Source organism: Sciurus vulgaris (assembly GCF_902686455.1).
Source record: "Sciurus vulgaris genome assembly, chromosome: 1".
Taxonomy (NCBI): domain Eukaryota; kingdom Metazoa; phylum Chordata; class Mammalia; order Rodentia; family Sciuridae; genus Sciurus; species Sciurus vulgaris.
In genome coordinates, this window is record NC_136461.1 from 151546465 (window position 1) to 151618553 (window position 72089).

At 34.8% G+C, this 72089-nt stretch overlaps 1 protein-coding gene across 1 annotated transcript; it reads left to right on the forward strand.

Annotated features, from left to right (window-relative positions):
• Positions 1–9200: 9200 nt before the first annotated feature.
• CRISPLD1 (cysteine rich secretory protein LCCL domain containing 1) lies at positions 9201–53572 on the forward strand. Its single transcript, XM_079134898.1, has 15 exons — positions 9201–9572; positions 10532–10851; positions 33913–34031; positions 34365–34497; positions 35424–35539; positions 36215–36315; positions 37854–37994; positions 38172–38232; positions 38341–38407; positions 38615–38745; positions 40851–40894; positions 40983–41055; positions 45963–46038; positions 50052–50182; positions 52504–53572. The coding sequence occupies exons 2-15, from the start codon at positions 10594–10596 to the stop codon at positions 52553–52555; spliced, it is 1503 nt and encodes a 500-aa protein (XP_078991024.1). The 5' UTR covers positions 9201–9572; positions 10532–10593; the 3' UTR covers positions 52556–53572.
• Positions 53573–72089: the final 18517 nt, after the last annotated feature.

A 72089-nucleotide genomic window follows, 5' to 3' on the forward strand; every position in this document is an offset into this window, starting at 1 on the left:
ACTTAAAATCAACACATTACAGTGATATAGCCACATCAGTGTTTACTGCAGCTCAATTCACAATAGCTAAGCTATGGAACCAACTTAGGTGATCTTCAACGGATGAATGAATTAAAAAAATGTGGTATATATACACAATGGAAAATTAGTCATAAAAAGAATGATTTCATGACTTTTGCTGATAAATGGATGGAAATGAAGATGATCAGGATAAGTGAAATAAGCCAATTTTAAAAACCAAAAAGCCAAATGTTCTCTCTGATATGTGGATGCTAACCCACAACAAGGGAGGGTGGTGAGGGGAAGAATAGAAGTTCTTTGGATTAGACAAAGGGGAAGGAAGGGAAGGGAAGGGAGGGGAGATAGGAATAGGAAAGACAGTAGAATGAATTGGACATAGCTTTCCTATGTTCATATATGAATACATAGCCAGTGAAAATCCAAACCATGTACAGCAAGAATAGGATCCTAATTAGAATAAGTTATATTCCATATATATAATATGCCAAAATACACTCTACTGTTATGTATATCTGAAAATAATAAATAAAAATTAATTAATTAATAAAAATTTTAAAAAGTAAAAAAGCTGGGCATGGTGGCATAGACCTATAATCCCAGCAGCTCAGGAGGCTAAGACAGGAGGAACTCAAGCTCAGAGCCAGCCGCAACAAAAGTGAGGGACTAAGAAACTCAGCAAGACCCTGTCTCTAAATAAAGGAAATAGGGCTGGGGATGTGGATCAGTGGTCGAGTGCCCTGAGTTCAATTCCAGGTACCACCCCCCAAAATATTGAATAAATTTAAAAAAAAAATGAAAAAAGAAAAAAGTGAAAAACAAAAAACAAACCATGGTTTCAGAGTTAACTTTGACTTTCTTTGAATGTTTTGGAGTACATGTAGATTTTAGAGTATAGGTAGAATACTTCTATATATTGATAATTAGAAAGGTTTCTTGGAAGGAATAGAATTTTAGATGAAGGAAAAGGAAAAGGAAGAGAGATACATGTAGCAATTGAGAGATGTTTTAATTTGGGGAAGAATTTGGGCAAATGGCACAAAGTTAGAATATTTAGGAGGCAGAGAGATGTCAATAATGGGTATCCAAATTAAGGGCACAACACCAACTAAAATGGAAACGGAAGTAAAAGACACCTTTTGCAAACAATACCTCTGCATAGCATTTAGGTTACAATTGTTTGATATTCATTTGTGAAAGTTTAAGTACTTAAGCATAGTTTCTATTTATTCATGTGCTTATTCATTGTTTATAAAATCATCACCAAAGCTTTTACTTTATAGTTATTTCATTTTTTTAGAACCAAATCATATCTAAAATCTGTGTTAATACTTGACCTTTTCCTCAGGAGGATAGTTATAGGCAACATTGCAAATGAAAAGTCGCCCATTTTCTTCTACATTTTCAATTATTTTCCCTACAACCTATCTAGTGAAAATCAAATTTTATTAACTCTCTCCTACTATCTACTAAAATAATGAGTTTAAGCTTCAAGTACTACGTGTACATGCACACATACAATTTTTAATTGGAGAGGATATATATTTTCCAGACACTAGGAATTCCATTTCACTTTTGTTAAATATCATTCTTTAAAATCATCATTAAAAGTGAGCTGCAGGGTTTTTTTTTTTTCCCCAACTATTTCTTCATAGGCTAGTTAATGATAGTTGAGAAAGCTTTCATCCTCCTTATATTGGGATGAAAAGCCTGTCTCTGACATTAATTCTGCAGATGAAAGGGTGAGTACTTTTCCTTTTACAATGTCTGCCTTTCAACTGCCCTTCTTGGTAAACCTGACAGGCAACCTCTAACCCGAGCTCATTGTGAAGTCCTTTCGTGGGATAAAGCGGCAGCTAGATTTCTTTTGCCACCTTGAATGTATTTCAGAAATACTCCTTAAGTTTTAAAATGTTTTAGTGTTACCAATTGTTTATGGCATTTGGATTGGGAGAAATTAAAATACAGTTCTTTAACCTGGATGAACAATTTCATATCAATGAATAGCTTTTTTAGTTTTCTATCTATGGCTCTTGTTATAACTTAAAGTCTGCAGAAGTTAACACTGCGCATACTCCAGATCTTCATATTGGCCATAAAGAGATGTATGGAAATGTTAGCCATCAACTGAAAAACATACATAAAAAATGAATGAAGTAGAGCATCATTTTGAAATATAATTTGATTCTTCTGTCAATAGAAAACATTTTCTTATAAACGGTTAGGAAGGACATATCGAAAAGAAAAAAAAAAGATTTAGAAATAAATGCCATTACTTTCTCTCTGTCTTTTTTTTTTCTTTTAGAGAAGCGTGTATACATATATTTTAATCCCAATGAATGGCTCAGGGCAGTACTCCTTAAATTGCTTTACTACTGGAAAAGGGCTAATGTAGTGGATCTGGACATATGGTAGACACTAGTTATGCTGTGCCTGGTTTTTACTTTTAAAATAACCTGAATTGTCTGTCTGTACTAATGTACATTTATGACATTAATACTTACCGAAGCATAGGTTGTTTTCTTCAAAGGAAATAGCTCTAGGTGACCACCATCTCCAGCATGGTGTGCTTTGTTCATTTTGTAGATTCTAGTTCTCCTGAACACAGGTTTGCACATCCACAGACGTGCACACGCTTTTCTGAAAAATATGAAATATTTAACAAATACAAATTTGTGCATTTAACATGCATTATAAGCAATAAAAGGTCATATAAATATGATTTCTTCTCTCAAGGAGCTTTTAGCATTGTTGTAGAAATACAAACATGTGAAGAGCCGTTATTCACAATACCAAATGTTATCAGGTTTAGAGAAAAATGAAATAACAGAAAATGGCTGCATCAGTGAAAATCTTTGTGGAGGAGGATGGTTTGAGTGTAGATAAGTCAGAAAAAAATGAATCAAAAAGACTTTCAGCACTGGAAACAGTATCAAGAAAGGGTCACAAGAACATAGAAATTACTGACTTTGTCCCCCTTCCCCCCCAATGCTTAGAGGGAAGCATAACTGGTAGAAGAAGAACATTTAAAAATGAACAACTGCATTTCATGATTGAAAACTAGTCAAACTACAAAAAGACAATAAAATAGGTTTTCTGCAAATCTAAAAATAAGCTTAAATTATTATTTGTCTGCACATCAAGAAATAGGTTGAGAATACAAGCAACAATAGGTGTTGGTGAGGATGTGGAGAAAAAGATACACTCATACATTGCTGGTGGGGTTGCAAATTAGTGCAGCCACTCTGGAAAGCAATGTGGAGATTCCTTAGAAAACTTGGAACGGAACCACCATTTGACCCAGCTATCCCACTCCTTGGTCTATACCCAAAGGACTTAAAATCAGCATACTACAGAGATACAGCCACATCAATGTTCATAGCTGCTCAGTTCACAATAGCCAGATTGTGGAACCAACCTAGATGCCCTTCAGTTGATGAATGGATAAAGAAATTGTGATATATATATATATATATATATATATACACACACACACACACATATATTTTATACTCAAGTATATATATATAAGTATGTATATATACATATATATACACACACATATATTTTATACTCAAGTATATATACAAGTATGTATATGTATATATATACTTGAGTATACAATATAGTGTGTGTATGTATATATACACACACAATGGAATATTACTCAGCCATAAAGAAGAATAAAATTATGGCATTTGCAGGCAAATGTATGAAATTGGAGAATATCATGCTAAGTGAGATAAGCCAATCCCAAAAAACCAAAGGTTGAATGATCTCGCTGATAAGTGGATGATGACACATAGTGGGGGAGTGGGAGGGGGGCAAGAATGGAGGAAGGAGGGACTGTATAGAGGATAGAGGGAAAAGAGGGGTGGGAGGGGTGGGGGGGAGGAAAAAAATAACAGAATGAATCAAAAACTATTACCCTATGTAAATGTATGATTACACAAATGGTATGCCTCTACTTCATGTACAGAGAAACAAGATGTATCCCATTTGTTTACAATAAAAATAAATCTAAACAAACAAACAAAAAAAGAAATAGGTTGAATTTCCAGCTAATAGTATCAGTACAGGTCTTAGCACTTATATTTTTAAATAATCCAATTGAAGAAGCACATAATAATTCTAATTTCAAATACCAATGATATTTTTCTGTCTTTTAGTTCTCAAATTTGAACTTTAAGCAGAAAAAAAGTTCATGAAGAGTTTTATCATGATTATTGCAAGTAATATAGACTTTTTATATCATCATTGTAATCTTAAATTATTCCCTTTTTACATTATAACACAAAAATTCATTCCAGATGGATCAAAGACTTGAGTATACAATTTAAAATAATTAAATTAGAAGATAATAAAGTGGGCTTTTGTTAATGATTTGGGGATGGGCAAATACTTCTCTGACAGATCTCACACAGCATTAACTATAAAAGAAAAGCTTAATAAATTGAAGTTTCTTGAAATTAGAATAGTCTGTTAAGAGACAAGAGTGAAAGACAAATAATGGAGAAGAAAGAGAAATTTGTATGTATATATATAATATATATAATTTATTAAAAAAATTATATATATACAGAGAGAGAGAGAGAGAACATGTACCCAGCACTTACAAAAAGTTCCTTCAAGTCAATAAGAAAAAGGTATATAGCCCGGTTTATCCACTTGAGTTCTACTTAAGCACACTTTAGCATCCATCAGTTCTCCTACTAATTATATAGCCAATTTAAAAAAGTATAAATGTGTGCACCAAAAGACACATATAACAATGTACTTAGCAACACTATTTTTAATTATGTTTAACAAATCTAATATTCAACAACATAATGAATAAATAACTTGTGGCATGGTCATCAAAGAAGAAGAACAAATTACTGTTATGTAAAACAAAATGGATGACTCTTACAAACATTGAATGAAAAAATCCACACACACAAGTTATACAATGGACTCATCTGCTCTGTATTTATGAGCGTGTGGTCGTGGATACTAGCGGGTGGGGGGAGAGAGGGGCGGGGGAGAGAGATGCACCGGGGATTTGGGAATTAAATCTAGGATCTTGTGCGTCCTAGACAGGCACTCTACCACTGAACAACATCCTTGGTCACAGAATTATCTACTCTCTGATTCCACTTATATAAAGATTAAAAATAAGCACTGGTTTTCAATTAAAAACTAAGATTATAGTTATCTTTGAAGAGGAAGGAGGCATGAAGGAGGGTTCTGGAGGATGGTTATGCTCTCTACCTGTAACTTAGTGGTCTTCACACAGGTGTGTTAACTTTGGAAAACTTCATTGAACTGCATACTTAAGATTTTTTCACTTTACTGCATGTGCAAGATATTTCAACAATGACATTTTAATAATCAACTGTGCATTTGCAATTAATGTAGAACAAGTGTGTTAAAATTTTGTCATGTATAATTATAGTAAATATTGAGAATAAAACGTTCTAAAATATTGCATATTATATACATTCATATATCTTCAAGTGGTTCCTTTTAGTAAGGATGAAACTGTCCAATGGTATGCAGACTTGAATACTATTTTGGTTGTGAGAACAGATTCACTATACATGGTCAAAAATTTTAAGGATTTGTTTTTAATCATGTGTATAGCCAGTAGCTTCTATTCAAAAATTTAATGCTTAAAATCACACAATGCTTTGATTAAAGTCCATTGACTTTATAAAATAGCAAATATAATCTAGTTTTTATTGCAATAATACTTATCCATTATCTACTTATGTTATTGTTATAAGTGATTTCACATATGAACTCGTCCTAATACACAAAGTGACAACATGATATGACTAGTATTATTTCCCTTAAGGGAAAATCTAAGGCTTACAGAGGTCAAGTATCACACTCAAGACCTCAAGAAATCATCTCTGTAGAAATGTTTCTGCTAGAATGCTTTAGGCTGTAAGTAACTGAATTCTGAAGTCTATATAACTTCATTCATTACAACATCCATTACTTCTTGTAGCAAGAACATGGATGGAGGGTGTACAATGATTGGTTAATATCAGGGAAATTCAGGCAATGTCTGTTTTCATGTTTGACCAGCGTGATAGGTCTCTGCCTTCAGGTTCATCTCTCTTCTATGCATGATAACAGCTGCATCTTTAAATTTCACAAATTTATGTATAAATCACCTAAAGAGACACTTTCTCATTTTGCATTTCTTTTCATCAGAAAAGAAAACTTTTGCCAACACTTCTCCTCAATTTCAAGTAGATGTCTTCCCCATTTCTTGGCCTATACCCAAAGTACTTAAAATCAGCATACTACAGAGATACAGCCACATCAATGTTCATTGCTGCTCAATTCACTGTAGTCAGATTGTGGAACCAACCTAGATGCCCTTCAGTTGATGAATGGATAAAGAAACTGTGGCATATATATACAATGGAATATTACTCTGCCATGAAGAATGATAAAATTATGGCATTTGCAGGCAAATGGATGAAATTGGAGAATATCATGCTAAGTGAGATAAGCCAATCTCAAAAAACTAAAGGACGAATGATCTGGCTGATAAGCGGATGAGGACATATAATGGGGGGTTGGAGGGGTTAGCGTTAGGGTTAGGTTTAGGGTTAGGGATAAGGAGGGTGGTAAGAATGGAGGAAGGAAGGACTGTATAGAGGGAAAAGAGGGGTGGGAGGGGTAGGGGGAAGGGAAAAATAACAGAATGAATCAAACAACATTACCCTATATAAATTTATGATTACACAAATGGTATGCCTTGACTCCATGTGCAAACAGAGAAACAACATATATCCCATTTGTTTACAATAAAAAAAAATGTAGATGTCTTCCTTCCTTTCAGTAACCAGGGTTTTATGACATGTCCATGCTGAATTAGTCACTAGTAGCAGGGACAGATTGTGATGACTGGCTTTGGCCTATCAACATTCACCTTCTGAGGATGTCAGCTTGATAACGTGGAAAAGGTGGACACCCTGAGTATATCGGAGGCTGTGGGCTTGGAAGGAAGAAAGGGGTAGAAATCTGGTTATTGATTAGGCAACCAACCGTGTTTGCCACAAGAAAGAAGTAATGCTAAAAATAGTCAGTCTTTACAAGAAATAGTTTAGCCACAGACCAGAGTCACTTTGACATGAATTCTGTGTGGAGAAGTCACTTTATTCTGTTTACACAGATTTCTCAACAACGAGTAAACATGTACAGTGTTCTCTTTGAGTATTCAACAACATTATATTTGATTGTTCTCTTCAAAATGATGTATATACTGAATCAGGAATGACAAGATTTATCACTGAAATGTTAATGATTTTAATATGGTGAATTATTTAAAATCATTCTTTTAAAGTATGGCTTGTATTATCCCAATTGAAAGCCAATAAAAACAGTTTTATTTTTTTCTCTCTCTTACCTAGAGAAAGTTTGGAATTAAAACCTTAAACTAAATTTTATTTTCTTTAATATAAGCATTTATGTGTCAGATTTGTCCATTGTGTGGAAAGGTTTATAATTGAAACATTCAAGGGTTATCAATGCATTTAACTTAATTTCCTTATTATCTTAATTTCCTTTTTCCCAATTTGAGTTTTCTTTGAAAGTAATAATATTATTACTTTCAATGTTTTTTATTCAATATTTGGTTTACTTTGATCGCCATGTAAAAATTGCAGTATAGAAACCTGTTCTTCATCTGCTGTAACAAACTACTGTTTTGTTTTGTTTACCATGGACTTTGGGGACCTTCCATCAGTTTGTAGGAGGAAAAGTCAGTTTTCTGAATCCGGTGCATGAGAACTAGAAACTATCATTTGAAAAGTATGCATTTTGTGCTTAAGTTGCTATAAAATTGTGAAATTACACCTATGAAAGATTTATGTGCACCAGAACTTGACACCTTCCACACCTTTCAGGAAAATTATGCTTCCTCTTTCTTCCTGTGAGAAGCAAGGTCTCATGTTCACCCGAGTCTCAAAGCTGAGCTTTTCAAGTTTGATTTAAAAAGAAGGTTAAGACAGGTAGCCATTGCCATATGAGAGTTGCCAGAATGTTTTACTTTATTTAATCATATGCTAGATACTCCAGTACTTAGACATTGAGATTATAACTCACTGCAAAGGGAAGCAAAGGTAAATGAATTAGGGTTAGAGATGTAGTTCACTAATAGAGGGCTTGCCCAGCATGTGCAAAGCTCTAGATTTGATCCCCAGTACCATCTCTCCCACACAAAAGTAAATGGATTGAATAAATGCTTTTGAAACAAAAACGTGTCTATAGAAAGAACTGTATTCAGCAGGGTGAGCCTGTAACATTATGGATCATAACCTATTAATGTTCTTACTCTAGATTACAAGATGAGCAAAAGGGCCACTGTCTCCTTTCACTGCCTATTCTAGGACAGAGGTTTGAATTCTGTGAAATTAACTAACTGCTGGTAGCCTTTATATTAACTCCATAGATGTACACATTAATAGGAAGAAAAGAGGTGCTGGGATCACCTTGGGAAGACAGTGCTGCACATTTGATGGTGAAGTGTGGCTCTCAATTGTCAGGCAACCTTAATCACCGTAGCCCCATCATTTTATGAAACCCATTCCCCATCTGGACCTCATAAAGTCTTAATGGAGCCAAAGAGAACAACTCCTCCATTCTAGGTCCTGGAACAGATGCAGACCCCTGGAGAAAGTGAAAGAAAACGCCTTGCTTTTTCCATCCCGCCCCGAGTTCTCCTTTTGTGTCTGCAGGATTGAAGGTGTGAAACTAACCCCATAACTAGTCCCTGTTTTCAGGCAGGGCAGTCACTTCTCTGTAAAGGCTATTGAAGCATTTTAGAATTTCCTCAGAAAGGAACTAGGAGGAGGATCTTTGAAAGTAGGGGAGCCGAAAGGGGCGGGAGGAATTGGGGGAACCTCCTTACACACACCTTCCACAGGGTGCAGACCATCCCCGCCTGGGTCTCTGAGGTCCAAAGCACGCCCACAAAGGCCGGGCGCCCTGGCTTCTCCGCGCCAGGAGAAGCGGGGCGGGCAGCTGCTGCGCTGCAGCGGGCCTGGGGCCAGGGCCGGGTGAGGTGGAGGTGGGGGTGGGCGAGGAGGAGCGCCCACGTCACGTGCGCGCGCAGGGACCGCAATAAATGCCCGGGAGCGAGAGGGAGCGGCGGAAGCGCTTGGCGCCTGGGTCTGCGCGCGGAGACTGCACCCGGCAGGAGCGCGAGGTCGCTGCCGAGCCCTGCTGGTGTCCCCGCCCCTTGCTCCTGCAGATAATGCTCAGAGACGCTCCGGCGCCCACCGTGGCAAGCTAAAGAGGCAGCTCTTTCCGCCCCGACCTCTTGGTCTAAGTTTGGAGCCCTTTGCCTGCTACTTCTTCCAGGTTTGAAAGGAACCGAGGAGTCAGAGGCTCGCGATCCCCTGCAGTCAGCGCCCTCCTTGCTCGGGGACGCGCTGTGCCCGGGTCCTTCCCGGACAGGGCTGTGTGTTTGCGTTGGAGTGTGAAGACTGGAGGCGGTTGCGGAGGCCGGCCGTCCTGCTGGACTCAGCTCTCCTAGGGAACTTCACACTGGAGAGGTAAGGGCGTTTCTAAAACGCATCGTTCGCTGGTCACGCTGCCACCTTTTCCTACCTCCCCTTTTCTTTTTAACTCTAAGAATAGTAAAAAGCCAACTTGTAGAGAATGGTACAGCATGGAGGTTAGGTGGTCTACCGAGAGAGCAGTGGCTGTGGCGATGAGCGGGATCTTGTTCTTGTAAGTCACTTTGTTGGTTTCACCTCTCCTGGCGCGCGCTCTTCATTGGGTTAAGCGTGTGCCTGTGGTGTAAGGAGGAAAAACTCCAAAGTTGCTGGCTCTCTCCGAGGTACAGGTTAGGCACAAACCTTCCAAGAAAAAGTGATCGAGTTCTTGACCTAGTGCGTAGATAAGACTTTCCCCGGTGACTCGAACCATTCATTGGGTCCTCTCTGTGTATCCATGGGTACAAGTATGAATAGCATGTAATACTTCTTCAAAACATTCACCCTCAATTTCAGAATGTAATGGACATTATAAATGCCTTTTAACAAGAACACAGGAATCAAATAATGGCTTAAATTAAAAAAAAAAAAAAAAGAACTTTAAAAGTGAAACATTGAACCTCCAGATGGAAATAAACACCCTAGGTAGATACTACCTTTTTCAGGTTGTATGTCATGTGTAGCCGTTTAAAGTCTTGTAATTCAGAATTTTTTTTTTTTTTCAAGCTTGGACTCTCCTGAACTACTTTTCCCATTTGTTTTTGGCCTCATGGTTATCTTGGAAAATATAATTGTCTATTTTGTGGAAACGGTGCATTGTTTAATGTACTTACTCTGGAAGAAAAAAAATGAATTGGAGATAATTAATTTCACAATGTAGATAATCAATTTAAGAAGGTGCAGGTTTTATATAGACAAACTGGCACAATCCCTTTATAACTACTGTTTTGCTTTTGTTAATAGAATATTTATATCTGTTGGTACATTCATCTTAATCACGTGACATGTCGTTATAGCCAAAAGGAGTGGAAGAGCCAGTCTTGGAGATTTTCCCGGGGAAATCCTGAGGTCATTCATTATGAAGTGTACCGTGCAGGAGTGGCTGAGAGTAACCACAGTGCTATTCATGGCTAGAGCAATTCCAGCCATGGTGGTTCCTAATGCCACTTTGTTGGAGAAACTGTTGGAAAAATACATGGATGAGGATGGTGAGTGGTGGACAGCCAAGCAAAGAGGCAAAAGGGCCATCACAGACAATGACATGCAGAGTATCTTGGACCTTCATAATAAATTACGAAGTCAGGTGTACCCAACAGCTTCAAATATGGAGTATATGGTAAGGACATTTTTCAAGTGGTATTTACAAAAGAAATGTTTATTGATGCTTTCAGCCCCTGTGGTTAGATTCCTTCATGCTTTTCTTTAATATTTCACCATTTGTCCTGTATGAAATAAAAAAGCTTTTGTTCAAGGATATCTTCCTCTGCACATTCTTTTATTAGTGTTCCTCTTGTTTCTAAGAGCTCTTTGAATGTTGAGAATTAACTACCTTCACATTCAGTATTCCTACTAAGTGTTCCAAATTCTACTCTTACTGTAGGAAAGTTTCCATACTGCTGAACGGCAGGTGCAATGGCTTTTAAATGACTTAATAGAATAATGACATCCTAATACCTGATAGAATCTTTATGTATGGTAGTCTGGAAAGTTCAGAGATTATGAATTTGAAGAAACTTTCTGGATATATATTGCATATATATGCAATATATACACACATATACACACATATATATATACAATATATACTACATATTGTGTATACAAGTTTCTAATGGGGGTTTGCTTCTTACACATATACAAATGACATTGTAAAGGGACTATTTCTGTGGTTGCTTTATATGTTATTGTGCTTTGGCAATGACTTTCTCCTTCCCTGGATTCATTATTTATGAACTTTGAAGTACAAAAAACAAGATAGGGCAAAACATTAAATAAAAATATCCACCTTATCCTTGATAACCTTATATTTACTCAGCATAAATTAACAAGTTTGGGAAATTAAATTATTTCTGTAAGCCTATTAGTATACCCCCCATATTTAGAAATCTTCAAAAATTTATAATATTCCATGAATTACCTATACACTAGTAAAGCCTGATAAAACTAGTAGTTGGTGACACCAAAGATTAATTAGTGAACATCAGAAATAATATTTCTCCTTTGGTTACATTGTAGGGTGCAGTTATTTTTAATGCATTCTGGTTTTTCCTTTTTTCTACATTTACAGTAGTTGTCTTGGGTATTCTTCAGTTAGATAACTTTCAAGAAATATGGAAGTCTAAATTTCCATTATCCATTACAAATTATTACATTATATTGTTCTGATTTTTACTGGACACAATATTTTACCCCAAAGAAGGTAGGTAGTACTCAAGAGAGCTTGAGAACTGGGGGCAAGGAATCAGGCTGTCTGGGTTTAAATTTTGGCACTGACCCCCACTAGTTGTGTGACATTGGGCAGTTTTTCTCTACTTCACTTTCCTTTTATCTGCTGCATGTACTCATCTTAGAGGGTTGTGAAGATTAAGTGAGATAGATAACCTGTGCAATGTTTAGCTCATTAGCTGATGTATCGCAAGATCTCAGTAAGTATTCCTGTGACATTTATAACTAAATTAATTTCTTCCTCACGCTTAAAAATATCTACAGAAATCATTAACTCATCAAAATTCAGTAGTGTCTCCTATTTCTGCTTCTTGTGTATCTTAAAGTGTGTGTCCATAGTGAAAAATAGTTTGACTTCTTCATCTACCAACCTTCAAACACAGCCAATTATGGAGCATTTCCAAGTAGGCCACTGTATGCTTATTCCATGTGGCTAGGTATTCAGTTGCTTTTTCTTTAAAATAAGGAAGAACTTTGGCATTCGAACCCACAAAAGGAAATCTGAAAATATTTGTGTGTGATTTAAGGATATGTATGGAAATCATGAAAGAAAAGTTCTATAATTCCTTTTCATGTCTGACTTCCAAAAAAAATAACTGTCTATTGTATGATGTCTGTTCTGGAATGTTTATATGAGTTTCTTTTTAGTTTCATTGGTTTTATTCTGTCCTTGAAATGTAGATTCAGAAACCAGCCAGGTTTATGTTGTGTTGCCCTTAGATACTATTACCATTGGAACTGTGTCTTGGCCTTTAACCAGGCTTCAGAGGAGTTTAGAATCTCATTGTGATATTGGAATACAGGTTTTTTTTAAAAAATACACATTCAAGGGGAAGTTTAAAAATATTACTTGTTGGAAATACTGTTGATTTATGTATTTTATGATGGTATAAGTACAGATATTGATCAATCTCCTAAAATACAATTTATTCAAGTCATTTTGGGGAATGTGTTTATTCTGAGAAAACAAAATTAAAAACTGTCTGAAGGGCTGTTTTCATAAAATCTGCAATGTCCTGTGATAGATGCCACCACTTTGGCCATGTATACCTTGTATGTCATTTCTTATTACATGTTTGAATAACCAGTTACCTTATTTACAATTGGTGCTTATTTTAGTCCAATGGTAGCCAAGCCACATCCACACTTACTAACATCACATCCCCACCCTACTCTTATCCACATTTAACTTGGAGGGTTAAACATTGACCCTGGAAGGATGAATCTTCCCTTGCTGAACTTATAGGTTGATTGAGAAGAAAGCGTAGAAATATCTGAAACCTTTCTAGTAAGCGAGGACACAGCATTCTTTGTTTATGGGCAATGCCAGGGGAACAGGGAAAGGTCTAACTGTGAGAGTTAGGATGGCAAGTTGTTTGCTGTTTCTTGAAGGTGGTCAGCACCACGAATCGTAGAAGAGATTGGAGGACAAAGGTCAGTGAGAGGAAGAGGAGCAGACACATGCAAGGAGGCAGGGATTGTCAGGCCGATTATCAGGCCCTACAAGCAGATTGGGCTGATGGACCCACATGTGTGGCAGATAGGAAGGGGAGAGAGGAGTAATTGACAGGAACCAGTAATCCTGAAGAGAGAGTTTCTATATGTAATTTAGGGCAAATGGAGAAGTAGAAGCCTTTTCATCATTAAAGGAAGCTCTTGCTGAAGACACAATGGATTTTAAAGGAAAAAATCCTGTCTTTGGAATTGGATAGGGTCACATTTTGTCTCAGCCGCTTACTGGTATTGACTCTGGTGGTTGGCAACCATTTTGGATATTGTTTCTTTCTTTGGTCAAATTGGTGAAAAAAATGAAAAGCCCACAGGTTGTAGTAAGAGGAAATATTTGAGTCTGTTTGAACAGATCTGCTTTCTTTAAGCCTTCCCATCCATGAGCTGTGAGACCCCATTGTTTGGCTTAATTCCTATGTCCTTGTTTCCTGCTCATCCTTAAAATTTGTTTGCCAGGATTTTGTTTTTGTCTTCCTTCCTTCTACAGAGCCTCTCTCCTCCTTGATTTTAAATACACTCTGATATTCATGGCTTCATGTTCCATGTCTCCGTCTGACCGCTCTCTGTGCACAGCTTTCGCATACTTCCTCCAGTCCATTGCATCATTTCCATGTGATATTTTTCCGCAAAAATTTCAAGCAAAGAATGTCTGAAAAGGAAACTAACTACCTTTTTCTTTCCCTTTACCCTCATTTGCCCACCTGCATGCTTTCCTGGCATCTTTCTCAGTGTCACTGATGTCTGTTCAGGCCTAAGAGGGAGACTAATGAACAAGCAGGTAATTGGCCACATCCTCAAGTCCTGCTACCTCTTTCCACACACAAACACGAATACCAACTACTTGCCATATTCAGTAGAGTTTGTCTCAGGAATGTTTCTGAATTTGTCTCAGACTCTCTTCTATTTCATCCTCTTTTATTTCATTTGCTCATTGCCTCACATCTACATGGGCAGACTATACCAATCAGTTCCTACTTTATTTCTAATTTAGTCCACCCTCCTCACTTTTACAGAAGTTGACTTTTTTCTTAAATGAACCTGAACTGATCACTTGGCTGCACTAAAGTTCTGTTGACACCTAAGCAGCTCACAGATTCATGTGCAGTCCAGTCTGCCCCATAACCCTCACCTTCCTTTACCTGTGTCCACACTGAGCTTCTCACTCTTCTTAATGATGATCATGTTTCCTCATACTTCTGTCATTTGGTGTCATTCTGCTCATTCTGTGTCCTTGGTGCCTGAAGCACCTATACTCTGTGTCCTTCTAGCAAACTCCTATTTCCCCCTCAAGACTAAGCTCAAACATTGTCTTTCCTATGAAGTTTTCTCTGGTGTAGTTATTTCTACCCTGTTCCTAAAGTACTTCATGTAGCCTGTTTATAGTATTAAAGTTTTATTGCAATAAAATATTTGCATCTCTTTTTTTTCCTTTCCTAGAACAGTAAGGATCATATCTTATTTATCTTTAGTATCTAGTGCTTGGTGCATAGAAGAGGTACTCATTAAGTGTTAAGTGAATATTATTGAATATTCAGTAAATATGTGTTGAATAAAGGGAGGGTAAAGAACAGATAAGATTATATATGATATACCTATGGAGGTCAGGTATCAGAATTAAAATTATTATAAAAATAATAAAAATTCTAGAAGAAAGAATATCACCAGCACCAGAGGCATTGAATGGAGAAGTAGTAACAACTTGAGAGGAAGGCATAAATACTTCAGATAATTCAGAACAAAAAATTTTTTTTTCAAACACTCAAGGGGTGCTAAAATGATCAAGTGTCCCTGGAACTTACATAGTAAAATGTAGTAATGAGTATTTACATCTTGTTAACATTTTTAATATGTGGTCTCTTAAATCATTATATAGATCAACTAGAATCTAATATCATTTACTATTATACAAAGTGTAGCTATGTCTAGATTGTGATTCAGCAACCAAGCGCTTGACCTAAGAAGGACACATTGCCCAATTATATAAATCATTTCCCGCTATTACTACTGTTTCCATGTCTTCCTGAAACCTGTTGGCAGCCATCAAGGAGGGCCGATGGCTGGGCATATTTACTTTCCCCTCACATGTGGGTGAGGATATGGGCAGAAGCTTGGCAGGACTTTATTCCAAATGTGAACAAAATACCACTGAAGGCCTCTCTTTTTACTAAGCAACCAGAGGCTATGAACCCAGTGGTACTTGCAATCTGCAATGTGTGAAGAGGTAAACAGTGGCCTGGTTCCAGTGTGTGTCCCTTGCATTCTTTCTAAGGCCACGCTTAAAATTGAAAATTGAGTTTTACCTTATGTGTTTCAGTACATACATAATTCTAGAAACTGAACATGGGACAACCTCGTTTGTTGAACAAGGTGTTGCTAATCTGGGTTGTGCAAAGGATGTGCAAAAATATTTAGCTTGTGGGTTGCTGTTTGCTATCATAAATCATTTATTTGCCCTCAGTGACATATATCTAAAATAAATGCAGATGATTACATGATGACTTTAGACTCATTGATCCATAGCTTGGTGTTTACACATTTCTTACTCTAAAAGTGTCCAGAGTTTATCACAATTAAGGTTCATTGTAATAGTTTTCTGTGAATAGTGCTTGTCTGGTTATTTTCAAAAATTAAATATTTTTAACTTTGTGCAATATCTACATGCACTTAAAGATACATGAAATCTCTTATGGTTCATAGAATATCATAATTATTTCAAGTTACTAGAATTTCTTTATTCTAAATTTAAAATAGCTTATTTAATTGGCCCAAAGTGTTACTTCACTTTAGTAGTAGTGCTTAGAAATAACAAAGTTAGTTTTGGTCTTTATAAAATTTTAAAGTTTATGAAAACTGAATTTTTAAAACTTCATTGACATTTTAAAATTAATTTTCTTCTTTTGGAACTTGCACTGTAGAGAACAGTGCTTTTAGAAATAAAGTGATTTTATAGCCCAGTTCTACTGAACTTTATAACTGTAGAGTAACTCCCTGGAGTTCTGGGAGTTACTAAATATAAGCAAGGTAGGGCTTTAGACAGGTAAGACATGGTCTGGAGTTTCAATGGAGTACTCAGAGCTAGAAGAATGTCACAAGATTTTGCAATTGTAGTATATTCATTCCTTTGTTCAACATGTGTTGGAATTTCCCCTGCACTGTTTGGGGCTCAGTACTGAACACAGCAAACATTGTTCCTAGCAAGGACTTAGATGTGAAGGCCCTGAATAACCAGACTCAGCAAGTGGGACCAGGTGGCTGACAGAGAGAGCTGGGGAAGTGTAGCAAATGAGATTGGAGAACTAATTGGGGAGGGAAGATAATAGGTCATTATAGAGATTCTCACTTTCAGTGACTAAAAAAAATTTGAGCATTTGAATAGAGGAGGAGCTAATCTGCTTACTCAGGACTGTTCTAGATTTGTTGAAAAATCATCCTTAGGTGGTGAACAGAGGGGCAATGATGTGGGCAGAGACCGACTGCAGTAATCACAGTGATGGTGGCTGGGACTGTGGTGGCAGCTGTGAAGGTGTTGAAAAGTGGCAAGAGTGTGAACGTAAACGTCTTTGTAATCATAACATCGATTCCAAAAATTTCAAGGAAACCTTGTTGCAAGACTGTGCGATTGACTTTGCTGCTAGTAAGTTGGGATTTTCTGCATGTAGTACATGATCTAAATCTATCTATGCCTAGGCTGCAGGAGTTTGAAAACTGAGGGAATTATTCACCCCGGTTTAAATATTGATGGGGAAGTTTCTGGATCCTTCAACTTGAGGGACTTCCAGAGTGATTACAGAGATTCCAGACATCACCAGTTACTTGGTACCCATGTTATCAGCAGCATCCTAAAAGATTAAAGGTAGTAGAACTCAAACTCTGCCTTCTAACTTCCCTGAAAAGAGATGCCTGCTATTTTCCTAATTTATCTCCTCCTCAATCCCTTAACCCAGCCATTTACAGTACTCTCTGAATAACAGAAGATGAGAACATTAGCATGAGATGCAGAACAGGACAACAGCCCAGTTCTTGTCCAGATCCCCACTGTACAATCATGGGGTGTGATATTTTATTTCAGTTTTGAGGGAGCACAGAGAGATGCTGGATGTGAGAGGTGACAGTGCAGTTTTTGCCTGAGGAACTGGAAGCATTAGAAATGCTCTTTTCTAAAATGGGAAGGAAGGTATCCACTTTGGGCAGAGAAAGCTGGAGCTCAGTTTTGGACATTAAACTTGAGATTCAGCTTAGATATCCAAATGAATTTGTCAAATATGCAGTTGGACATATGACAATTATATTTATATGGACCATTTTCAGTCATAAAGTTAAACTTTATAAGCACTTAGGTGGTAAAGTCAGGAGGAAAGATGAGAATTTGAAGCGAATAAATATAGATTGAGATGTTCAAGAAGTGAGCCCGACACCCTTTAAAGTGTAGAACTGGAGAAGGTGAGGAGGAACTGCAAAGTGAATGGAGAATTAGAAAGAAAAGCAGAGAACATGATGATTTTGAAACCAAATGAAGAAAGGTAGGAAGGATAATCAATTCCGGCTAATGCTGCCTATAAAATTCAAGTAAAATGTGACTATGACAATTTTATAAGATATTCCACAACATGGAAGCCATTGAAGATTTGATAAAATAGTTTAAGTATAGTGATAATGGTCCAAGAGTAGTTCATGGAAAAAACAGGGGAAATCATCAGGCTTGTTCCCTCATTTTTGCATCAAACATACAGCATCTCCTGTGATCCACATGTTATTCATATTCTTTTCTAACAAAGTTTTCAACTTAATTTTAGAAGAGATAATTCAGTTGGGAACAGATCTCAAATTTAATGGCAGTTATGTGAAAATTCAATTTCCTAGTGTGATTTTTTAATTTTGTTATCTTCACTGAATGTTTTTATGAAAAATGAGAATATTTATTTGTAGCTATATATAATCAACAGTTAATAGTGATAATTCAGGAACATTTGTTCTTTGCCATTCAGGTTGAATTCTCTCAGTCCTTTTAGGAATTCATACAACCAAATAATTGTACATGGTTTAAGTGTCTGTTGAGGACATTACAATACCATGGCTAAGGAACTCTTTCCATATTTTCCTGAATTTTTGTTGCCTTCATAATTTTAAGGAGGAGTTTGTAATAGATTAAGCAATTTAGTTGTATTGGAAATTTGTGTTTCAGAAAATGCATTTAGTTCAATAGATATTGACTGAGCATGTATGTGCCAGGCACTGTACTTGATTCTGGGAAATACATTAATGTAAGAAAAGTTCATCAGGTTATGAAAAGAAGCAGAGTGAGATGATAAAGAATGATAGCTATGAAACTAATCCTATTGAATAGTAGGGGAAGGTTTCTCTGCGTTGCTGACTTTTGAAATGAGAGCTGAATTACAAGGAGCCAGCTAAGCAGAGATACACAGACTATCATTCTAGGCAGAAGAAATACCAAGCACAAAGTTTTTAAGTCATCTTTTGGAGCTTTACAAAGATGGTCTTTGTGACTGTATGTTCTTCAGTAACAGGGGAAGTGAAAATGAAGTAGATATACTGGCATGGACCAGAGACCTTTTGGGTCTTGCTGGATTTTATTCCTAGTTATTGAAAGCCATTGGATGGTTTCTTTTTAGGAACTGATGTGACCTTATTGCCAGTGTCAATCTCTGGCAGCCCTCCAGAGTGTAATCTGAAAGAGGGCCAAGTCTGAAAGCAGAGAGCTGAGTTAGGAATCCATCACTACATTCTAGGTAAAAGACTATGGTGATTTGGACCATTAGTGAATGATAAAGATGGAGAGAGGCCTGTGCTTTCGGTGAATGTTTTGATAATATTGCTGACTAGTTTTGTTGATTGCTTTAAAATAAATGGGGAAGTATAAGGAAGAAAGTAGAATGTTCTGAGGTTGTAAAAGCCCCTTTGTGGATAGTTGAAGCATTTGATGAGACAGGAGGAGAAACAGCAGGAGAAGGTGAAGGTGGAATCAGGAGTTTCATTTTGGCTAAGTTTAGTTTGAGGTTCTTTGACATCCTCAGTGCATTTAATTGTCAGTGAAGAAGTAAAAATAATTGAGACAATAATGATATTATTAGGAACTATCCGAACTAAATTTGTTAAACAACATTATTCAAGGAGAGGACTTATTTACAGGGATCGAATGCCTTAGATGGAGCCTGGGAGCATAGTACTGTGTAAAGGTCCAGCAGAAAGGAAAAGTCAACAAAGAAGTTGGGAACAAGTGTCCAGCAAGCTTGGTGGGGAAGGCAGGATAGGCTGGTGTCTCAAAAGCTAGGAGAAGAAATATTGACATGAAGAGGTCACTTTTTTTTCAGTATTGCTGAAAAAGCTGCAAGAGTTGAAAAGTAGGTTGAGCAGTAGTTGAAAGAGTTGAAGCAGGTAGTTTGGTGTGCTTGATAAAGAAAAGGGAATTTTGATGTGAATGCTTTTATTACCTCCAGTGAACTACAAAGCAAAATCATCAGCTGGGATTGAGTGGGCAGGAAAGAAGGAAGAAGGGGGTCTAAGGATAGGACTGTTATCACTATTATGAAATAGTGATTATGGTGGTTCTGTGTAAGGGTACTTGCTGAATCAGATGTGTGGGAGTTGTTGAGATACTTCAAGTTCACTTTTCTCTCAATACTTTAAAAAGTTCAAAAGTCTACTAGGTATGGGAGAAGTTCACTAGTATGTCATGATATTGCCAAAAAAAAATCAGAGAAATGGCAAATAATGTTGCCTTCTCTGGTTTACTGTTGGTCATCCCACTTTATCCAGCCAGTGCCCGTGGTGTTACCATTTGCTGGACTGGGCAAGAAAGAGATGATTAAAGTCATGATAGTAGGGAATTCATTTTTTAAATATCTGGATATTAGACAATACGGATCAGAACACAGAACAGATAATGTATTTGAGGTTTACACTGAAAACTGAATGCTAAATATAAATATTTGTATAGAAACTCTAAAAAGGAAATTAGGTACCATTGACCCAACTATGTCACTTGCATTCATGGGTCACTAACTGGCCAAAGATAAGAACCTAACACTGTGAATCTTACTGGTTTTATTTTCTTTCAATTAGTTAATAGAATCAAGAAGGTGTTATTATGTCAACTACTTACATATAGCTTTTTGGGGGAAAGACAACAGATAGCCTGTATTGGCAGCTCATCAGCCTCAGAGGCAAAATACGAAAATCAACACAATCTCTTTTGCAGACTGCGCATGTTTTATATTTTAAGCTTTTAGCCAACACATATTTTGAAATCAGTTATAGGATATGGAGGATAGAAAGTGTTTTTCATGAACAACAAGGTATGGTTTGTGGGATAGAAATAAGGGGTACCTGATTCTCATCTTCAAATTTTAATGTGCATAGAATTCCCTGGGAATCTTGTTAAAATGCAGATTTATGATCTAGTAGGTCTGGGGTGGATCCTGATATCCTACATTCCTAATAAGTCTCCAGATGATACAGTAGCTGCTGTCCTGGTATCCCCACTTAAAGTAGAAAGAAGTCTTTCCACCTTCTGCAGGAAACAAGCTTTAAAATGAATGAATAGCTGACTCCAGAATTCTGCTTCTTTAATTTTCCCTTCTTAATGATTACCTTCTCCTTCTCCCTTTTTATAAGATAGCAAGTGTAGAAGAGGCAGGAGAAGAGAAGCCCCCTTCACTCCCTTGTACATACTTAGACTTCAGAGATGAAGAGGCTTGGACAATATGATTCTCCAAGGCCTACTTTTTAGATCCATCTAATTGGAAAAGGAGTGGAAAATGAAATATCAAAATTAGGTAATGACCCAGTTCTGCTGGATAGTGAAAGTGCTGCCAGTGACAGGAGACATTTTAAAGGCATATGAGTGAGAAGGGAGGAGGGAGAATTTCAGAGTGGGCAGGTGTGAATGGAGTGGAAACTAGAAAATAGGATAATCAGCTATTAGACAAGACCGTCCATGAACACAGGGTTACTGTTATGAGCTGTCCCTTGTATGTTGCAAACCCAATGATAAAAGAGTAGCCACCCAAAGACCAGCATGGTAATGCATCGGGGTGGCTCTTGAATGAAGTTGGAATAAGCACATTAGAACTTATTTGTGGAGAAAAAACCAAGAGGTCTCTCATGCTGAGATTTTTGTGAACAGAATAAAATAAGAACAATAAAAATCTGTGCTATCACATGGGAACATCTTTGCTCTCATTCCATATGCCTTGGGGTTTTGATGCGGATCTAATCTTGCCAAGCTCACTCATCTCTGTAGATTCTTTCTCTCTAAGGAATTTCTACTTTTCCTCATAATCAGCTTTTGAATAAATCTTCCCTCCAAAGTCAGATACTGGCCCCACCCCAGTTCTGGCTTCCATAACCTCTTAGACGTGCCTCTGCCTCTTCCCTATACATCCCTGTGTGTGTCTCTCTCTCTGTCCTTGCATTCCTTTGTGGTTAGAGGCTGTGCTGTGGTAATCTTTATAGTCCCTAGCTGAGCAGCTCACAGGTGCTCTAAGCTCAGTTTATGCTAGTTGGAAGGAGAAACAATGTGATGACCAGATTTTCAACATTTTCAAGTAGACTGAATGCAAAGGATTTGATTCTGTTTTGACAAGTTAGTTCCATTAGGAAATTGCAAAGGCATTCTTCCCAGCGAAGTAAAGAGCTTATGTTTTACTTAATTTTCCATTTTTAAGTGTGGCAGCTTTTCGATTAGGGGGAAAAACTTCCTTAATGAGCATGACAGGTTTTTAAATCATCATGGATTTTGATGACTTTCAGAGTTATGTGGGGTCATTGATGTCTCTGTCATGTGATGTGGGAGGTCCAGAACCTCCCTGAAGGCAGGCAGGGGATCTTCTTGGAGACAGAATGACCACAATGCCAGGATTTTGATGAGAATTGTCTTCAAAATATGAATCACCATATGGTAAGAGGAAAACATTAATATATTATAAACTGCATAAACATAACAAATTCAAAATGAAGGGGAGGTGTATTAGAAAAGGTATATTTTGAAGTGGTATTTGGAATAGTTTGTAGTCATTGTGTAGCAGGGACTATGGTAGGGAGCATTTGGATGGTTAGAACTTTATAAGTTATTGGTAGGGAAACATGAGTGCAGCTTTGAAGGGGAGCATGTGGCTGATGTGATCTGTGTGAACTGATCTGGCCCTTTATTTTGGAGCTATTTGAGGGCATTTTTTCCCAAATGATGGAGAAGCCTGTTCTATTGAGGGTTAATCATGGCATACTTGAGCAACATACCACTATTAATTTTTTTCTCTGCCTACCTATAAAGAAACATTTCATTGGGGGTAATTTGGCACCATTTAGTTTGGTTTTTGTAAGTTATTGTTTCAAAATTTGGAGTTTATTAATATTTTTAAAAATATTTATCTTAGTATATATAGATACATTTATATGTATATGTATATATACATATATGCATGCATATATGTATATGTATTTACTATTGGTATCGCCTGAACTCTAAAGGTAGTTAGAAGACTCAGTGGAAATGTCATCTTAGGAATGCTAACAAAGGTCACCAATTAGTTAACTGCTAAGGGATTCAAAGCAATGCTAGGATAACTTACTCTAAATTTTGATATATATTCTGAGATTACACTTTCATTAGAACTTTAGATGGTAGTGATTATCTTATTTTTAGGTCATTCAAAACTTTGGAGTACAATGGATCAGTGCAATCTGTAAAAATAAAAAATAAATAAAAAATAATAATTATGTGCTACAGTTAAATAGGTCCTATTTCTGCATAAAATCAATGCTCTTATTTTAATTTCACTTTAAATTAAAGGAATTCCACTGAAATGCATAAAAACAAGACACACACACAAACCTTTGGATTTAGGGAGCTGAGGGCATAGCTTAGTACAGAGCACTTGCCTGGCCTGCAAGAGGTCCTGAATTTGATCCCCAACACTGACAAAAAAAAAAAAAAAATGGATTTGAAATTCAGTCTTGGTCATGTGAATATCAACACGGTTCCAAATGGAAATTAAAAGTCCATATTAATGACAGCAGATGTTGTGATTCTTAGAGTAATAGGAAGAAGAGAACGTTTATTAAAATCTGGTATGTTTCAGATAATATGTTAGATAGTTTGGTGATAAAAATTTTGAGATCCTTTTATTCTCAGGTATTTGTTTCTCACAGGAAACAAAAATACAATAATGTGTGTTCTGCAGGAAAAAAAGAAAAGAAAAACAAACAGAAAAAAACAATGAGAGGTCTATATGCAGAGTGTGGACTGGGTTAAGTTGACACACAGGAGATGGTTGGAGGCCCAGGCTCAAATGGTGGAGCCACAGTGTAATGGGCCTGGAACCTGAAGCAGGACTCTGTGAGAGAACACCATCACCACGGACAGGCAGAGAGGAGAGGACCCAAAAGGCATAATCAGTACTTAAATTGCCCTGATTTCTCATCCATGTCTTCCATTGGCCAAATCCAACCAGAAATCAGAGAGCCTGAGGGGATTCAGTGTGGGTAGTGGAGCCTTTTGAAGCATAGTATATTACACCTGGGGCTGAGATGGCTGTATGGGGACAAGGGAAGAATAGCACAAGGTTCTTTATCAGATATTCAGCTTTGGAAAGCTGTATGTGTGTGTTTATCATCCTTATAGTTATTGTTTTAAATGTCAGGAAGGTGATGCTGAAGGCATATTTCCCAGGAAAGCTGAAGAATCCGACAGAAAATGCTATGGTTATTGAAATAGCTTGCAGCTGCGTAGCAGTCAAAAAGACAGGAGACCATAGAATTTGCATGACTGTCACTGACTGGAGGTGTAGCGACTTACCATTCTTGAGGCAGGAATGATCAGTGAAAACACAGAATTCTCAATACAGTGATATAGGTAACATGAACAGTGTTATATTAGAGTTTCAAAGTATATACATGCATTTAATGTTTTTTATATTAATCATTTATTTAAATGGGATGTTTGATGTTAAATTGTAGGTGTCTGTTTCTATATGTACCTGAACTTTTTCTTTTACTAAATTGTCCAAGATTTTCATTTGTTAATCTGTTTGTTTTTAAAGTAGGCATCTCTAAGTGCAGTAAATAAAAGCAATTTTTAATTATCTTCAAACTCTAAGTTACTATTATTTTGATACTAAAATATAAAAAAATTAAAAACTGAAGACTGAAGTCTCCTCAGACATTGAGAACATAGTAATAGTAGTCTTGAAGAGTAAACTACTACTCTCTTTACATGACAATGAATATAGTAATGGCATTATTGTAGCCTTTGATTTATCAAGAAGTCTATAAAAAGTTATAACATTTACAAAAAGAATTCAAGTTCAACTGTGTAGGGACTTACCTTTATGTAACATAGGTGTGTAATGGATGTCCTTCCACTTAAATTCATATCATCACATCTGTCTGAGGCTGAGAACTTAGGTTCTTGTGGATCTGACCTAAGTTATTACCCAGTCCCTGGCCAACTGTGAGACTGGAAATAATCAATAAATGCTTATCTTTGATCTGTTCTAAGCCAAATTTTATATTGGGTACTGTCGAAAACACATAAAAAGTATAAGGCACAGTTTTGATTTAAAATTCTGGTTTAGTAAGACTCAAAGCAATAGAAAGAATTAGGAGAATATATAGCATGATAGTTAGCTTTCCATTCATGTGACAAATACCTGAGAAAATCAGCTTACAAGGAGGAAAGATTTATTTTGGTTCAGGGTTTCAGAAGATTCAGTCCATTGTGTGCTGGCTCCAAGGCAAAAATATGGTGTAAGGGAGTGGCAGAGGAACACCGTTCAGATCATGGTGGCCACAAAGCAGAAAGTAAGAGAGAAAAAGAGACAGAAAGTGAGAGAAGAGAAAGAGTGTGTGAGAGGGCATCGGAAGAGGGAACTTGAGATATGGTATACCCTTCCAGGACATGCACTCACTGACCTACTTCCTCCTACTAGGCCTCACCTCTCACACAGTTTCGACCACCTCTCAATAGTGCCATCAAATTATGAATCTGTCAGTGGATTAATCTACTGTGAGATCAGAACCTTCAGGATCCTACCACATCTACAGAGACCCACTCTGAACACTGCTGCATTGGGGACCATGCCTGCAATACATGTAATACATGAACCTTGGGGGACATTACAGATCCAAACCACAAAGCATACAGACCATAACATATAGTAATAGGTAACTTTTACGTTTAAAAAAGATTCAGAGGAGGGTGAGATAAAGGGAGTTTTGTAGTTGCTGTTGGTTCCAGTAGCAGGGACTTTCCAAGAGGAGAAAGGATAAGGCTTAAGTAATTAAGGAGGAGAGGTGAGTAAGAACGATCCTGCTGAAGGTAACCTGTGGTTATCTCTGATATGACCATGAAATATAAATGGACTGGTTAGAACCTTGCTACTGAAAGCATGGCTCCTCAGAGGATGTCCTGGCACCAGGTGATAGACATAGCATTTCTCTCCTGACCAACTGAGTCAGAATCTATATTTTGACAGAATTCCCTAGTGGTTTGTAAGCATGTATATCTGAGACTGGGAACTTAGGTTCTTGTGCATCTGACCTAAGTTATTGCCCAGTCCCAGGCCAACTAGAAATAATCAAAAATGTTTATTTGTGATCCATTCTAAGCCAAATTTTATATTAGGTGCCATGGGAATAGTTTATTAGAGCAGCTGTAAAGGGCCCATTTTGAGGAGAGTGGGGCTATAAGGGCCTTAATGGTGAAATGAGATGAGATTAGTTAATAGATATTCTGTAGAAAATGTAACGTAAGGGTTGTGTCAAATTAATGGCTCTACTGCCCCATGAGTACAATCTGCCTTGTATCATGCATCTGTTATAATATTAAATATAGTATTAGTGTACTATTAAAACAATGGGATTATTTGGATATTGAATTTCCATATCAGAAATTAATTTTAGTAAAATTAAGAGGCATTTCTTTCAGTGGTTACTAAGGTGATGAGGCTTTTTTTGAGAGACTATTTTAAGGGAACCTTACCTGACATGCCTCACAATCTCTGTAGTTCCCAGGAGACGGCAGTGTATGCATGGCCTTGAGGTGATTCTGCTGTCTCAGAAGCTGGCAGTGCCTCTGTGCTGGTGACTTAAGTGCTTCCTTTGAAACCTGAGCCTTGTGCACTTTCCCCACAACTACAAAGTCTTCTCAGGACTGGCGAAGCTTAGCAGTTGCATACCTGCAGTAACCCTGAATGGCCAGGAGCGCACAGTGGCTCTTTTCCATTGTGCTTTTTAATACCAAGTGACTTGCTGACTAAAACATCAGATGCCTTTTCAGCACAGAATTATTTACTTACTTATTTCATTGATGTCTGTTTGGAAGAAAAGAAAGTGACTTTAGAGACTTGGAATGAGGAGTTGTATTCAGAATTTGAATTGGCTGTCTTTTGAACTATCTGATGTGTTGCTTCCATAGAATAATGAATTGTTGAGATATCCTGGTGATCAAGTTATTGCCAAAGAGAGGATCACATGAGCATCATATTTCATCAGATCTTTTTATTGCAGTTTTTGATTTAAATAAGAAAACACAAGTGACTTGGGGAGGAATTTAATTTTGAAATAAGATAGTTAATTTAAGAACCTGTCTTTCAGAAGTGGTGAGATAGCAAGAATAATTTTGTAACACTGTTATTTAAAAAGATAATTTTATGTATAATTAAATTACTTTGACATTCATGAATTGACAGAAAAATCGCTGTGTTCCTGTTAACTGTCAGAAAAATTACACAGAGTTGTCTGTGCTTTATTTCTTAGGTATTATGAACATTTTCAGGACAAGGCTGAAGAGAGGCCTGGTTTTAACTTCTTAATAAAAATATATTCGTATTCTCTTAATTGGAAATTTTATACTATTTTGCTATATTTATCCATTTTTGAAGAGTGTTAGATTAAGTGACTCAAACAATTGAGCTCTACTTTAATAATTACTCATAATTACTGGAACATCTGAAACCTACTTGGTTATGTGATCTGGTAAATCACAAAACTGCTATTTCCCCATAGTTGAGAATCTCTTTGTTGCCAGCGAAAAGATTATTCTACTGTTAATAAGTTCTTATGGGGTGCTGCAAGTAATATAGGGTATCTCCAAGAGAATGTAAGTACAAATAATAGCATTTAAAGCTAAAAGAAAGGAAGAAGACTTATTTAATTTCTCTGATGTTACAGATAAGAAAAACAGAAACCAAACTTGACATCATCAAGAGATAGAGATGAAAATGTACAGTTTAAATAGTAAAGAGAATTCTTTCATGGTGTATTTAATTATGGTTGAGTAGTTTTTACCCTGGTCTCTGCCTATAGAAGAAAATAGGAGGAAAATTTGTTACCCAGGCCCTTGCAGTGTATGTCCAGAACACACAGCACTCAGGAGGGACGTTTCAGCCTCACCGAAGGCTGCTGTCATCGGTATGTTCAGAAGTGGGGTGGGTAGTATGGGAGATACAGGGGGGTGGTTTTCTGAATTAAGTAAAAAGTGTTGTGAGTCCCCAATGCAAGTGTTTGTGAAATTAATTATTTTTCCTCAAAGTGAAATATTCTCACCCCTTCCATAATTAATTTTTTATTTTTATGTTTTATTTTTCCTATATTGTATTGATGCATTGTAATTATACATATGTGCAGAAGATAGAACAAAATCATCTGTTCAGTATCATTGTTGTTTCCTCGTTTCCTCCCCTTCTTCGCCACCTGGCCTCTTTCCTCTACTCTACTGGTCTTTCTACTTTTATGAGATCAAAGCCCCATGTTTTTTCCCTTTTCCTTTCTAGCTTCCCCGTATGAGAGAAAAACATATCACCCTTGACCATGGAATTCATTTTTCAAAGTTTATTCCAAATGTTTAAACAGTTTCAGAAAATAATTTTATCATGTTACTTGAAATTTTCAGTGGTGGGAGGGTAATACCAGAGCATCCAACCTAGATCCAGACTTCCAGCATAACTGCTTTTTCAATGCCACCATGCTTATGTTAGATTATTACTTTGTCAGAAAGCAGTGAATATTTTTAAAAGTCCACATTAAATTGCAAATTATGTCCTGGGCTTGCATTTGTCATTTGATTAGGTTAACATACTATCTAATAGTATGTTACTACCGTTTAAGATTTTTTCAATCACATTCATCTTGGGAATAAATGAAAGGTATGTTACCTTTGTGAAAAAGTAACAAATTTAGTCTTATGTATTTTTGTGCTATTTATAGTTTTTCAGTAATTACAATGAATTCTGTATGAAATGAATGTTTAAATTTTACTTGGAATATGATCTGTCTTCTACTTTTAATGTTGTGTTAGCTTCACATTACTACACTCAAATACATTAGACATTTAACTTTATAAAGACAAAGGGTTCATTTAGCTCTCAGTTCATTTAACTCTCAGTTTTTAAGGTTCAAATTTAGGCTTAGGTTGCCCATTGCTTTGGGCCTGTGGTAAGGACAGCACCTGACAATGGTGTGAGGGATCATAGAACATTCTGTCAATCTTGAGCAAGAAGCAGAGAAGATAAGCAAAGCCTACAATCTCATGAAGTTATACCCCCAATGACTCTCATAAGGCCCCACCTCCTAAAAGTTTCTCAACACCTCCCAACAGAGCAACTCTGGGACCAAGTCTTCACATATGTACTTTTGGAGGACATTGTTCACATTCAAATGATAGCAACTCCCAATCTGGAAAACTCAGTTATCACACAATGCTCATCTTCAGGCAGTTCTTAGTGACTAATCAACAGTCATCTTCAACTCTTGTATGACCTAGTGCAATAATAATTTTGAAGCTATGAAAAGTAAATAATTCCCTAAAACATGAATTTCCAAATTATATAAATCTGAAAATAAATTTACTATGCTCAAGAAGATATATTTGTAGATACTTAAACTTTTCAAGAAAAAACTTCTCAATAACAAAGAGAAAGAAAAAGCTAAATTTCTAATGAGATTTTTGCTTAATACACAGTGATATAATTACTGGTATGCTAGCAGTATTAACTCTACTAAAAACCACCTTTTTTGAATGATTTTCAACTACCATTGAATGTTCTTTTGAGCAGAATAGCAGGAATCCTGGTGGGAATATGAACTGCACATGCTCATTCATATTTCACAAAGGATATTAGTCAAAGTTTCATGTGTGTCCAGATACTTGCCTAATATCCACTTTCTACAAATACAGTATATTAGTATTAATGCCATTATGTGTTAGAAGTCTTTTGTTAAGATTTAAATTCACACACACACACATACTTGAAATAAGTAAGCCTCCATGTTGAGTTGGCTTAAAAATGTAGAGCTAGGGATGCAGCTCAGTGGTAGAGCACATGCCCAGTGCACACAAGGCTCTGGGTTCAACCCCCAGAACCCCCAGAAACAAAAACCAGAAAAAAAAAGTACTAATAAAAAAGAAGAATGCCCATAGTATTCTCAGTTTCTTTTAGCAATAAAACTTCATTGAAGACATAACTATGTTCTAAGAAGGAACAACTTGTAGATGTTGCTGGAAAATGAAGATGTTTTTATTTCTATATACCCCAAGGATCTTATAAGAAATGGTAATTTTAATGTGGTTTGACTTGTGTGCTGGGTGAATAGTTCACAGAGGGAAAGAAACAAAACAAAGGCCCTTACCACCATCTTGGCTTAATTTTTTCAAACCTGAATTTAAATAGCAATGCTTAGAGCCAACCTACATTTAAATAGGATGGGTAGCATGAATTATTGGCAGTCTTAAAACCTGAAATATCATGTTGTAGAATAAAAATATACACATATCATACTGTTGCCATGTCATGACAATATTTCTTCCAGAACGGCTACATTTCCAGTACTTTATTTTTTAAGAATCTTTTTGATTTGTATTATTGAAGTTGATCTAAACATCTATTCTTGATTACATTCTTTAAATAGATAATTTATTTTAAATTGTCACTAATTAATATTTATCAAATATTGATAAAGAACTGAATTTGGTTGTATGCCACCTCTGCCACTGTTCTTATGTTAAAATAATAATGCCCTTATTGGCAATTTAATAGTTTATTCACTATGTTTTCCTGTTTTCAGTAGGCTGAACAAAAATTGAAGTTGCAAGTTAAAAACAACTTCTACATGGTATATACACAATAAATAAATTTTAGTCCTCAAAGTCATCTTTCTGAGTAACCAAATTTCAGCTGACGTTTTATAAATAAGAAAAATTAGCCAAAAGCATATGAATGATATAATTTAGATTTTATTTCAAATTTCACATAATATGTATAAACAAACTTGAAATGTACAAATTTATAAGTTTGAAACTAGTTGTATATCTTCTCAAAAATGGGTCCATCTTCAATTTCATCAGGAAAAAAAAAATTACATCTAAGATTATAGAATCTTGCAAAATAAGAGCAAAATGACCTTGAGTGAAGGTCTTCAGGACTCTAATACAGGCCCATCTGGTGGCACTCCCTTGGGATCTTACATGACCTTGACCCTGACCTGGACCTCCATCATCTGAGCCCTTGCACAGGCTCAGGCGTCATGCCTGGGCTGGAGCTCACAAAGCGGAGCAAACAGTTCTTGATCTCTGTCTCTGTAGTTTGTCTATCCACATTGTCTTTCTAGCTCTTTCTTTGCTGTGGTTCAACTTGTAAATTGTTGATCAAGATATTCAAAATGTTTCTTAAAATTGAAAATAAACATAAACCAAAAGCAGATAGAAGCTCTATTTCCTAACCTAGTCTCAGAAGTCTCACAACCTTATTCTGTTTATCAGAAGTCACTTATGCAGCTCAGACTGAAGGAGAGGGCAATTCATCTATATCTTTTGTGGGGAGAACATTTTAAAATAATCACAGTGGTTATTAGGCATTTTTTCATTAGCCATCTAGATCTGTTTATGATCTTCCTCTGGCTCCTGACTGCTTCTGACAGGAGGTAGCTGGATTGGAAACCTTGGAATAAGCATAGTTTTGTAGTTTGTCTTGCACAGTGCAAGAACCTGATTTCCAGCATTGAGGACAATTTGTTTGTCCCTTAGGGACAACCTACTTTGCAGACAATTCTACCTGGAAACATGACTGCTTTTGAGCGGTGATTATTTCTCCAACTTTTTGGAAATGAGGAAAATCAGCATTTTGCCCATTTTCTGGGACTTGAGCCAAATTCATTAATTTTTACTTAAATTTTGTTTGGACAGATAATGATAGCAACTTGAATTATATCTTTGCATAATAGATAAAATTGTAATTATAAAGTTGTCAAACTAATTAATAGATACAAATAATGAATAGTATGCCCAAATTAACAAAAAAGTACTTGTCTGGTAAATATTTGTCACATGCATTTCTCACATCTGTTATAAAACTGGTTATCTTGAATATTTGCATTAATTAACAGTAAAATTTAAGTTTTTCTGAAAGTCAATCATTCATACAGCTCCTAAATTTTTAGTTGCATGTTAATATATTTCCTTGTATTTTCCTAGTCAATAAAAGTGTGCAATAATAGGAATATACTTATTCTAACTTTGAATAAATTTTACTTCGTCACTTTGAAAACATGATTTTCTTTATTTTAGATTCACAGTTGAATGGGGAATGATTATTTAGGAAAAATTATATGAATGAATTAAGAGACAGCTCTTCACACTTGTCTTTGTGTGTGTGTGTGTGTGTGTGTGTGTGTGTGTTTCTCCATGGTTTCTTTCAGTTTTTAAAATCAAAGCAACAAATTCTCCCCACACCCTGACTTCTTCCTTTCTTCAACTTCTGCCTCACCTTTCTTCCTTCTGTGCAAAATATTAATTTGCCCACACTTGATTTATTCTTCATTTTCCTTCCATCCATTTATTAAGATTTCTCCCTCTCTCACCGATATGAAATTGCTCTTAATCAAGAACTGGTACTTAGCAAACCTCATATTTCTTGACCTTTCCATGGCACTGGGTCTCATTGCCTGTTCTTTATTCCCCAAATCTCTTTTTCCATCATTCCTGTAATCAAGTCCTTTTTAGAGTCTCTTTCAACTTTCCGATCCCATTTTCCTGATGTAATTATATCTTAATTGTTTCTTCTCCTCTTTGATTTTGGTAACCCTAGAATTTTTTTTTTTTTCATTACTCTTCTTATTGCACATTTTTTTTTCTGAAGAAATTAATCTCTGGGTGAATAACTGCAAAATTCTGCACATAGTTTTTTCTCTAGAACCCCAATTATTTATTTCTGTGTTCTACTTGGCAAATATATAGCCTTCAGACCTCCTGCCGAGATTCTGCAAGGGAAAGCCCGAGATACATACTTCTTTTGCAACAATCTAGTTCTCTTGCCCTTTTTCCTTTCTGCCCACTTGATAGCATGTCAGTCTTCACCTTTTCTTTTTCTTTACCACTTAACTTCAGTCTTTCATCAACTTCAAGGAATTTAAATTCCTCAGTGTCATTTCAGTCTGTCTGCTCTTCTGCAGTCTCATCACTAGTCTTGTGGTTTTTTTCATGTTCTCTTCCCAGAACTCTTTCCCTATCTTCATAGCATGCCCAGAGTACTGTAGTGGGAGTGCCAAGATTGAACCCAGTTCTACCTGACTCTATGGTTTTACTATCATATTTAGCACACTGCCTATTTCAAATTAATAACAAGTTGAAACCCAGGAAAGTTATTTCTGTAATCATTTTTATAAATTCAATAATTTCCTCATAAATTATTTTAAAGTGAATTGGTTGTCATTGAATTTTATGTATAAAAATCATGTATATTTTATAGGAATCAAATTTATTATTCATTAATGTATTCAACAAGCATTTATTAGTCACCTTGTCTCTATGACAGACTCAGAAAATGCATGAGGTAAATTGCCCTGTGACAACTCTATGTCTCAGAAACATGATCAGATATGTAAACAGACATTAACACTATAGTAATAGATGCTAAGAAAAGAAATATGAAAAGTCTTTGAGAGCTCCAAGGAGGGCATAGCTTACATCTAAAGAACTGAAGAGGTATTGCAGAGACTGTGTTATGTAAAGTTGGATAGGAAAAGAAGAGTAGAGATCTACGTGACAAATAACTGAAGTTTAAGGCAGAGGAAACAGTACCAGTAAGGAATAGCATGTCATCATATGGAACATGGACTGTGGGTTTTATGTGTTTGGGATTTTATTGGGTGGGTTTAAGCAGAAAAATATATTTGTGATTGCTTTAGTAGCTCTCAACATTTGTAAGACATATTGGTTAGAGAAAATACATAGTCAAAGAGATTAATTAGAAGGCTAATGCAAAAAGCTAGATGTTAGATAAGAAGATTAAGATGATAAGACCAAGATGTTGACTTTACAGAGAAGAAAGAAATCCTAAGAATGGAATAATGCTAGAATCCTAAGAAGTGTCCATACTCTCTATATGCACACCTTATGCTTGTAACTTTATTTTATTTCTGTTTTTGATTGTAGACCTGGGATGTAGAGCTGGAAAGATCTGCAGAATCCTGGGCTGAAACTTGTTTGTGGGAGCATGGACCTGCAAGTCTGCTTCCATCCATTGGACAAAATTTGGGAGCACATTGGGGAAGGTAGCTTAAAATGTGAATTTTTGTTTTTGGAAACATAGTGCTAGCGATGATATACTTGTTCATTTCTCATTCAAACTTTCAAAGGCTTAGTGCTTAAAAGAAAAAATATCATAAAACAAATAACAAAAACCAAATGTCACACCAGAATTGTCAGCAGGCTTTTAGTCTTATTTTAAATTATTGATATATTGGTAATATAATGGTCACAAGTGTTTAAAATGTGTAACTTACACAAAACTATCTTTCTACCAAGTTTTATTATCTGTTTTGCCATATTTTGTTTTAAAGTTTTTCCAACTTTATTATTCTTGTGATTTTTTTCCCCTCTAATAGATATAGACCCCCAACATTTCATGTGCAAGCATGGTATGATGAAGTGAGAGACTTTAGCTACCCTTATGAACATGAATGCAACCCATATTGTCCATTCAGATGTTCTGGTCCTGTATGTACTCATTACACACAGGTATGTTTTGGGTATGTTACACTCCATTCTTCCAAATCTAATTATGCAACAGGAGGAGAACATAGCTTACTGAGTGTGTTTTTATTATGTTATTTGATATGGTTATTATTTTAAAAATTTACATAATTACTGATTACATGAAACAGCTTATAAAAAGTCCAAAATATTTAAAAAGACATTATTTCAATGATTTTTACATATGAAACATCTTTTAAAAAGGCCTTAATAAATGGATATGGGGAGCAGTTTTTTATCTTCAATGTCAAAGTTTTATTCCAAATAATAAAAATGTAGTTCTATTTACCAATGGCAATTCAATTTTTATAAAAATAGTTGTGCAACATTTATGTATTTTTTTATATTTGTGTTAATATTTGGTATTTAATGTGTTCTAAATTTCTAAATCCAACAATAGGCAGATTAGACTAGACAAAACTCACTACTGATCTCAGTTTCTAGAATTTGTACAGCCTATTATCAGTGAGACTAATCTATCAGTGAGATGAACCCTATATGTCTTTGCCATGTGATAAGATTTAAGATCAACTTGGACCTTCCTAATTATAGTGGCACAATGAAAAGCTCCTGTTATATAAGAAGTCTCAACACTTCAGTTTTTATCTGAGTGTTCTTTGTTTAAGATGTAAAATTCAGTTCATAGACACGTTAATATGGCAAGCAGGTTTGCGAAGATATTAAATTGTGAATTATTTAGTAAGTTTATATTTCATAAATGCTGACATTTTATTCAAGAAAGAACTATTTACCTTTAGATTGCTTTTAAAAATTTAATTCGGCAAAAACCAAAGTCTCTGGGAAGATAGTTGGATGATAAATGTTGGTTTCTCAAGTTCAGTATTTATCCATTTTTCTCCTAGATGTGTTATTTCATCTTAGCCTGCTTTTTCTGAATCTTTCTTTTCTAGGTGGTTTGGGCAACAAGTAACAGAATAGGCTGTGCCATTAACTTGTGCCACAACATGAACATCTGGGGGCAGATATGGCCCAAAGCTGTCTACTTGGTGTGCAATTATTCCCCAAAGTAAGTAGACAAAACATTACATGTAACTTTTTCTTAACAACAAGAAAATAATTTATATTTGTGATTTTTTTTCTCATTTTCAGTGTATATTGAGTAAAAGCACATTGTTTTAATTCAGTTTATCTAATATGACACTGATTATAGTTGCATAGTATATAAAATCAGTGCTTAAAGGGTCTATGAAAATTGAAAATATGATCTTTGTGAAGACAGGAATCATAGTTTTATGTCTTCAGTTTCACTCATTGAACTATTCTGTTCCATAGATGTTTAGTAATTTTGATTAGAGATTATCAACTATAGATTAACTGAGATATTTTTTATCTTTATAAAGATCATTTGAATGACTAAAAAAATTATACAACTATTCTTAGGGTCAAATTTAAATTCGTGAGCTATTTTTATTAAAGCATGTGGGATATAGTTTAGTTTTAGTTTTCTGTAATTTTTTTAAAATCTTTAACAGTATGTAGCAAACTGTTTTGATTATTTTCAGAAGAATGAGACAGAAATCTGTATTTAAACCTAGTAACCAAAAGGACTTCATACTAAAATATATACATGCAATAAATACATCAAGATCATTACTTAGAATATTCAAATATGGTAATATGTTGCAATGTCTTATAAATCATGCTTAGACCATCTCTTAATGGAGTGGATCATCTCTTTAAGGGGAAACTGGTGGGGCCATGCCCCTTACAAACATGGACGACCCTGTTCTGCTTGCCCACCTAGTTTTGGAGGGGGCTGTAGAGAAAATCTGTGCTACAAAGGTAAATGCTATTTTGTTGTAATATTCACTTTGGTTTATATTTTAATTCAGTTTCTGCATTAATTTACATTAAAAAAATCAAAAAATAAAACTAGGGGTGAGGCTCAGGGTAGAATGCTTGCTTAGCTTGTGAGAGGCTCTGGATTCACTTCACAGCACCACAAACATTTGAAAAACAATAACAATTAATTCAAAAATGCACTTAATTATACAAAAGTGCACTTAGTTTCCAGAGCTATGTTTTAAATATTTAAAGAAGCCATTTTAAAAATGTGTATAATTTATTTTAAAATAATTGTTATAATAGTATTATGTCTATTATACCAATGTATGTTTAAAAGAAAGTTACATGATTCTTTCAGATAGCCACTTCTAATTCTACTTTGAAATTACTCCAGAGGTACAGTTTATATTCTTAAGAATGACAGTATATATTCTAAAAGCTCTCTGGATATATTGTTCACTAGAGTTGTTTTCGTAACATCATAATTGTTTAAGACTTTGACAATTTAATATAGTTCATTTTTAGAGATTTTAGAGTTTTCACAAAACTATCTCTCCATGTACCTTATGCTCAATGAATTATATAGCTTCTCCACTTCTCACTGTAGGCTATACAATTGTTTATGCCAAAATATCCAAAAAAATTATAATGGTTCTATAAAACTGTTAAAATATTAGTGCATTTGTGGTATCATAAAACTGTTATAATAGTGCACTCAAATGTATTTGAAATCTTAAAAAGTAAATATAAATATGGTGTCATATTTATAGTACACAAAGACACAATATATGTGACAGAGCTTTTCCAGGGCTTTTCCATCTCTCAGTTGACTTTCCCCTGTCTTCATACTTCCTTTTTCCTAGGTTTTGCGTTCTGGACACACATAAACATAATACACTCCTTCAAAACATGCTGCTGATGAGCGCTTGCTATAGAAGTGTCTGAGAAAAAAAATTATATTTAAAGCTTGAAACTAACTCCTCATTGTCAAGTTAATATTTTTGCACACTGAATTCCTTCTGAAAACAAAACAAAACAAAAAAACTTTCTAAGGAAATGAATATTTTAGTAAATAACAACAGCACATCAATCCTTCTTTCCAAATTTCCATGTGGGAGAATCCTAAGAATATGATTCATGTGGGAAAGTAAGACTTGCATTTCGTAAGCCCTGGCATTATTAAATCATTGTAGATTTTCTGATGTCATTATGAAAACCAAACACTGATAACATACTGAAATATAAGCAGAGTTTAGAAATGACTCCATTGAATATTAGTCAGATATGAACAGAGATGAATCAAGCCAGATACTAATACAGATGAATCAAGGGCTCAAAACCTGTATATGTATTTCATGTACTTTAGTGCAGGAAATAACATTATGACCTTGTGCCAAAATCTTTGCCAAAGGATTACTGATTTTTCTAGTTTTAAATGTTGAACTTTGTACACAGGCATTTCATTATTTAGTAATTTTTGCTCTTGTAAACTAGGATTCATATTTCTCAAACATTTCTTTCTTTCTTTCTGACAGAAGGGTCAGACAGCTATTATCCTCCTCGAGAAGAAGAAACCAATGAGATTGAGCGGCAGCAGGCACAAGTACGTGACACTCATGTCCGGACACGATCCGATGACAACAACAGAAATGAAGTCATCAGCACACAGCAAATGTGTAAGACCTCTCTCTGTATTAAGAGTTTAAATTTTTTTTATCGATGATCAGGCTGTGTATATTTTATTAATTCGAACGTTTTTAGAATGAACCCAAAACTTGTCATTACATTATGTATAACAAATGTGGCAGCTTTTACGTTATCTAGATGATGTTGGTGATTTCTTTTCCTTTTAGCCCAAATTGTTTCTTGTGAAGTAAGATTACGAGACCAGTGCAAAGGGACAACCTGCAATAGGTATTACTTAATATTATTCTCAAAATCAACTAACAAAATATAAGAAATATTTTCATTGTATACTGATGTACAGAGAAGCTAAATTTTTGTCCCATTACTTTCATTTAGGTATGAATGTCCTGCTGGCTGTTTGGATAGTAAAGCTAAAGTAATTGGCAGTGTACACTATGAAATGGTAGGTATTATAAATGTTAATTTTATGGAAATTGAATCCTTCCATATAATATTTAAGCTTTGCATTGTGGAATGTTAGTAACTTATATTAAGTATATTTTTCTTAGAAATATTTATTTAATTTAGATTCATATAAGTAGTAAATGGTTGTATCTTAGGCAAAGCTTAATTATTTTAACTTTCTTATGTCTCTTCTTTATATTTCAAGCAATCCAGCATCTGTAGAGCTGCAATTCATTATGGTATCATAGACAATGATGGTGGTTGGGTTGATATCACTAGACAAGGAAGAAAACATTATTTCATCAAGTCCAATAGAAATGGTGTTCAAACAATTGGGTAAGTACCCAAATGATCTTTTGGACCAGATGATTTTAAATTGTAACAATGAACTAAAACATTCTTTTAGAGCAAAGTGTAGAAGCATTTAATTTATGAAGAGAGAAGTTGGTAATTTTCAAGATTTGTTTTAGCTACATGATTTCCATAGATTAAAAAGGAGAAAAAGGATCTAAATTCAAAGTAGAAACCTTTCTGCTTATAAAGGTCATGGTCTGAATTTTCAGTAGGTCCATTAAGAATGTGTAAATTTACAGTTGATCCTTAATGTAAAGCAGTGAATTTTTCAGCTATTACAGATAATACCCCAGAGAAGACTAATTAATTTGCATGTTCTTTCCACCCTGTTTAGGGAAAATGGCTTATTTCATGCACAGTAATTTTTTAATGAATTAAATTAGATCACTAGGTAAAGAGCATTTGGAAAAATTAAGTCTATAATGTACCTTATTGCCTTCCTTTGTCAGTCTAAATATAATTCAATACTATAAGAAGCATTGGTTACCTTTTTCAGTGTTTTTTTATATTATGTACTCTACGTACCTTATTCTGAAACACTACATTTTAGTTCATTTTCTGTAGAAGTTGAAATAATTTTTTGAAATATCTTTGTGTGGTAACTTTTTTCTTATTTTGATACTGGGGATTGAGCCCAGGGGCACTTTACCACTGAGTTATATCCCCTTTTTATTTTTTATTTTGAGATGGGATCTTATTAAGTTGCTAAGATTCTAGCTAAATTGCTGAGGCTGGCCTTGAACTTGCAATGTCCTGTGTCAGCCTTCCAGCCAAATCACTGGGATTACAGGTATGAGCCACTGTGCTTAGCAGCATTCTTTTTTTTTTTTTTTTTTTTCCCTTTTTTTCTAAGTAAAACAGCAATAACAATTAAAAAAAAAAAAAGAAAAAGAAAAAATTGTTGAACTTCAGATGAATGTTTTTCTTAGCAAATATGATGTAGTCTCTTTTCTTTGTAACTATATAAGTTCATCAAATCAAACTCCACAGCAGGATTAAGCTGGAATTCATAGTTATAAAAAATAAATTATTAAAATCCCTTAAAATTTATGGAATAAATTTTGATATAGATATTTTGTTCAGAGGCTTGATATGTAGGTTTTAGCTACTTGCAAAACACTCCCTAGTAAAATATATTTGTAGAAATATTTGTTAGTTAATTTATTCAGCAAAATTTATAAGTTACATCAATAAATAATTATTAGTTATTAGTTTTATTAAACCAAGCATTGAATATTGTATTAAAGAACATTTATTGTATTATTTTTTTCTCTTAAGGTTAATTTTTGCTTGTCTATTATAGAAATTCTCTTGAAATATGAAGTGTACTACATTTGATAGGTTATATACTTTTCGACTCAAATGATATTATGGGGAGGGGCTGTCACATTACAGATGATAAATATTAAATATTGAATTTGAAACCAAAAGAAAGAAAAGATTTTTGAGATTTTACACCTTTAGTCCTGAGCTAATGTGTTCAGAGGGTAAACATATTATATCCATGTTAAAGTACCATCATAAAATTCTTTACTTGCTTCTATAAGTGTTTATCTGAAAATCTGGGTATGCATAAGCCAATTAAAATTTTGACATGTAATGGTGTACCTAATTTATATTCCTAGTTTTAATAATTCATATTATGAGGAGAGGTTCATCTGCTATAGAACTTCACTAAATATGAGGGTAAATAAAAATTGATTAATGCACACTCCTTTAAGGTACTTTTTATTTTGTAATCTTTTATAACATTGTCTTGTATTTGCTACCATGGGTTCCATGGAAATAAGGAATTAGTGTTTGAGAATTTTAATTTTGATATGAAGCCAATGTGTAGATTATGTGTATTGCTGTGTGCTATTATCAATTTTTGAGTTTTATAATGAAAAGAAACTACCCTCTAATGCTAAGAATTGAAGGTAATATGGATTTAGCTAGGTGATATATTCTTATGTCACTACTGACAAAGTATTTTAATGAAAAATGTTTTTAAAATATAGTGTGCATGACTCTGAAAGGCCCCAGGAATTATACTGATGATGATGTCTAAAAAGTAAATGATTGATATTTCTGTTTTTTATCTTCAGCAAATATCAGTCTGCTAATTCCTTCACAGTCTCTAAAGTAACAGGTGAGCCCTTTTTTATTTTATTTCCTTATTACTGTGTGTTGAGTTTTTACTTAACAGTCACTTTTTGTTTTGTGCTTTTATTCTTCAGTTCAGGCTGTGACTTGTGAAACTACTGTGGAACAGCTTTGTCCATTTCATAAGCCTGCTTCACATTGCCCAAGGTAATGTTTTCAGAATTTTCTTATTTTTAAAGTGTGCGTGTGTGTGTGTGTGTGTGTGTGTGTGTGCACGCGCGCATGCGCTTATGTGTAGCTTTGGCCTGTTTTTACATGAAATTCTGTGTCTCCATGATTCAAAGTTGTGTATGATTTTTAACTGCTAAGCAGGAAGGAGTGATGGGACTTCACAAACTCCACACACTCCTGGCCCTCCTGTTGTGTGTCTTCTCCAAATGCAAAAGTACTTTCTGCTATTCTGTATGGCAGGGCTTTTGCATATGATTTGTATGTTCATATGTGCTACAAAGAGTTCTGTATCAGTCTGCTTGGGTTATTGTAAGAAAATGCCTCATACCAGGTGGTATAAACAACAGAAATGTATTTTTCATAGTTCTGGAGGTTTGAGATATCCAAGATCAAGTTGCCATATGATTTGGTTACTGATGGGGGCTCTTCGTAGCTGGAAGGCAGCCCCATCTATTTTTTGTTCTCACATGGTGGCCAGAACAAAGAGCTTGCTCCCTTGTATCTCTTCTTATAGGTCCCTAATCCTTATATTTGGTAAAGGGCCCTCTCTTATGACATCATTTAACCTTAATTCCCTCCATAAAGGCCCTATCTCCAAATAGAGTCATACTGGGATTTGGGCTTCAACATATGAATTTTGAGAGACAAAAACATTCCTCCTATAACATGTTCTTTCTACAGAAACTGAAATGATATATTTTTAGCATTATCACTCAGTTTCAATTAATTGCAACTTGTAAGTCAAAAGGCCTACGTCTGCTTTTCTGTTATAATGGAATTTATCTACTAAAAAATAATGAAGAAAAGGCTTTACTTTTCTTGGCCAAACTAAGATGAAAACTATGAGAGAAGTATTATGTCCACAAGCCATCATCAACACAGAGGAAAAGTAAACTATGTGCCTACACCTTCTATCTTAGTAGGAGACATTCTGCCTCCCAACTGATAATGAGATTTAGAGAAATAATGGTAGTTTGATGATTTATATTTTCTAAGAAATTTAAGAAATCTAATTATATGGTAAAATGTATGTACTTAGGAAAAGCCTTTTTAAAACTGAAGTGGTATCTCACTGAAAGAATGAGCTTGTTGACAAGGTAACAGAAGACTATGTTATTGATACAAGAAAGCAAGTACTTCATTTTTTTTTTGTCAGGAAGAAGTTTCTCAATTATGGATATGATTTAAACAATCAGTTCCTTCACATAGGAATATCTAACCTGTTTCCTTTTGAACACCAGTTCCTTTTGTTTCTACTCTAATGCAAAAATACTGTTGTCATGTTTTTGGTCAGCTATCTTGGTGCATACTGATTTGATACTTCTTAATTCTTCAGCATATGTGTTTTATGAAGTCAGCAGATTACAAAGTGAATGGAATATTTTGAGGATTCCTTACTGTATGAAATTCTTTGTATACTTTTTTATCATCTGACTACAAATGAACTATATGAACATTTTTGACCTAGGGAGCATTTGACCACTGGACCACATCCCCAGCCTGATTTTGTATTTTATTTAGAGACAGGGTCTCGCTGAGTTGCTTAGCGCCTCGCTTTTGCTGAGACTGGCTTTGAACTCTTGAACCTCCTGCCTCAGCCTGCCAAGCTGCTGGGATTATAGGCATATGCCACCATACCTGGCTATGTTAAACATTTTTGTTATGAAAGTATGATCTTCTGAGGCTGGGATTGTGACTCAGTGGTAGTGCGCTTGTCTAGCATGTGTGAGGCACCAGGTTCAATTCCTAGCACTGCATGCAAGTAAATAAACTAAAGTTTCATCAACTAATAAAAAATATTTTAAAAAATAGATGATCTTCTATTACTAGAGCTTCACCAATTATACTATTACCAAAGTCAGATTTGATTAAATCACTTTATTGCAATTTTAGAGAATTTTGTAGGAATTTTCCAGACTAAACCTGTATTTACAGACTGTATTTTTACAGGGGGAAGTAGAGATATATTGCTAGGTGAAGTTGGTAAACTTTAGAATCATAATATATAAGAAATGTAGGGATTTTAGAATTATACATTTATAAATATTTCTTACCATATGCCAATACTAAGGTAGGGCCCATGCAGCCAAATGACTCGGACTAAATAATAAGCATAATCTCTGTGGAGCATTCCCTTATAAAGCCTTTCTCTAGTAAATGCTCAATAAATGATAATTTTATCTCTCTCACAGTCTGTATATCAATTTTTTCCCAAAGATAAAAATCATTCAAGTAAAATATTAATTGATAATTCCTACTTCTTGGCTTGTTCCAGGAAGGGAAGCATTCAAAAAAGAAAAATGATATATGGTTTTAAATTTTAATTTTATTATATTTTCACCAATATAAATAAATCTATAGAAGTAATAATTTCTAGATGATTTTTTTAACTTTTTAAAAATTTTAAACACTAGTAAAACCAAGATTGTCTTTTCTCATAAAATTTTTAATATTCATAAGTTAGGTCCTAATGATATCATTGATATAAAAATTTATAACTTTTAGGGACCCATGTAATTGATGTATTTGCCTTAGAGTTTCATTTCACTTACAGGGTGTATTCTGGAGAAGAATGGAAAGAATAATAAAAATAAATTAGCTGACGAAGGATGTGAAGAAACAAGACTTATTTGCATGCTTCTGTAATGGGCAGAACAACCCAAAATAAACTGTAGAAATTGTGTGTGTGTGTGTGTGTGTGTGTGTGTGTGTGTGTTTGTATTAGTGGAAATCTTATCCTACTTTATATAGATCTATAAATAATTAGGTCTTTAAAATCTTTTGAATTATTAAGATGTAAAAGTAGGTGTCAAAATGTGTCAGCATATTTATTCAAGGTTTATAGGCAGAACATAAGTAATGAATGTTTACTAGATCATTGCCTACCTTCTCTGTAGAATGTAACAAGATGTTAAAAATAGATAGTACACAAGCAAGAAAGTTCCCGTCTTTTTTTTTTTTTTTTAATCTGAACTTAAGTAGCTATTAACTCAACTTGAGGCTGCTGACCTTGGCCTTCCACAAGCCAAATGCCAACCAAATATGAGCAAGGTAGAGTTCACGCAGCATGACTGTAAGGGCACAGCAGGTAGTTTTACAAGCAAAGGGAAGGCAGTGAGTGTCCAACAGTTCCCAAATACAGTCAGCTCATTTTCCAGTCTATGGAGACACCCTTCATTCTGCGAAATGACAGACACTGTCTTTTATGACAGTCAGTTGTTTAATTCAAAGTTACAAAAACTAAGATGAATTTATTTCTTATTTTTTAAATGGTTCTGGTTTAGATATTGTATGAAATATGTACATTCCAAAGTGTACAGTGTTATACATATTTTAGAAATAAGAACTGTAGCTATTTTTTAAAGGCTATCCTAAGGAAGAGCTGCCTTAATTGGCAAAGGTAGTTTCAATGGAAGTTTTGGAAAAATCATTGATAGCATCATCCACCAGTGATTTTCATGTAGTTGTTATGTTGAGAATCTCATTTAGTATGTAAAAATTAGTTATATTTTTCCAGTGTTAGTTTTTATGTGTTGGCATGTCCGCTTGCGTGTGTGCAGGTGCGCAATAGGGGGGAGAGAATGAACTAAGAAGAACGATTGATTTTTTAAAAATGTGCCACATGACGGTTTCTTGAACTCTGGGAGTAGATTTGAAAATATTTTTGATTAAACACTGAGAGTTGTACTTTATGTTTAAATAAAAAAAGTTTTTGTAAATTTGTTTTAAATGAACTAAATCAGTCAGGTAACAGGCAGTAGGATATCTGGAGAGAGAACGTTCTATGAAAAAAAGAAGATAAGCACAAAGGATTATATCCTGAGGCAGGATCATATTGTGTTTGAGAAATAATCATCAGATCACAAAGACTAGAGCAGTGAGAAAGGAGGAGTATTCTATAAAATCGGAAAGTTAATGGGGTACTGAATATGCAGGACTTAATGGCCATTCTAAGCAATTGCCATTTCTTGTGAATGAGATGGAAAGCACTTGGAGAATTTGAAGCAGAGAAATGACATGTTTCAACTTGTGGACATAGTAGATTAGAGAGGGCCAATAAGGAGCAAGGAGATCACAGGAGAAGCCTGTTCCTGTTTGACAGTAGATGATAGAATGAGTTACTGAGCTTAAAATGCTTAGGGATGCCCTGATCTTAGATATATCCTAAGGTGTAGCCAATAGAAATGGCTAGGTTGAATGTAAGGTGTGAGATAAAGAAAGGGACCACGGGTAGAATGAAGGTTCTGGCTGAGACTCCTATAATAATGGAGTTATGATGTATTGTATTGGGGATCCTACAAAGGAATGAATTTGGGGAGTAGAGGTTAGGTATTCTGATTTATATGAAATAAATTTGAGATATTTATTACATCTAACAGGTGTTGAATAAGCAGTAGGACATATAATTTTTCTAATAAAAGAAGTCCCAACTGCAGATACAAATGTGGAAATCAAGTGTTTGCAGATGATAATTAAAGCCATGAACTGAAAGTAAGACAAAAAATGTAAACAGAAAAGCTCCGAGATGATATGATAGTGACTCAGATTTTCCTAGTTGTCTGTTTAGTACATTCTACAGACAAAATGAGTATCAGATTCTCAAGTTCTAGGGGTGCTTCTGATGTTTTCTTCTGCTTTGAATCCCCAAGTTAGAAGACTTTCTGAGTAAATTTTAAAAAATCACATTTGCGCTGGAACCTGGAATAGATAAAATAAACAGAAGCAATTGTGCCAACTGCCTGCTTGTACAATTGACCTACTTCAGGAGAGAAAACAATGAATAGGGTTTACAATGTTGATTTTAATTCTGTGTATGAATGACTATGTTTTTCTTAATAAGAAAGACTGAAGTGAGCAGCCTACTTTATACATTTTTTTTTCAGAGTATACTGTCCTCGTAACTGTATGCAGGCAAATCCACATTATGCTCGTGTAATTGGATCTCGAATTTACTCTGATGTAAGTATCTTAATTAACACAGATCTCAATATTCATGCATATATAAAAATACATACCTGTATTTAAATGTATATATGTGCCTTTATGATCAGAATAAGGAAACAGTTTCTTTACCAACAGAGATATTCTTGGAACAGTTACTTAATAATATCACTGAAAGATGGATAGTCAGATGAGTGTACGATAATTTATTTTGCACAAATCTTTCTTTATATCTTTTAAATATATCTTTTTTCTCACATTTTTTGTTGTTGCATTATAATGATGGGATTTCTGTTACATATTCCTACATACACACAATATTACAATATAATTTGACCACTATCACTCCCTAGCATATATCTTTCCCATATATCTTATATCAGGCACTTAAAGAAATAACCTGGGGGCATTATTAGAAAGGAAAATGCATTTTGATTTTCTTTAGTCATCGACATCTGAAATATGCATTGGACAATTACCAATTTGCTAAATGTTTAGATAATATTCTAATGGTTACACGACTATGTTTGTCAAAGTTGCTGAACTGTATGCCTTTTTTAAAAAGGTTGAATTGGTAAATTTTGCTCTATGTAAATTATTCCTTAGTAAACATAGACAAAAATTTTAAAAAGGTGCATTTGAAAAATAGCTTAGAGTAAAAATCAGATCATTCCTTAAAGTACATATAAAAGGAAACTAGTTGCAGGAATGCTGTAGTAGCATGAGTTGAACCACAAATATTAAACATGATGACTTTCTTATGGATAAATGCACTTTGAGCAAGGTTTAAAGTGTTGATTGGTAGAGGGGATTACGGAACATTCTGAGTAGTTTGAGTGATATCTACAAAGACATGGAGTAAATGTGTTGCCTGTAGCCATAGCAAATAGTGTTGCCTGTAGCCATAGCAAATAGCTTTGCTCTTCTTTGAGCTGTTAAAAATTGGAGGTAAGAGGAGCCATAGCCAAATTAGTCTGAGAGAGAGAGAGAAAGAGAGGAATAATCTGCTCCTGAAAAGTGTAGATGAATAGTCTGAAAGTGCATGCTGATACACTTAGGTTTTATGCTGTAGATATCTAGAAATTGTTATAAATTTCTAAGCCAGAGTCATAAAACAAATTTAGCAATCTTCTTAATATACATATTCAATAGAATATTACAGTAATCTATATAAATAAGTCTGAAATATGCATATTACCCCCTTGTTTCTTTTGACAAATTCATTTGGATGCCAGGATTTTTCCCAATTCAGCTTCACCTTTGAAATTATTCTCCAAGTTTCCCATGCTTTAGAGTTGTATTATTATTGTCTGTAGCTTAAATGTCTTCAAGATACCTGGAATTTGCCAGTCTTCACATTTGTGCTTATAATCTTATCTGTTGAAATACACCCTTTTTGAAATTTCTCTGTCAAAGTCATGGTCATTTCTTATATTCTACATTATTGCTACTTTCTCTGTGAGGTGCATTGCTGGCTCTCCTAATCCAAATATGAATTCATCCTGCTTTCAACCCCTATTGTGTTGCTTTTAGCACATAGCCTATTTTGTTAGGTATCATGTTGGTTACTCTGTCTCTCTTAGTTTTGAGTTGCTCAAGGGTAGCAGCTGGGCTGCCCATCATTTTTTTCATCACTTCATTGATATCTGCCAAACCATGCTTGTTCCTGCCCTGACAGAACTTAGAATACACAGTGACTCAGACACTAAGCAAGTACCTTACACATAAATATTTGCTGAAAACAATTAATGAATTGTAGGAATCGTTCCTTCTAGCTTTTCCCTTTAAGCTTCAGAACTTTTAATTTTAGTCATGCCTGTTAAGTCTTTTAAAATAGCCCATTCACTTCTATACCTTTAAGCCATCATTTTCTAGAATTAGGGTTTGTTAGATCTTACATCCTGAGATCATTTTATCTTCCTGTCTCAGTGACTTGGGTAGGTAATATGTATTATTATATAGGTCCTTTAGGGATAAGTTTACAGTATAACGATTACAGTCACATGGGAAGTGCAGAGACAGATTTAAACCATTAATTGTCCATCTTCCCAGCTCCTATGAAATATATGATCTCTTCAAATAAGGTTGATATGGAAAGGTAAGCATGAGTCTATCAAATTGCCTCTTTCTGGCTTTCTTTTCCTCTCCCTGGTCTCTTTCTTTGTACTGTAAAGATAGAACTTGCACATTTAACTCTTTGAATTTTTATGTATAGTTCATTACAGATTGCTAATTTCACATTCATTAAAAAAATTCCACTGTGTTCATAGATAAAATTCTTATTTCCTTTCAATAATACATTCTTATAAAGTATGGCTATGGACAAAAAAAAGCCTTCTGATTTTTGAACTCAGTAGGAATGACTGCTGACTGCATAGCTGTAAGCAAAACAATAGTCTCAAAACATAGTAAAGTGTTTGGATTTAGTGAATGTTATTATCTAAGCACTTTTGTTGCCTTGGGAAAAAAATGCTGATAATACCCTTTTAACAGAACAGGAAAAATGTGTACAGAATTGTTTCTATTTCCATCTGTTATGAACTGTATTGGATACAATTATAAATTCAGTGTCAGACTTTAAAATTGCAAATAAAATGCCTCCTCATAGCCCAGACACAAGGTTTTAGATGTGTGGTATTTTTGTGAGATAGGAAAAGCATGAAAAGGATTAAACAGCCTGGCTGCAGGCTCTCTGAGCTAATAAATACTGACTGATGGCACAGAGTTCAGAGCACAGTGAGAAAGCAAGGTCATGGAAGATATACACGCTTATGTGAACTTAAAAAAGCATATTCAATCACCCGCATGTGCAGAGAGATAAGAGCAGAACATGCCAGTGAGACTGAGAAAGACCCATGGGGATATGATGTGGGTCACTCTATACTAAAACAGTTCAGGTATTTCCTGTTGTGGGATTTCCTTAGCCTACACTCAGCTATTGACAAAATTTGGTAGAACATTTGGATTAAAGCCAATAGTAAAATCTAGGAAAGGCTGTGATAGACCAAGAGAAGTTATTTGGCTTTTAGAATTCATTTAAAAATTTTGCAATTATTAGACCTGAAACAATAGTTTTCTCCACAGAAATTTTATTCAATTGAGATTATGTAACTGGTACATTATAAACAAAGTATTTTTGTAGTATTCAATGACAGGTCTTTCAAACCAGGGCGATAGGCCTATAGGCCTTGCAAATATAAGCAGAAGCTATAACTTTCCTTTTCATCACAAATATTTTATTAGTGCATTATAACCACTCATGATAGTGGAATTCATTGTTATGCATTTGTGCATGCACACAATATAATCATATAATTTGGTCAATTTGTGTTATCTTTTTTTAAAATATTTTTTAAGATGTTGATGAATCTTTATCTTACTCATTTATTCATATATGGTGCTGAGAATCAAACCCAGTGCCTCACAAATACTAGGCAAGCATTCTACCACTGAACCACAACCCTAGCCCCATCAATTTGTGTTATTCTTAAGGCAAAATATTTCTACATAGATTATACAATTAAATAGGAAAAAACCTCCCCATTTAATATATACCCATATTTTGACAAATGGACCATAGAGCTGTGTAGAGCTATGGTTATATGTAAGTCAAAACTGAACATAAATGAAGTACAGATAGTCCATCCTATGAACATTTCATCAGATTGATTTCAGTATACATCAGCAAAGGCTAAAATTTAATAATGACAAAAAGGCCCCTGAGGAGATGAAAGGATCTAATTTGCTTTTTTATTACTTTGACTATAAAAGCCTGCTTTTTTGTACAGGACTAGTGTTTGTAGATCAGATGGTGGAGGACTGTTACCATGGCAGCCACCTTCAAGATCTACCTTCAGACTTGCTCAGAATTGGCTTTGACTTTGTGACTTTTGAAACATTCCTTTATGTGCAAAGCATTGTCCAGTAACTCCTACATGGCTACATAGACAGATGTCAGCAATAGAAAAATAGGCTGGGCAAGTTCAGCAGTACTCTCCTAATAGTGGCATGTTTTTTCCTTGCCTCCTCAGCTGTCCAGTATCTGCAGAGCAGCAGTCCATGCCGGGGTGGTTCAAAATCATGGTGGTTATGTTGATGTTATGCCTGTGGACAAAAGGAAGACTTATACTGCTTCTTTTCAGAATGGAATCTTCTCAGAAAGGTAAAAACAAGCACGTGTACATATGTGTGTGTGTAATTGTTTTCATGGACCTGCCTCATTATGTATGATTGCTTTATAGTGGACCCACTTAAACACGATTCAAAGTTAAGTGGCCAAGCTTGTAGGTTTCCTTTACATACTTGTATAACAACTGGTTTTCCTGGGGTGGGAGAATCTACAGTACCAGAGGTGCCTGTCTCCTGCAGGCTTATAAAAATCAACATGAAAATCGGATTACAAGTCAGAACCACTCTTTTGTTAATTGCTCTTATAATTAGGAAATTTCTTTCATCCTCTTTTGGATTTTCTAGATTAGTTTTTATATTTAATTCTTTCTAGGTGAACAAGGCACTGAATATTTCTCTAATCCAGTTATCTGATAAAGTATTTGACAAAAACAACAAGTCTGATTTTCCCTAGAACCAAATTCTCTTTTGGACTAGAACTTGGGTGCCTTGTATGTTGTAGAGAAACTCTTTCAGGTCCTTTCATGGTATTTAGCTCATTTGTGTTATATATACTCTAGGGATTTGAAAAAATTCATGTGGCTTACCTTATCAAGTATTAATAATAAGATAAATAAAACTTCAGTGATTTTTTAAAATGATTGGTACTGTGGAAGTAATGTTAAGTCCCATTTATTTATATAGACACAGAATAAAATCCCTAACTTTCCATATTTCCTGGGATTTTCAAAATTACCAATGGAGGATTTACATATCAACTAGTTACTCTAAAGAACCACAGGATGTGCCATGCAGAATATCTAGGTTGTCTTTCACATAACCATCTGGGTGTCTGCCTCATAAAAAATAAATCTGCATTTAGTATCTATTTTCAGATGAGGTCATATCAAGAGGCCACTGCTGAGAAGGGGATTTCTCAATAACCTGTCTCCTGGCCTGGAGAATCTGATATGCCCTTTTATAAACTCACTTGAGTGATGTGGTTCCAATTACTGCTTATATTTCTTAAATTCATTTGGAAGCTATAAAATGATGTCCTCACAAAACTGAGAATGATAATTTCATATGAAATTACTCAAATGATATGAGTATCTAATATGAATATTCCAGACATGCATTCTCCCACAGCTTCATCAACGGCCCCATAATGTCCGTTCAGTACTGCAAACTCTGATTTCTGTATGTGTTAACTGATGTTCCCAGTTGATTAAATAATTGACATGCCCAAGATCATATAACTTAATAATCCCTGAATTCAGGGTCTGCACTAGGGCTGTGAGCTTAGAGATACACCTTGAACTTGACCCTTTGCTTATATGAAAAACTTGGTGTGTGCATGTCCCTGCATACATGTGTTTGTGTGTGTGTTGTGTGGGCACACTTGTGATTTCTGCATCATTTTCCACTTTAAAATTCTCTCCCTTTTGTTGTACATAAATAAATACATGAAAGGACTTACACTTTGTCTGTTTCTTAGCATTCATTATGTTGCTCATTCATTGTTTTTAAAATGTTTTAAGAGTATTAAACCTATGTAGAAAAGTAAAAACTTCAAAAGCTTCTAGTTGATTGAAGAAATAATGATTAATGGCCTTATCAATGTTTTTATTTCTAGACATTTAAGCAAAATGTAACTTAATCATTGTTGCTAAATAAAAAAATAAACCAATTTAGTAAACAGTAAAATTTATGGTTCTGCCTTACTTTTAACTTCCGTTTTAAAAGTACTTCCAATATGACACTACATGCTCTTTGGGGTATGTGTGTGTGTGTTTTTTTCCATTTTGGTGAAGAACTTTTTGGATCTTTTCAGACTTCACCATTAAATTTCCTCACTGACATTTTTCTCAGGAATGTAGATGTTAAGAAGAATTAATCTGTGTGATAGAAACATAATTTAAATTCTGTCAGAAGCAACAATGACCTAGTATTCTACAGTACTGCTGAAGTATCAGACATCTTTTTGACTTAACTTTTATCTATAAAAGTCAGTTGTAAATTGAATCTCAGCATTACCTCACGAAAGCAGAGCATTGGGTGCCTGTTTTATTAGAATCGAAGGAAATAAAATATGGAAACGATCCAGGCTTTGTGACATTTGATAGAGACTACTATTATTTCTATTGTGCATCTTAAATTCCTTTAATAAACTTGCAGTCTAGCATACAGCCAAGATTTAAAGAATTATATCATCCTCCCTCACATGTTCCAAAAGCTACAAATTATAGTGGCCTTAGAAAGTTGACCATCTGGGTTCGTATAACTGCTTTCTTAACTGTCGTAAGACAGCGTGATTTATTAGAAGGATTATGTGTAGAGAGGACATCAATTTTTTTTTTTTTTTCATTTTTGCAGTTTACAGAATCCTCCAGGAGGAAAGGCATTCAGAGTATTTGCTGTTGTGTGAAATGGAACACTTGGAAGGGGATCATAAAGACCATTCCAAATGTCTGAAGTTTGTATAAAACTGTAACATTATTGTACAGAAGATAGCAGCTATTTTCAGCCCCCAAAAGTGCCAACTGCGTATAAATTGATAGACAAGATCTATAAAATAAAACATGGGACATTAGCTTTGAAAAAAGTAATGAATATGTAATAGTTTTAGAAATCCTGTGTTAAATATTGCTATATTTTCTTAGCAGTTATTTCTACAGTTAATTACATAGTCATGATTGTTCTACATTATATATGTTATATTGTATGGTGCTTTGTATATGCCACTAATAAAACAAATCTCAATATTGAATGTGAATGGCCCTCAGAAAATTATCTGGTGCATATAAGAATAATCAACTCTAAAAGAAATCTTTTTATCACATTTTCCTCAGCGATTGTGTTACCTATACCTAATCTCAAGTTGCTTTCCACTTAATACCCGAATGTTTTTTTTTTCTTTTGTTAAGTTTAGGAATGTAGAATAGTAAATCCTGTTATTGCACTTGTTATTTTGTATAAAATAACCCTCTAACATCCAAATGAATCTATTAAAATGTTGGGTTTCTTGGGAATGGCTTTAGTAGTAAATGGAATAAAGTCAAAGTAGTGGTATGAAAACATTTCTAGTGATGGTGTAGTCAACATAGGTTAAGCATGGGCAGCCATAGCTTCCTGTGCGATGTTTAAATTGAGGTCATGCATTGTCTTTTGTATCCTGGCAAATACTCCTGCAGGCCAGGAAGTATAATAGCAAACATTCTAACAAAGATGAACTAATGTATTGCATCACCATTGCCACTGATCTTCATAATGGCAAATGGCCTTGTGTATAAATGTTGTCATATTATGGTACCTATAGTGGTGATGTATTTGTTTCTATGAAAAATGTTTTGTGCTTTGAGACTAAAAATCTGTAAAATGTTACTTTGGTTATTTTTTTCTGCTGGTGAATTTATTCATTTCCTATAAACATATTAAAATTAATACTGTTTCAAAGTATTGTTTTCAGTTCCTTTGCATGATGCATACTTAGATTTAAAAGAATTGTGATAAATGAGCACAAGTGGTAGTAGTCTAAATTTAACTTATTAACTATTTCAGTTAGTTTTTGCATCACTCTGACCAAAATACCTGACAACAACTTAGAGGAGGAAAAGTTTATTTGGGGTTCATAGTTTCGGAGGTCTCATTTCATAGACAGCTTTCTCCACTGATCTGGGCCCAAGGTGAGGCAGCGCATCATGGGGGAAGTGCTCAGCAGAGGAAAACTGCTCTGCTCATGGCTCATAGCTCATTCCGGAAGCAAAAAAAGAGGGAGAGGGGAGGATGGACCCTTTCAGTGACCCACCTCCTCCAGGCACACCTCACCTATCTACAGTTACCACCCAATCAGTCCATTTAAACTAGGATGGACCAATTAGATTACAGCTCTCATAATCTCATCATTTTACCCCTGAATTCTTTTCTGCATTAACAGGAACTTTTAGGGAACAACTCACATCCAAAGCATAAGTTTGATATTAGTATAAATAGCATAATAATAGAAGCTTGCATAGTCAGTGTAATCGCTTTTCTATTTTTATGTGGAGGAGAAATCAGTCTTTTTTTAAAAATTTTGGTACTAGTGATTGAACCCAGGGACACTTAACCACTGAGCCACATCCCCAGTCCTTTTTTTATATTTTTAATTTTTTTGGAGACTGGATCTCACTGAGTTGCTTAGGGCCTTGCTAAGTTGCTGAGGCTGGCTTTGAACTCACAGTCCTCCTGCCTCAGCTTCCCTAGCTACCGGGATTACAGGCATGGGCCACAATGCCCAGCTATAGTCATGTATTTTTAGCAGCATAATCACAAGAAAAATATTTGAATAAAATGAGAGAAATGCATTTTTAGAGTAGAAGAGTTTGAAAGATATGAAGTGACTATAATTATAAAAGATTCAACAAGACAATAAATACCTAAGGTAGTTTTAGAGAGTGAGCAGTGTTTAAGAGTAGAAAAAGGGGAAATCATTTACATGCAGGGATCAGGGATAGCAAGCAGGCTGGATAATTCAAAAGGAAAAAAGAATCACATAAATAACTTCAGGAAGGCAAATTGTGAATGAACCAAAATTTCATAATTATTTATCAAGATTCAACAGGCAGGTGGGTGGCTCAAAATATGGATAGCCAAAAATTAATGATTTATATGTTAAAAATCCAAAACTTATAGGAGATTTTGTGGGAGCACTTTTTCCAAAATATACATTACCAACTTTTTAAATAGTGTGTATGGATTCACTCTTCTGTTCCTCATTGCTTATCCCACAGTAAGGACTTCCCATCAATTCTGTTAGTTATATAGTTTCTTGAATTTGTCCCTAGTTAGGTCTCCCTTATCCAATTCCCGTTAAGTATTGCATCATCACTCACTGGAGTCTCTCTGTTGTGTCCCTCTCATTTCCTTTTCAATGCATGTTTCTTTTTTCAGTGGAAATCTCTCCCTTTCCTGAGTTTCCATTGCTTAAGAAAACCAAACTCCATTGTAAAAGCATTTAAGAACCTAAATGGTCAAATTTATATTGTCTGTCTTCTACACAAAGCTATAGCTTTGGGTAAGTTATTCAACTTTCTATTCTTCTATTACCACAGCTATAAAATAGGACATATTACATCTCATAGAGAGTGCTCTCAGAATCAATTGTGACATTATGTGTAATGTACTAAAAAGAAATATTACAGAAACAATATGCAGTCAGTGTTCATTTCTATCATTATTTTTGTTATATTTTACCTTGAAAAACTATGTACCTATCATACTATATCATTTATCCTTTGGCACTTCAGTAAATGTGAAATCTTCCAGGAATTTTTCTTTAATTATCTTGGTAATAATTAAATGCTCCCTACATTATAACATTTTAATTTGTCCTTATTAAGTTTGTCAAGTTCTTTAAACTTGACAGTAGTCTTTGAGAATGGTAATACTCTTATCTATCTCTACCTAAGAGCACAATTAGCCAAATGAGTTTGCACTTATTGCACTCTATAAGTAGAGGGTCTATTTTATTAAATGAATATTACAACAATTCCTAATTCGATTGTGGATAACATAAGTAAATATTTTTTGCACATTATTATAGTGGAAGTTCAACACTAATATAAAATGTTATAGCTCATGAAGACGATAGATATTTTTTATGTGGATTCAAAACAGGTCAATACTTACAGAATAGTATCATTATCATTATTTTAAGGTTTAATAGACCACATGGTAATTACTTTAGTGTCTTCATCTATTAAAAATAATTCCTAAATTTCAAGCAAACAAGAATAATACAAAAATAAATTTCTCTCCTAATCCATTAGGTAATTTACATATTAGTATCTGCTTTTGTATTCAATATTGTATTTTGAAATCTACTGTTCTTTAGTATTTCAAAAATGGTTCTGAAAGAAATTTCAACTCTTCTAAATAATATGGTGAGCTAAGCCAAGAAAACACACTATCATTTTTGCAAACATACCAACCTTCAGATTTGGAGTTAAAGCTAATTTATTTCACAAAGAATTACATTGTTTTAGTTGACTAAAAAAAAAAAAAAAAAAAAAACTAACTTGTATGAGGTGATATGTCTACCCTGGCACCATAACATTCAGGAGCTGAAGAAATAGTTTAGTGAAATAATCTGATCCTCTTTCATTCATTTGTTGGAATTAAGGCTAAATTATATCAGTTTGAAATTTTAAAAAGGCACACACTCTACTTAGAACTCTGCTGTTACTGCTTAGCAATTAAATAGTCTGTTTCTTCTTATCCTCCAATTCTCATGTATATTGTACAAAATAATCAGTGTGGAAAATAATGCTAATAACTAAACATCCTTGCATTGGACCATTAAGTTGTGGAAACTAATATTTCAATGATTACTAAAAACTATTTTCTAATTAAAGCCATAATTGTTGTCAATTATGTTTATGACTATGCTCATGAAATGAAAAGCAGAGGGCTCATTCAAGATTAGCTGGAAAGCTCAATTTTAAAAGACACATGCACAGAAGATGAATTAGAAATCCAGGATTTATATTTAAAAGGGATGAATTGATTTAAAATATCAGGTTGCTAATAGCAATCAAGTTGCTAAAATTCAACCTGATTAAGTCCTAAGGGTTAAACATAAAAGAATTTTTAATAAAAACTTATGTGAAAACAGCATGCCTAGGAACAATACAAGGCAAAAACAAAACAAAACAAAAAAAAAGACGACAAATATATAGTGGCCTCTCCTGAAGCTTTCAGCTCTCAGGTTTCATTCATTCAAAAAAATATATTGAATTCCTACAATCTGATCAAAGTAGATATGTCTGTAAGTAAAAATGCCCTCAGGAAACCAGAATCTAGTGGAGACACATTAATTAGACATATTAATTATAAACACACAAACAGGAAGGAAATACCTTATTGCAGGAACATTCTAGAAACAACAGCAACATAAAGGAAGGTCAGGATGTTTTGAGGGCATAGAGCAAGAGATGTGTATATGAGTCTGGACCAGAGTTGGGGAGCAGGGAAGCCTGAAAAGAACCTCTTCAGGATTAAAATGCACCGTTGGAGCTCAAAGAGATACCCTGATTGAATTAGTAACTTGACGTGACAGATATCAATACACTCAAAAGGCACTCAGGTATTCACAGTTTGAGCAGAGAAGCACAAGTACTGAATATATTCTCTAAAGATATCAATTTTGGAGTTCTCTATCACTTCATAATAAAGTGCTTTAATACTCGGGAACCTAATGAGTTTGACTCTGAGGTGATTAAAATGTCTATAAACCATGGATTGTGAATGATTTTATCAGGGGAAGGGAATGAGCTGTATTGAGTCCTAAGGGTTAAACATAAAAGAATTTTTAATAAAAACTTATGTGAAAACAGCATGCCTAGGAACAATACAAGGCAAAAACAAAACATTCTAATCATGTGTTAGAGAAACAACTGTACATTTCATGTTGATTCTTAAAACAAACCCAAGAGACAAGATTATTTTTCCATTCTTAAATGCTAGAATGTAAATTCTAAAAGGTTAAACAAAATTGTGTCTCGACTTTGAGAAGTGTAATTCACATCTCCATTCTATAAGTGCAAAGTCCTCGCTCCTCTATGGGTTCACCCCCACAAGACCTTTCTGCTGGGACTGTGAATGACCTCAATATTTCCTCCCGTGCCAGGTTTAGAAACATAGAAAATTTTATAATCCTTGACTATGCCAAGAATTTGCTAGATGTAGGAAGATCTGTAGAAAATAGAGCTAATAGCTCTCTTTCCAAGTGGCCTATAAGAAAAGATAAAAAGAATATTGGTTCAGGAAACATCAAAGAAAGCTGAGGTTTGTGTTCCACAGATTTTGAATCAGTGGGCTACTTTTCCCAGGAAATACACTGAATTCCCCTCCCCCAATTCATAAAAGGGAAAATAAAGAGCAACACAAATGTGCTCATAAAAGCAAGAATGCCCTGATGATGGATGGCAGCTGGAATTATACTGGTGATTAATTCAGAGCACAAGGAGACTGGTCTCCGCACCCACAGCAGAGAAGAATGTCACTAGGAAGAGGGCTTTTCTCTATGGTAGAGTCACAAACTAAAGTGACTGGAGAATTTGCTTTCTTGTGTGCAAGTTGTTGGTGGTTGGACTTCAATTCTTTACTCTCCGACCCCAGCCTCCCACATAACAGCAAAAGAGGCCAACTAACCAACATGCCACCAGGTACACAACGGAATTTTAGGTCAGGCCTCCGCTGACAACAAGAGATTCCTATGTTCATCAATCCATTTCTTCAAACACATAAAAACACAAAGGAACAGACAAGTGAGCATGATGTCGAGTGACACCAGAAGAAACCAGTGTTTCGGGTAAGAATGCCTCTAACACTATTGTCATTAATATCCTCAAGGGAAGGTTAGGGGACAGTACACATTTAAAACAAGAACAGGTTGGTATATAAAAAAATGATAATAAGCCAACAAAAACAGTATCAGACTTTGAAAATCAAAGGAGAAAAGACACAGTTATTTTACTCTAAGAACTGAGAATGAAAACAAGCGTATAAATTGTGATGGGGACTGAAAGTCAGAATCTTACAATAAATGTAGCTGTGGAATTTGCAATAGAAAAATTTCTACTTCAAGATATAAATATAGAATGTAAATACGTCATCCAAACATAGCATTGCTACTATCAGTAATCATGTAAAATTAAGGGTAAGGCATGCTATAGCACTGAATTTCTAGTAAGAAATGTGATTTTGTAGCAGTTTTGCCTTTCTCAAATCAGATAATGCCATATTATTGAGACATTTTATTAAACTTCTCTGGATATAGTTTGCTTACATATAATTCTCGAATGATAATAACTTCCTCACAGCATTGATATGAAAAATTAAAAAGCATAGGTAAAATTGCCTGGCACTTGCTGAACACTAATTAAATGATATTACAAGCACACATACACACATAGGGGAAGAGAAAGAGATTGTATTCTCGGAGGTTGCATGGAATTTCTTTCAGATTTATTTTATAAAATATATTCAATATTTTAAAATCAGTATCAAATTAATTAAGGTACAATTTAAATACAAATAATGTGTGCTTCATTTTGATGAGTGGTATTAGTTTCCTAGGGCTACTGAAACAAAGTATCCAGAAGGAATGGCTGACACAGCAGATATTTATTGCCTCATGGTTCTGGAATCTAGACTTTTGAGGTCAAGATGTTGGTAAAGGCATGCTCTCTGATTGCATGAGGGAGTGACCTATCCCATGCCTCTCTCCTATCTTCTGCTGGGTTGCAGGCGAGTTTGTGTATCCCTTGGCTTGTAACTTAACCTGTTTTTCATAGAGCAAAATTCAAAATTCTTCTTTTTTATAAGGATTTCATTCATACTGAATTAGAGACCTACCCTACTTCAATGGGACCTCATCTTAACCAATTACATCTGTGAGGTCACATTCTGAAGCACTGGTAGTTAGGACTTAAACAGATGAATTTGGGGAAACACAATTTAAACCACTATCTGAGTGTGGACAAGTGTATACATTCATATATACCAATGCCAAATTCCTCGGCATTTTTCCCCTCTCAGTCCCCAAATGCCCTCAAATTCATCAATGACTGTTGTCCTTTATGCCACTATTGATTAAATTTATCATTTCTAGGGTTTCATATAAATATAATTACAAGATATGTACTGTCTTGTGCCTGGTGTCTTTTGCTTTGCATATTTTGTGATTCGTTTATATAATTACATTTATCAGTTTTCTCCTTTTTCTCACTGAGTTGTATTTATTTCATTGTGTAAATATACATCAAATTGCTTAGCCATTTACCTACTTACAGGCATTAAAATAATTTGACATTTTAGCTAATATAAATAAAGTTGCATGACCATTCACATTCAAGTCTTCAAATGTATATATATCTTCATTTCTTTTAGGTAAATAGATAGAATTGCTGTATGACTAACTTTAAAATATTTTGCTAAATTATTTATCAAAGTGATTGTGACATTTGGCAAATGCACAGTGAAGTATCAGAGTTTTCAGTTGATCCAGGTGTTTGGCAAACTTGGTATTTTACACCTTCTAATTTTAGCTTTTCAATGTGTAGTGACATCTTATTCTGGATTTATTTTATGTACTACTTGATGAATATGGTGTTGAGCTTCTTTTAATGTGATATTTGCATATGTACTTTGTGAAGTATTTGATCACATTTTTTGCCCATTTTTCAATTGGGTTGGTTGTCTTTTTATTATTGAGTTATAGTAGTAAAAATAAATATTTGGTATATCTTTGATACAAGGCCTTTGTCTGATACATATAGTCCAAATAGTTACTTCTAGTTAGTACAGAAGTCTTAAATTTTGATAAAAGCCCAAGTGTCATATTTTTTGTTCTATGGATTATGCTTCTGGTGTCATTTCTAAGAATTCTTTTCCTATATCAGGTTGCAAGAATTTTCTTCAGTGAGTTCTAGAGAGTTTTGTAGTCAAAGTCTATAATCTTAGTGATTAAATTTGTGTGCATTCTATGAGGTAAGAGTGGAAATCTATTTATTTGTTTATTTATTTATGTTTCCATATGAATATTCAGTTTTCCAAGTACCATTTCTTGAAAAAACTGTCCTTTCCCATTGAATTACCAGGATACCTGTGTTAAAAAAAAAAAAATCTGGACACATAACTCCAGCACTATGTGATAGAGATTTATTGTGAGTCACATATATCATCTTAAAATTTCTAATACTTACATTAATAAAAGGAAAAAAGACCAAGTTCATTTTAATAATATGTTTTATTGAATTCCAATGTATCTGAAATATTATTGTTCCAACTTATGATCTCTAGAATATATTTGGTAATAATTTTATTCTGAAGACTAGTTTGCCACTCCAGGATTTTTATGATTGTTCTTGAAAGAGATTTTCACTTACTTTTCTATGAGACCTAATTGTCATGAATTTTACTATGTACATTGCGTAATTTTTAGTGTAATATTCCCTGACTTTGACAAATGCATATAGTCATTTAGCAAACAACACAAGTATAGAAAAGTTTTATCAACATCAAAATCTCTCTGATGCTCCTTTGAAGTCAGACCTGTCTCCCACTATCAGTTCCTGAAATCACCGTCCCTAGTGTTTTGCCTTTTCCAGAATTTCATATAAATGGAACCAACATAATTTTTTGAGTCTGACTAATTTCACTTAGCATAACCAATTATTCCATGGCTCATTATGGTTTTCTACTGACCAGTTTTCCACCAGCTGAAGGACATTAAAATGTTTTCATATTTTTGCAATTATAAATAAAGTTTTATAGGGTCTGCCTTGAAAATTACATTGTATATCTGACCATTTTTAAATCTTCCATACAGGTTTCCAAAGTGGCTGTACCATTTTGAATTTCCTCAAGAAATGTCTGAAATTGAGATAAGCCAATCTCAAAAAACTAAAGGACGAATGATCTCGCTGATAAGTAGATGAGGACATATAATGAGGGGTAGGAGGGGTTAGTGTTAGGGTTAGGGTTAGGTTTAGGGTTAGGGATAAGGAGGGAGGTAAGAATGGAGGAAGGAAGGACTGTATAGAGGGAAAAGAGGGGTGGGAGGAGTGGGGGGAAGGGAAAAAATAACAGAATGAATCAAACAACATTACCCTATGTAAATTTATGATTACACAAATGGTATGCCTTGACTCCATGTACAAACAGAGAAACAACATGTATCCCATTTGTTTACAATAAAAAATAAATAAAAAAAAGAAATGTCTGAAATTTACTTAGCATCCTCACCAGCATGTGGTATTAGCCATTCTAATGCAATGAGAGTGTATTGTTATAGATTTACTTTCAATATCTCTATTTTATTATATTTAATATGTTTTCTTATAGTATAGAGTAATCATTTTAAATTCAGTTTGACAATTTCTTTGGTTGAATTAGATATTTAGGTCATATATATTAAATATAATTATTAATATAGTCTGGTTTCAATCTTGTAGCTTTCAATTTTTGTTTTACTTGCAATCTTTTTTTACTTCTTCCTTGTCTTCTTTTGGGTTAATTGAATATTTTTAATATTCCATTATATCTCTACTGCTGACTCCTTTTCTGGGCCTCTTTGTTTTAACTTTTTAGCAGCTTCTTTAGTGCTGAAATATGCATATTTAAATTATCACAGTTACTCTACACAAACATTATTCTGCTTACATATAATATAAAACCCTTAAAGTAAAATGTTCCCATTTTCCCCTTCATATTTTTGTTACATAAGTTTAACTTACATTATTTTAAAATTTTACAATTCACCATTATGTTTGTTTTCAATTGTCAAGTGTATTTTTGATATTTTTAAAAAGTGTTTTTTGGTGTATTAGAATTATCCATAATAGTGGAACTCATATGCCAGATTCACACATGTACACAACATAATTAGCTCAGTCTTCTTCCCCACTCCCCTCTAGCTCCCTCCCTTCCTCCTTCCCCCATTCACTTGCTCTACTCTACTGATCGCCCTTCTATTATTGTTGTTATTTTAACTAGTTCATTATCATGACATATATATATATACATATATACACACACACACACACACACATGTGTACATAGATATGATTCACTGTGGTATATTTGTACATAGACATAGCAAATGATGTCTTTGTATTCACAAATTTATCATTACAGGTGTTCCTCAAAAGTTTTATTTTTGCTGTTTTTAGAAATATTTTCATTGGGTATAGAACAGTAGGGTCATAGTGGATTACTTGCAACAATTTTAAGGTTGAAATTTCATTGTCTTCTGATTCATCTGTTTTGTTAGGGGACATCTGTAGTCATCCTCAGATGGGGTCATCTCTAAATCATCATGGTTCTTCCTCATATTTCTTGGGGGCACTGGGGATTGAACCCAGGACGATTAACTGAGCCACACCCCATCCCTTTTTATTTTTTAATTTTGATACAGGGTCTTGCTAAGTTGCTTAGGGCCTCACTAAGTTACTGAGGCTGGCTTTGAACTTGTGATCCTCCTGCCTAGCCTCATGAACCTCTGGGATTGCAGGAGTGGGCCACCGCACCCAGCTGGTTCTTCCTTCCTTGGCAGCTGTTAAGACTGTCTGTTATCACTCTCTGGAGATAGTTTAGCTTCATACTTGAGTCCATCCCAAGGCTCTGTTAACTATTTCTAAGGATGAGAAAAGAACCTTCATTTTCCCTAATTAGAGCTTTACTCTTTCTTGAGCTAGGGTGAACTCTGGAAGTGTTTCCCTAATTTCTTCTCCAATTGTTCTTTTCCAGTCTCTTGGAATATATTTTATTTGTTCTTTGTAGTTATACACAACACTAGAATGCATTTGGGCCCAAATTATACGTCCATATAGTATAATTTATTCTATTTAGGATCCTGTTCTTATAGTTGTACATGATGTAGTTACTCTGGTCATGTATTCAAATGCAATGCTAGGAACGTTATTTTTGATTAATTCTACTGTTTTTCCTATTCTCCTCCCCCCTCCCTTCCCTTCGTTTCCCTTTGTCTAATCCAGTGGTTTCTATTATTCCCCTTCTCAACCTCCCCTGTTTTGGGTTAGTATACACACATCAGAGAGAACATTCAATTTCTGGTTTTGGGGGATTGGTTTATTTCACTTAGCATGATATTCTCCAGTTCCATCCATTTCATTCTTCTTTATGGACTGTTCTGGGATTGACAGAATTAATATTATCAAAATGGCCATACTGCCAAAAGTGCTATAAATATTTAACACAATTCCTATAAAGATCCCAATGGTGTTCTTCACAGAAATAGAAAAAGAAATAATAAAATTCATTTGGAAAACTTAAGAAATCCAGAATAGCCAAAATAATCCTTAGTGCAAAAAGTGAATCAGGAGACATCACAGCATCAGACCTTAAATTATACTACAAAGTTATAGTAACAAAACCAGCATGGGTTTAACACAAAAACAGACATTAAGACCAATAGAACAGAACAGAAGACACAGAGATACATCCACATGAATAAATTATCTTATCCTAGACAAAGGCACCATGAACATACATTGAAGAAAAGATAGCCTCCTCAACAAATGATGCTGGGAAAATTGGAAATCCATATATAGCAGAATAAAATTTAATCCTTATATCTCACCCTTCACAAAACTCAACTCTAAGTGATCAAGGACCTAGGTATTAGAAAAGAGACCCTGCACTTACTGGAAGAAAAAGTAGGCCCAACTCTCCAACATGTCGGCTTAAGAATCAGCTTCCTCAATAAGACTAAAGCACAAGAGTAAATTCAAGAATCAATAAATTGGAATTTTATATTATGCATGAGTAGCTTCATATTCAGCAAAAAACACAAAGAGCCACCATGCACATTTCTTTTTTTTATCTTTTTTTAAATTTATCTTTTAATTTTTTACAGACTGCATTTTGATTCCTTGTACACAAATGGGGTACATCATTTCGTTTCTATGCTTGTACACGATGTAGATTCATACCATTCATGTAATCATACATGTACATAGAGTAATGATGTCTGTCTCATCACCATTTTTCATATACCCTCCCTCTCATTTCCTTCTACATAATCTAAAGTTCCCCCATTCTTCCTTGACTCCCCACCACTCCACCCCCATTACATATCATTCTCCACATATTAGGGAAAACATTCGGCCTTTGGTTTTTTGGGATTGGCTTATTTCACTTAGCATGATACTCTCCAATTCCATCCATTTATTTGCAAGCCATAATTTTATTCTTCTTTCTGGCTGAATAATATTCCATTGTGTATATATACCACAGTTTCTTTATCCATTTATCTGTTAAAGGACATCTAGGTTGGTTCCACAATCTAGCTATTGTGAACTGAGCTGCGATAAACATTGTTACGGCTTTGTTACTGTAGTATGCTGATTTTAAGTCCTTTGGGAATAAACTGAGGTGAGATAACTGGATCAAAAGGTGGGTCCATTCCAAGTTTTCTGAGGATTCTCAACACTGCTTTCTACAGTGGCTGCACCAATTTGCAACTCCACCAGCAATGTAAAAGTGTGCCTTTCTCCCCACATCCATGCCAACATCTATTATTGTTTGTGTTCTTGATAATAGCCATTCTAATTGGTGTAAGATGAAATTTAGAGTTGTTTTAATTTGCATTTCTCTAATTACTAGAGATGTTGAACACTTTTTCATATATTTATTAATCACCTGTACATCTTCTTTTGTGAAGTGTCTGTCCAGTTCCTTGGTCCATTTATTGATTGGGTTCTTTGTATTTTTGGTGTAAAGTTTTGAATGTTCTTTATAAATTTGGGAGATAAGTGCTCTATATGAAATGCATGTGAAAAAGATTTTCTCCCACTCTGGAGGCTCTCTCTTCACATTCTTGATTGTATCCTTTGCTGAGAAAAAGCTTTTTAGTTTGAGTCCATCACATTTATTGATTCTTGCTTTGATTTCTTGTGTTTTGGGAGTCTTGTTGAGGAAGTCTTATCCTAAGCCAACATGATGAAGATTCAGGCCTACTTTGTCTTCTATTTGTGCAGGGTCTCTGTTCTAATTCCTAAGTCCTTGATCCATTTTGAGTTGAATTTTGTGCAGGGTGAGAGATAGAGGTTTAATTTCATTTTACTGCATATGGATTTCCATTTTTGCCAGCATCATTTGTTGAACAGGCTGTCTTTTCTCCATTGTATGTTTTTGGCCCCTTTGCCTAGTATGAGGTGACTTTATTTATGTGGTTTTGTCTCTGTGTCTCTGTTCTGTACCATTGGTCTACCTGTCTGTTTTGGTGCCAATACCATGCTGTTTTTGTTACTATTGCTCTGTAGTATAGTTCAATGTCTGGTATTGTGATACCTCCCGTTTCACTTTTCCTACTCAGAATTGTTTTGGCTATTCAAGGTCTCTTGTTCTTACAGATGAATTTCATGATTACTTTCTCTATTTCTCTGATTCTCTGATTCTCAATGTCATTGGGATTTTCATTGGAATTGCATTGAATCTGTATAGCACCTTTGGTATTATGGCCATTTTGACAATGTTAATTCTGCCTGTTCAAGAATATAGGAGATCTTTTCATCTTCAAAGGTTTTCTTCCATTTCTTTCTTTAATGTTCTGTAATTTTCATTGTAGAGGCATTTCATTTCTTTTGTTAGATTAATTCCCAAATATTTTATTTATTTTGAGGCGATTGTGAATGGAGTGGTTTTCCTAATTTCTCTTTCAGAGGATTCATCACTTATGAATAGGAGTGCATTAGATTTATGTGTATTGATTTTATATCCTGCTGCTTTGCTGAAATTCATTTATTAGTTCTAGAAGTTTTCTAGTGTTTTTTTTTTTTTTTTTTTTTATCTTCTACATATAGGATCATGTCATCAGCAAATAGTGACAGCTTTAGTTCTTCTTTTCCTATTTGTATCCCTTTAATTTTTTGGTCTGTCTAATTGCTCTGGCAAGTTTTTCAAGGACGATGTTGAATAGAAGTGGTGAAAGAGGGCATCCCTATCTTGTTCTAGTTTTTAGAGGGAATGCTTTCAGTTTCTCTCCATTAAGAATGATGTTGGCTGTGGGCTTAGCGTAGATAGCCATTACAATGTTGAGGTATGTGCCTACTGTTCCTATTTTTTCTAGTGTTTTAAGCATGAAGGGGTGCAGCATTTTATCAAATGCTTTCTCAGCATCTATTGAAATAATCATGTGATTCTTAACTTTAAGCCTATTGATGTGATGAATTACATTTATTGATTTCTAGATGTTGAACCAACCTTGCATCCCTGGGATAAACCCCACTTGATCATGTTGCACTATCTTTTAAATATGTTTTTGTATGTGATTTGCTAGTATTTTGTTAAGGATTTTTGCATCTATGTTCATCAGGGATATTGGTCTAAAGTTTTCTTTCCTTGATGTGTCTTTGTCTGCTTTTGGTATCAGAGTGATACTACCCTCATAAAATGAATTTGGAAGAGTTCCTTCCTTTTCTATTTCCTGGAATATTATGAGGAGTATTGGTTTCAGTTCTTCTTTAAAGGTCTTGTAGAATTCAGCTGAGAATCCATCTGTTCCTGGGCTTTTCTTGGTTGGTAGGCTTTTGATAGCTTCTTCTATTTCGGTGCTTGAAATTGATCTGTTTAGATTGTGTATGTCTTCCTGATTCAGTTTGTGAGGATCATATGTCTGATATTTTATATTTTGTTGGAGTTTAGATTTTCAAAGTAGCTTCTAATTATGTTATGTATTTCAAGTGTGTGTTGTGATCTTTCCTTTTTCATCACGAGTTGTAGTAATTTGAGTTTTCTCTCTCCTTCTCTTGGTTACTTGGTGTAGGGGTTTATCAATTTTGTTTACTTTTTCAAAGAACCAACTTTTTGTTTTGTCAATTTTTTGAATTGTTTCTCTTGTGTCAAATTTGTTGATTTCAGCTGTGATTTTAATTATTTCCTGTCTTCTACTATTTTTTGTGTTGATCTCTTCTTCTTTTTCTAGGGCTTCGAGATGTAATGTTAGGTCATTTAGTTGTTGACTTTTTATTTTTTTTTTTAATGTATGAACTCAATGCAATGAACTTTCATCTTAGTCCTGCTTTCATAGTCCCAAAGATTTTGATATGTTGTGTCATTGTGCTCATTTACCTCTAAGAATTTTTTTATTTCTTCCGTGATGCCTTCTGTTATCATTGCGTCGTTCAATAGTATATTATCTAGTCTCCAGGTGTATGAGTAGTTTTTGTTTGTTATTTTATCATTCATTTCTAATTGCATTCCATTATGGTCTGATAGGATACAGGATAGGATCTCTATTTTTTTGTATTTACTAATGGCTTCTTTGTGGCATAGCATATGGTCTATTTTGGAGAAGGATCCGTGAGCTGCTGAGAAGAATGTATATTTTCTCAATGATGGATGAAATACTCTGTAAATATCCATTAAGTCTACATCATTGATTGTATTATTTAGTTCTATAGTTTGTTCAGTTTTTGTTTGGAGGATCTATCCAGTGGTGAGAGCAGTGTGTTAAAGTCCCCCACTGTTAATGTGTTTTGGTCTATTTGATTCTTAAAATTGAGAAGAGTTTGTTTGATATACATAGATACTCCATTGTTTGGGGCATAAATATTTATGATTGTTATGTCTTGCTGATTTATGCTTCCCTTAAGCAGCATGAAATGTCCTTCTTTATCCCTTCTGACTAACTTAGGTTTGAAGTCCACTTTATTTGATATGAGGATGGAGACCCCTGCTTTTTTACTGGGTCCATGTGCTTGATATGTTTTACCCCATCCTTTCACCTTTAGTCTGTGGATGTCTTTTTCTTTGAGATGAATCTCTTGAAGGCAGCATATTGTTGGGTCTTTCTTTTTAATCCAATCTGCCAGTCTATGTCTTTTGATTATTGAGTTTAGGCCATTGACATTCAGGGTTACTATTGTGATATGATTTGTATTCCTGGCCATTTTGGTTTATTTTTGTTTTTTAACTTGACTTGGTTTCTCCTTTGATTGACTTTTCCTTTAGGGTAGTTCCTCCCTATTCTGACTTGTATTTTTGCTTTTCACTTCCTCCTCATGGAATATTTTGCTGAGAATGTTCTGTAGGGCAGGCTTTCTATTTGTAAATTCTTTCAACTTTTGTTTATCGTGGAAAGATTTTATTTCATCATCAAATCTGAAGGTTAGTTTTGCTAGGTATAGGATTCTTGGTTGGCATCCATGTTCTTTCAGAGCTTGAAATATATTGTTCCAGGCCCTTCTTGCTTTTAGAGTCTGGGCTGAGAAATCTGCTGACATCCATATTGGTTTCCCCTTATATGTAATCTGATGCTTTTCTCTCACAGCCTTTAAAATCCTATCTTTATTTTGTACATGAGGTATTTTCATTATAATGTGCCTTGGTTTGGATCTGTTGTAATTTTGTACATTTGGTGTCCTATAATCCTCTTGTATATGATTTTCCACTTCATTTTACAGGTTTGGGAAATTTTCTGATATTATTTCATTGAACACGTTCATGCCTTTGATTTTTATCTCTGTGCCTTCCTTAATCACAGTAATTCATAAATTTGGTCTTTTCATGATATCCCATAATTCTTGGAGGTTCCGTTCATGACTTCTTAACATCTTCTCAGTTTGTTCAACTTTATTTTCAAGGTTAAATATTTTGTCTTCATTGTCTGAGATTCTATCTTCCAAAAGATCTATTCTGTTGGTAATGTTTCCTATTGAGTTTTTAATTTGGTTTATCATTTCTTTCATTTCAAGTATTTCTGTTTGTTTTTTTCAGAATCTCTATCCCTTTATTGAAGTGTTCTTTTGCTGCCTGTATTCGCTCTTTTAACTGCTTACTGAAATGGTCATGCATTGCTCGCATTTGCTCTCTTATCTCATCTTTTGCTTCATGGATCATTTTAATTATGCAGATTCTAAACTCTTTTTCTGCCTTTTCTACCACCATGCTGTCATTGGATTCTGTGACAATAGCATCTTTGTTTATTAGGGACACTTTCTTCCCCTGTTTTTTCATATGGTTTCTATATATTCTCCTCCAGTGAAGATCAGAGATATTGAAGTTCCCCCCTTGCAGGATTATTATGACCCTGAAGTTTTCCACTACCTCTCCTTTGAAGGGGAGATCAATACCAATAGCACCCAATACAGAGAAAATGCAGCCCTGAACCAGATAGCCCCTATCAAGACTTTAACAGTATTGTAATGAACAGGATCAGTTTGATTACAATTCACAGTATTTCTAGTTGTGAACAAGAGGATGGGGAAGGGTGTAGGATGTAAGTGAGTAAATAGAGGTACCTGTCAAACGGCCTCCAGTCTCCTGAAGGTGTCTCAGGATAGAGCCTTCCTTCCAATGATGATGACCACGCCCTCAGGAACAATTCAAAATGCCTGCACCAGCATCCAAAGAAGCTGGGGAGCCCCAGTGAAGGTGTGCTGAGTCAGCACAGAGGCAGGTGCAGCGTCCCTCAGCAGTAGGGTGACAGGCGGGCAGGCTCAGCCACTGGCCTCCAACCTAGGTGTGGGGTCGGACTGGGAGACTCAGTGCCGGGTCAGTCTGTGGTGGGGAGTGGGCTCAGCCCCATACACATTTCTTGACCTCTTTCTTTGTATTGCTCCCTCTTTTCCAAAACTCTGATCTACAACATCCAAAAGTGCCTCCTTTGACTGTTAATACTGTCTGCTCAACTAAGACAATCTTGCTCTGGTGCTCTACTTGGGAACTTCCTCCTCGAGCCCTGATGCTCCTCAGGGCCCAGAGCCAGGGTGATCATGAGGATCACCTTGCTGGCTTTCCTTCCTGCAGGCACTACACTTGTTACCTGATAAAGTTTGAAAAGAGTGTTCTCATGGTTTTTCCATCTTTTTACACACTTAAGGTGAAAACAAATCTGGCCCTGTTATTCCATCATGGTGAGAAGCAGAAATCCTGTTAGTTTTAAAGAAATATAATATAAGAGAAAACTATCTTCCCATTACTTTTCACTTTAATTAGCTTAAAAGATTTAAATAATGACAGTCACTTTATCTCTAAAAAAGTAGCATGATTAGCAAAAAGTTTCAGTTTTGTTGGATACCTAACTTCACACAAATGTTAGTGGCTTCTCACAGAAATTGCTGGTTTATCACACACTAGGCTTTGATTAGAAAGCAGGAATGTTACTGGAGGCTTTTTGCCACTTGGAAGAACACAGAAATTGTACTCTATGTGACAATTTGATCTCTACACAATCAGAAACATCATCTTAGAAACAAGGTGAAGGCATACACTGAGAACTACAAATGTTTTAAAATATTGTAACAATGAAATGAAAAAAAAGTGGAAAGGGCAAAACTAAAAGGACTAAAATGGACTAGATGGGAGTATTTTGAAGGTTCAGAGTTTGGACTGATTTCTTTAACATGGTTTTGAAATTTGTTATATTATTATTTCCTCATAGCACATTATGTTGAATCTTCAATATTATAGACACAAAATTAATGTCTTATCTAAGTAATTTTGATAATGCTAATCTTTTACATACCTTATATAAATTTATCTAATTTTAGGTTTGGTATTTTTTTCTCTTAATAAATACTATCAGAATGAATAAACTTATGATCTAATACCTAAGATAATAATTGAGCAATTTAATATATCACACAGGAGTTACTTTCGCCAACAGGAATTTTGTGATGAACTGAAAAATATCTTCCAAGTAATAGATTTTTCTACTTGCCATGAAAACCTTCATTTTGCAAGAATACTTTCCCACATGAATAGAATGAATAACCCATAGCAAATATCCTTTAAAGTCATGCCTAATTCAAGTTTCCTGTGAGCCCTTAGTAATAGTATTATGCCTAAAGCTGGGCACCATGGTGTACACCTGCAATCCCAATAACTCAGGAAGTTGAAGCAGGAGGATCACAAGTCCAAGGCTGACCTTGGCATCTTAGTGAGATCCTATCTCAAATTAAAAGTAAAAAGGACTAGGATGAATAGCTAATATCACATTGGTTGAGGGCCCCTGGGTTCAATCTACAATTTGTGTATGTGTGTGTACATAAAAATACCCCTAAAATATTCATAATTATCTTTGCATTAGAAGCATAGATCAAGTCAGATAGTTTATCTGAATTTTGGCAAGTTTGAAATGTCTTATAATCCAAAAAAAATTCTAACAATTCGTAGAAAAATTGATTTCATAGGGAAGGACTGATAATCAAGTTATGTCTGCACAAGATTGGGAGCACAGAAGGGAGAACAAGTACTGCCTAGTTGGTGCTATTCTCAGAACTACCACCCATTCCACAAGGACAGCCTAATCTAAGTTTCTGTCCTGGATTTCTGCTCATGGTCAGACATAGCAGTGTGGCTACCTACTCCACATATTTGTATAAATGTACACCAGGTATCTTAAAGTCAAGTCCAACATATTATTCTCTTCACTAATGAATCTGATTTTTATC

What these genes read in the sequence shown, in the direction of transcription:
- CRISPLD1 (XM_079134898.1), top strand. Translation starts at nt 10,594, where the DNA reads ATGAAGTGTACCGTGCAGGAGTGGCTGAGAGTAACCACAGTGCTATTC. An exon ending in TATGTACTCATTACACACAG is followed by an intron (nt 34,498 to 35,423) that starts GTATGTTTTGGG and finishes TTTCTTTTCTAG; the next exon opens with GTGGTTTGGGCAACAAGTAA. An exon ending in AATGGAATCTTCTCAGAAAG is followed by an intron (nt 50,183 to 52,503) that starts GTAAAAACAAGC and finishes TCATTTTTGCAG; the next exon opens with TTTACAGAATCCTCCAGGAG.